General features: G+C 46.8%; 1 protein-coding gene and 1 pseudogene across 1 annotated transcript; both read left to right on the forward strand.

Moving 5' to 3' along the window:
- Positions 1-17,654: 17,654 nt before the first annotated feature.
- On the forward strand, positions 17,655-27,039 carry LOC144134676 (uncharacterized). The gene is made up of 3 exons (XM_077667531.1): positions 17,655-17,717; positions 23,025-23,108; positions 25,775-27,039. Exon 3 carries the CDS (start codon positions 25,864-25,866, stop codon positions 26,404-26,406), a length of 543 nt encoding a protein of 180 aa, XP_077523657.1. The 5' UTR covers positions 17,655-17,717; positions 23,025-23,108; positions 25,775-25,863; the 3' UTR covers positions 26,407-27,039.
- A 2,522-nt stretch (positions 27,040-29,561) lies between these two features.
- Positions 29,562-34,333, forward strand: LOC144133850 (neprilysin-1-like; annotated as a pseudogene).
- Positions 34,334-72,089: the final 37,756 nt, after the last annotated feature.

The raw sequence follows: 72,089 nt of genomic DNA on the forward strand, positions 1-72,089 counted from the left end.
GCAATGTTCTGGCTACCGCGACTATTCAGCAGCTGCTCCATCGCTACCTTCGGCACGCTTATCAAGTGATGTCCCGCCTTCTCGCTCTACCCTGCGCGACAACGGAACAAAATCATGACAACGCGGTACTTCTTTAAATGTGAACTTCCACTTGGGTTTAATGAAGACAGCAGTTCTTTTTGAAGGCTCTGTAAAGCTACCAGTGGCAGTTGGGAAGGGAAATCCCGTCAGCGACAAATTTTTGCGGCAAAAACTAAAAAGACTATTTTTTGACCAAATGCAAAAACTACAGATAATGTTTACTATATTCGAAACAATGCGGAAACTGAAACTGAAAAAATTTATTAGAAATCACAAAACGTATTCATGAGACAGCAGGGTTGTGTCCTTAGTCCAGGACTCCACTGTCTCTGCAGCCTTCTCGACCGCTTGGATCAGCTTAAGCTGTTTTTAGAGGTCATAACTGGTCAGCAGATACTCCCACTGCTCTCGAGAAGTAGATATGCGTTTTCTTATATCCGGCTTGCCCTCGCTCTCCTACGTAAAGTGGTCCAGCGATTACAAACGCGCACACTTTTGCTACGTAGTAGACGACATTGAGCGGGCAATGCCGCGGGGATGGAGCGTTGGTAGCATTTTTTTTCATCATCTTGTAAAAGAATGATATCTAAGGTTAAGGATGATAACAATGCAAATCTGGCCTATTTGTCTAACCCTGTCAACCGGAAGTCTCTCTATAGATTGCGTTAACGTGAGAAGTTGGGCCAGTTCGTGCGTATTCATGGTTAACGAGCGCAAAAAAAGACGAAGACGCAGAGAAGACAACACGACACAAGCGCTCAGTCGTGTCGTGTTGCCGCCTTCTTCTCTGCGTCTTCGCCTTTTTTTGGGCTCATTAGATATATAGATAAAGAGGAGGAGGGAAAGGCAGGGACGTTAACCAGAAAGGGGTTCCGGTTGGCTACCCTTCACTGGGGAAGAGGAATTAGGGAACTAAAAGGAGGAAGAGAGAAGGGGAAAAAGGCATAACACACACACACACGCACAACGCTGTCACAATTTGTTTTGGGCTCATTTTGGGCTCATTAACCATGTATACTCTCTATAGATGCATGAAACGTACTAACGTGCTGCCCTCTTCACAAATCTCTCAGTCCACAGTGTTGCCCCCTCGGGAAGAAAGAGACCAACTGGAGTCCATGGCTAGAGGCCTTTCTACGCGTTTTCATGCTCGCACTGCCTCTTCTTCCACCCTACTTCATTTGGGTGCAAACTTCACTAAGGTCTCTATATCTGATTTATCGTCTGTAGTTAATTGTCTGCAGGCTGCTTCCCCTGGGGTTGACGGAGTGACAGTTGACATGCTGAAAATACTAATGCAAGACTGCCCCGGAACTCACGCAGGTTGTGAATTGATCTTTGGAAAAAACCTGGATTCCACTAAATTGTAAAAAAAAAAAAACATTGGAAGTTATTTTATCGCTAAAAGACCAAAGGCAGGGTTTCCATCTCGACAATATTCGGCCGATTGCTCTCACTTCAAATTTGATTGAGCTTGTAGAAGGGTGGTCTTCAAACGCCTCACAAATCATGTTCTGTTTCTTCAAGGCTTCAGCGAGGCTCAGATTAGTTTCCGCCGTAGGTGTTCGATTTGGACCGCGCCCATAGTCTTGGAGAGCCGTATTAGGGTTGCCATGATGCAAAAAGAGTTATCAGGTCTGGTTACTTGGGATATTTCAAATGCGTACGACAGCGTTCAGAACAGCATTCTGCTTTTAAAAAAAGCTGCTGTACAACATCTTTTCCACCTCTTCGCGTGGATAACGGAGTTCTTAATGAAGAGGTCATTCTTTTGCGCTAAGGGTGGGTTAAGTTATAACACATACGCCCAGTTTAGAGGTGTCCCACAAGGCTCCGTTCTTTCACCGTTGTTGTTTAATATACTAATGCGGTGTTTCCCTATATCCCTATTCAACCGGTCGTCAAAGTTTATGTGTATGCGGATGATATTGTTTTTTTCGCTTCAGCCAAAAATATTCATACACTGTATCAATTGTTGCAAGAGTATTTAAATGTCCTGGAAGTTTAGCTGGACGCCCTGAACTTAGCTTCATGTGTCAACAAGTGTGCCGTCCTTGTTTTTCCATAAGCATCCCCTCTTTACATTTCTTTGACGTATCACTCTATTCTAATCTAGCAAGTTGATCCTATTAAATACTTGGGTATAATATATGACCTGCAGTTAGACTTGCGGCCCCTTAATTATAAGCGTTGTGCTTAAAAGAGCGTGTCTTTGGCCGCTTGGGGAGAATCAGCAACAAAAAAATTCAGTGTGCGTCGGGACGTTCTGCTCTTTCTTTATAACACCTATTTACGCCAATACTTGAATTCGGCTCCATTCTCTTTTCTTGGTGTCCAAAGTACAAGCCTGAGCCCCTGTTAGTTATGGAGCGACGTGCACTGCGCCTTTGCTCAGGTCTGCCTGAATGAGCGGCTAATGTTGCGCTGTTTTTGGAGGCGCGGATACCTGATCTAAATTCACTGTTTCCGTTTCTCACTCTTCGGACGTATTTAAGGTCTTTAGAACCTGTTCCTGGATTGGCTAAACCCATATCTACATCGAACCCAACTCTATTATTCGGTTCATTTTGGCCTAGATATAAGATTCCTGAGTTTGTGTTCACTAATTTCCTGCTGTCAAAAATTTCTGCATCAAAAAATTCTTTAGTACTAGTTAACCACCAGAAGGCTGATACTGTTCTGTCCTTTCACGAAAGTCTACCAGGGAATGCTAAGAATCTTCCTGTCATTGTTTTAAATGGGTATACTGAGGAGTGTCTAGATAATTTTCCCAACCATATTGCTGTTTTTACAGACGCCTCCCATCGAAATGGAAAGGCAGCCATTAACATTTACTCAAGAGGTCTTGATTGATATTAATCATCTCGGGCACCTGAATATACCCCTATTTTGGTCGTCGAGTTTCTGGCCATTCAGTTGGCCTTAATAATGATTCCCTGCAGTATCTCTGAGGTTGTGATACTTTCAGGCAGCGTTTACGTCTTGACAGAGGTCGAAAAATCGAGGAATTCTCCTATAAGCCGTTGCCTTCAATTTTTGTTCCATCCCATATTACAGAAGTACGCTTTAACTGGGTCCCTGGGCGCTGTGGCATTGCTTCTAATCAGAGGGTTGATTTTTTAGCAAATTCCGCCCTTGGTGGACTTATTGTCCAGTTCGTCCCAAATGCTGTCTACTTGTCTATAGTAGACTTTCAACGATTACAGGCCCAAGCAGCACTGGTAATCGCCCCAATATTAGAAATATATTGGGAAAGGCGTGTCCACTAATGGCCAGAGTAAAAATATCCAATTTCAATGTTGGGCCGACAACCTGTGCTACTTGGGGAGTCTCCACTATATGAGCCAAGAGCCTCTCCTTGCTGCACCCGATTTTCAACACCTGGCATTTCGTTGCAGTGTGCGAATGTGCAGTTCAAAGCAGTGTGAGGTGTCCATGTTCCTTATGCGCTGCAGATTACCGCGACAAAATCTCTATTTACATCGATCGGTTTTATCTTTGACCAACCTCTGTGAGTCTTGTGGCGAAATTGAGACATAGATGCCTTTTTCCTCTTTTGCGCGCGGTTTGCTTCTCTGCCCCCCACCCCACTCTCTCGACTAAAGCTCCCTCTATCTATTTCGATTCTCCTCTCCTTCGGTGCAATCGCCAAGGTATATGCCCTGAAACCAGTGTGCGATTTTATTCGCGAATAAATATTGCAGTAGGTTTATTCCTCTGCTAGAATGAGAATTCATTGCCTTTTCATTTTTGTTTTCTTCTATTTTCTTACGCAAATTTTAGTCTAGATGTGAAAATTAACCAACTCCACTCCTTGCCCATGAGTGCGTTGTGTATCCGCTGTGCAGCTTGGCCAATCCCCCGCCGTAGGTATGTGCCGTTAAGCCTGAGGTCATCATCATCATCATCACCGCTAGGCGAGCAGACAAAGGACTGCTTTGCTCGAGGCTGGTACCCATCGGATGAGTGCTTACGCACCAATAAAAGCATGGTGCAAACAGAACGCTCCTCGCCCCTTGAGCTGGCCCTTCAGGCGTCACTTTTTAAGCCACCTCTGCTACCTTCGGCCATTTGCGCATTAATTACTGGTGCATGGACTGCTCGTTCTGAAAAAATGTCAAGATACATTCTGTGTTCATTTTAACCGCACAAGAACAGCACATTATACCGGCGAAAAGGACCAGTATTTGACCAATTGAAAATAATACTCACGAGAAAATACAAAAGCAATTTTGTGATCTTACTACCGAAGAAACTGCCTGAATTTTCTGGAAATAACTGAAAACTTCAATCTCTGGCTATAAGAAACTTGATGGGGTAGGGGAAGGGGGAGCTGCGAGCAAGGGCACGAGTAGGTGTTAACCACTTTTCTGGTCATCAGATGTCGCTGCGGTAGACCCCGCTGTAGAAATTGACGGAAGATTTTTGACAAAAATTAGATGGGCAACCCGTCTGTTTCCTTTAGGCACTTGGAATTTAGACTCTCAGGCTACGACGGTGGTGAGGTCTTCAAAGAATTCACTAAAAATGCGTAACAATAAATTTTAAATCGTATATGGTTTAACGTCCCGAAGTGACAAATAGCCTAGGCAGTGATGGGCGTCGTAGCGGAATGCTCCAGATTAATTTAGACCACGTGGTGTCCTTCAGCATGTGCTGACATACATTCTCCTCTTCCTGACGCGTCGCCAAAGCGCAATGCTTCTCCGACTGTACGTTCGTTGAGTGCGGCCCGGTAAAAGCAGGGCGCTCCACGGACTTGCAAGTTACGAGTGCCGCGATTCAGGTAACATTGAGAGATTTGAAGACCAGTTCCTTCGCTGAGTCACTTTCCAACAACCGCATGGCGAGATGGTAGCGGATTACTGGACGCTCGTATTCATACCAGGCAACATGACGGCGCACCTTTGGCTTCGTGAAAGATCACGCATTCACAGCAGAACAATAGTGAGCCCCTAGGCATGCATCGAGCAGACGCCCTTGGCGTCCCATCGGCTCCTGCACAATTAGCCGCGCAGTGACCACGCTCCTCGACGCCTGTCTTCTCCCCTGTCCTCTTTATTTCGGCCGGCCTCAGCTCAGGCGCTTATAATATTGGATAGCGTTCGCCTCGGTCGGCAACCGTATTTTCCTTCTTTATTTATGTATTTAGTTTGGAACAAAAGCACTGTTACTACCTGTGCTACAGGAGTTCGCCCAACTTAATACACTCAGTGAGATCATCGACCAACGGGTGGCAAATAGAGATCGAAAACAGTCTCTGAAACTTCATCGTTTAAAGACACTTCCACCGTGGTCCTATTGCCAGCTCACTGACAATCGCCCCACTGTTTCCCCGTCGGTATCAGCAGCGTATCTGCCTGAAGGGTGCATATTATACACGGATGCATCTCATTCTGCAGAGAGGGGAGTTACTGCTGTGTATAGTCCATCTCATCCGCATCTCAACTCTCGCGCGACGTATACTGCGGATACGTGCACTCCCCTGGCACTGGAACTTCAAGCCATTTACAATGCCATTGCTTCCCTTCCGCTCGTTCCAACATTCAATACAGTTCACATTTACACCGACTCCCGCGCCGCCCTTAAACAGCTGAAGGCTGTTCGACGAACGTTCCAGATTTCACAATCTATTCATGTGCTCTGCGCAAAGTATCCATGTCCTGTGCGCATACACTGGATTCGCGGCCATGCCCAGGATCCACATAACATTCAAGCGGATGCTATGACTCATCTTCATACATTAGACGATCCGCCACCTTCCCCTCTTCCCCCAGATCCGTTCCTGTCCCACGTTTCCGATTCCGAAGTTCTGCGCCAGCGAACACGCGCTCTAATTCCTCCGTGTTCGCACCCTCTCCCCCGTAGTCTTACTCGGCAGGAGGAGGTATCCGTGCGCCGGATTCGGGCAGGGGCGGCTCTGACACCATCTGTCCGTCATCGGTGGCGTGCCAAAGATCTGCCACTACCTGACAGGTGCCCTCACTGTGGCGCTGCACCGGACATATGTGATGTGCGGCACTTGTTGTGGACGTGCCCAGCGACGGCTGCTATCAGAAAACGGCTCCTCAGGGAGGTTGGCCTGCGGTGGAACCGCGAAAGTGACTTCGTGAAGTGGACAATGGACAACCGTTTCATTAGCAACCTCTGCGACTACCTCAGCGCAACGGTTCTTCACTCCTTCTTTTAACTTTCAATCCCGTGCATTCCTTCCCCCCTTTCCTTTTTCAACTTATGCCTCATGGCACACTTCTCAAAAAAAAAAAAATACTACTGCCTCCACCTCGCACTTTGATCTACCGTAATCGCCGATATCCAACGCACAGCTCGAAAGGCTGCCATTCAATGGTGTGGTGGAATCTTACTAAAAAAATAAAAATAAATGGTCCTGGTCTATGCCATTTGAGTGCAAAAGGCTTAAACCTGGAGAAAATGAGAAATCTAGAGAATATTTTCGTACCAGAAAAAGAAAAGAAAAATTGGAAAGGAAATTGATCACTATTACTGAAGGATATTTGTGCCGGGCAGGCTATTGGCAATACGTTGATTACATATTGACGATGGTGAAAAGTCAGGAGCCATGCTGAGCGGTTTTCCTGATGGGTTTTCTGGAGGGTGTCTTGAAGATGTTCAGAGGGTGCGCCAGAACACACAGGGCGAGAAGCGGCGGCGATAGCCGAGTAGTCTAAGGATAACAAGTTTCTTGGACTGCTCTGGCGCTGGTTCAAATCTGTCTCGAGGCTGAAGTTTTTTCGGCTGGATGCCGTTTGGACAGAAAGCTTCAGAACATTTCGGATACGCTCGGGTTCATATTGACCTTAAAGGGACACTGAAGATAAACTGAAGTTGGCTTGTATCGTTACAATACCAGCTCCTAATTACAAAAACGCCACTCCTACTGAAAATAAAGGTCTTGTAAGGTAGAGAATAGCAAGTACACAAATACAGGTATCGCCGCCAGAGGCCAGACTCGCAAGTACAAGCGTGGTGACGTCATAGGACAAGAGTCTGCACCTTGGAGGAGTTTTCCTTACTCCATGGACGCCGTGAATCTCTGAGGCTGACAAAGGAAGGTTGCGCGGATCAATATTGAAGTAAGTTTTGTTTTGAAACAGATAGTGCACTTTTATCACACAAGGAAGACAGACAAAAGACAACCTGATTGTTGGAAGCAAATAAAACCGATGCTTGGTGGCGCCAGGCGGCCAGGAGAATTTCGGTTTGTTACTGCGCTTTTTTGTCTATGAGCTTTGCGTTCCCCGTGGTTTTGTTTTTGACGCGCCTCGATTTACAACCGCCGAACAGCAGAGGAACTCAATGTGCCGCTCCAAGTGCTAGTTAACCTTTGAACGAGCATGTTAAAGCTTGTCAGATGATCGCCACGGTCGATGAAAAACTATGATGGCACGATGGTCGGTGATCGTTCAAGGCAGTAAGCAGTATAAAGAGCACTTGTGTCTTCGTACGCTTTCCCGGCGAAACGTTCCCGGCTGTGCCAGTCAACTTCGAGCTACTTAACGGAAATCGTTTATTAGGGACGGGAGACAAGATACAAGGCAGTTAAGAAAAAAAACTGCTGATGGCATAGATCTGTTAGACCAGGACGTGCGAAAGCGCGGAGACTTCTTCATCGGAAGAGTGCATTCACTAGATCGGCAATTGTTTCCGATCGATGTTTGAGCCGTCGTTGCGGAGCAACGAAGAAAAAAAGCTGTCGTGGCGGAGTGGTAGCGTCTCCGCCTCAAACGCGAAAGGGCCTTGGTTCGAATCCGCTCTACGCACAGTGTTTTTTTTATTAATTGAGTCTGCAGGCGGTTTTAGTGGTTCCCATAGACGCCGCCACCGAATACACTGGTTAGCGGTTAAGCGCAGGCTCTGTTAAGGTACTCAGACGTAACGCGCGCGCTGCACGGCGACGTCACGTCGGCCAAAGCGAGACTCTCTATACTCCAACTGCGCTTGACCGCCGACGCGTTCGGCATCTACCTTGCGTTCGGCGGCTTCAGCGCACTCTGACCGCACTGGTGGAGACTTGGAGCGCGTCCCTATAGTGCTCCAGCCGCCGCCGGCCCGGCCAGGCCGGTTCGGATTCGCTGCGAGGCGCGCGTTGTGACCCCATGCGCCTCCTCGGAGCACCACCACGGTGAAATCGCAAGTTTAGAGACAGTAAAGCTTTCGCTTTAAAAGAGATTTGGAGCCTGCAGAGAGCATGACTCCGCTCTCCTCCAACTTGTTTGTTTGCTACTCCATTCAATAGCTTCGGCAGATGGGCAGAGCTCTTCTATTCGAGCTCTCGGCTAATTTAATCTATTCACAGTACACATCTGAAGGTATACATGCAAGTGGGCGAGACAACCGGATCCAGTGGGCCCCGTACCTCCGGAAATGCGCGGAACCCGTTGAAGCGTCGTGCATCGGTTTTACTTTCAAGCCGCCAAATTTAAATTCGAGTGGCGTTGAGCCCCCATTCGTTTTTTCTGACAAGAAAAGAAAAAAAATAACCTGGCCCTTGCAACAGTGAGAAACCTCCTCGATGCCGCCTGCTGCGCCGTGCAACAGCGCATTTCAGGAAATCACAATCCATTGGCCCCAAAGCCTTGGCCAGCCTCCGATGGTCGCACATGCCGACCGTGTCATCGCCCCTCGCGACTCCCCACACTGAGGTTAAGATATCTAATTAGCAACGGCTGCTCACTGGGGAATGGGGAAACGACGCGCCGGCGCCTAACCTAACCGTGCTCTCTCAAAAGCGTCGCACGCTCTGTGGGGCTGAGGTCGCTGAAATGCAGGCCGGAGTTTTTGCGAGAACTTCGTTGGCGGGTTCGGGAACGGTATCCATCGTAAGACGCCGGGGCAATTGACGTAAACGAATCGGCGGTACCGACCCCGATGGATGCCTTCAACGTGCGGCGGCGGTAGCTTTCATTTCGGCTGCTGGTAGACCGCACCGCTAGCCCTCAGAAATCACGGAATCTGCGTTTACGTCACGTTTCACGTCACTTCGGCCTGTGCCGTCCTAATATTCACCGTGACATTATAAGAGTGCGCCGAGTTTGAATGCGAGGGCGGGAAAAACTTTTTCAACTCAGAATTTTCATGATGGACAAAATATGGTCGATACATTTAATGGCTATTTTGTACACCGAGACTTTTGGGCTGCAACACGTGGAACTCGTTCTATACTAGGACCAGAAAATCCGAACAATTTATTTTTAGAGCCAACAGATGCAACTGAAGTCAGTTCTACATTTTTAAACCTGAAAAATTCCCATAGCTGCGACTATGATGGTATGCAGATTAGACCTGTTAAATACGTAACAGATATTATCGGTCCAGTGCTGTCATACCTTTTTAACTTGTGTATTTCTTCCGGCATATTTCCTTACAAAATGCAAGTCGCACGTGCCATGCCTATCTTCAAGAAAGGCGATAGTCTTGACGTTTCAAACTATCGACCTACTTCTATTTTTCCTGTATTTTCAAAGGGTTTGGAAAAGGTTCTATTAAAGCGAATAACTTGTTTCTGCAACAAATACAATGTTATAACTAAAGCCCGATGCTTTCGAGAAAATATGTCTCCTGAACTTGCTCTCATGGATCAAAAGGAATACATATAGGATAAACAGCTGATTGCTGGTATCTTTGTGGACTTCACCCAGGCATTCGACTACATCAGACACTCAATTTTGCTTGATAAATTAAACCATTATGGAATCCGCGGTCTCCCCTAGAAGTTAATTAATAGCTATCTTTCAAACAGGATACAGTTTGTCTCAGTAAACGACTTCTTATCTAGTGAACAACAAATTATTGCGGCCGTCCCGCAAGGAAGCATTCTCAGACCATTACTTTTTAATTTGTATATAAATGACATAACCCACATTTGTCCCGGCATTAAGCTAGTCATATATGCGGATGACACAAGTATCTTGATCGCATCACCTTGTGAAACTGATTTAATAATGAGAGCAAATAGTGTGTTAGGAAAGCTTGATACTTGTACGAGCAATAACCATCTAAATATAAACACTAAAAAAACAAAGGCAGTGATTTTTCGTTCAAAGGGCAGACACATTAGCTTTCAGCATGATAGCACCTTTAGAAATAGTAAAATAGATACTGTTCTTGTGTTAAGTTGTTGGGTGTTTATTTTTCAGAGAATCTACAATGGGATGATCATTATATATTACTTCCTGCAGAAGCTAAGCTCGGTCACTGGGATACTAAATCACCACCGTTACTGCCTTCCACAATCAGTAAAACTAATGATATACAATGCTCTCTTTGTGTAATGTAAAGCAGTAATGTAGAGACATTACTGCATTTTAGTATGAGGCACCACTACCACGACAAATTTACACAGGCTGTTAAAACTACAAATAAGAATCTTATCCATAATAGCAAACCTAAAATGTACAGAATCGTCTACCCCTCTCTTTAAACAGTTCAACGTGCAGTCAGCACGTGATTTATACCGTTATATACTGTCTCGCGTGTTCTCTTTTAGCGCAAAACACTCGGTATCTCTCCTTTTAGGCGTCGCAGGATTGACGCAAAATGATCTGCCATATCCCACAAGAAATACAGAATACTGGAAAATCCCAAAATTCCGCACCAATTATGGTACACAAATGCTCCAAAATACTTTACCCAGGCTTCTAAATGACTACAATAGACAAGGCACTGATCTTGTGAAATTAACCCTGTCTGAGTTTAAACAGCTATTTACAAACTGATTGTCGTCATGGGTGTTTCTGTTCTTGATTTTGTACATACATGTATGTACTTCATAGATTCTCTCTGTATAATCTGTATAATCTCTGTGTATATAATATCTCTGTATAATCTCTGTATAATCTTTCTATGTTTGCGCATGCTCACATACATACATACATACATACATACATACATACATACATACATACATACATACATACATACATACATACATACATACATACATACATACATACATACATACATACATACATACATACATACATACATACATACATACATACATACATACATACATACATACATACATACATACATACATACATACATACATACATACATACATACATACATACATACATACATACATACATACATACATACATACATACAAGTTTTATTCTCCACAAAGAAGTGGAAGGAGGCGGAGGGAAAAGCCGTACATTTGCGGCTTGAAAAATCCTCCGCCCCCTTACAGTGCATACAGCAGCAGAGCGGGACAATAGACAGTCACATTTTTTTTTTGTTGCAAAGAGGCAAAAAAAATAAAAAAAATAAACAGCTTTATATCGCATCACAAAATAAAATAAGCCTAAATAAGAGTTTCAATAGAACACTGGGTTTGGACTCCTGGAAAAACATTTTTTGTTTTTGAAAAGTAAACAATGCAATGTAATTGACCATAAAGATAGACCTGTGCGTTCATTCACAAAAAAGAGTATGAGTAGCAAAATATTTGTACATATTGGGAAGAGACATATTGGATACATCAGCGCCTTCTTTTTCTGCAGCATTCAGTAATCGCGGAAGGTTATACCGGAGTGTTTGTTGTCCATAGGCAGTACGACATTTTGGAACTTTCCATCGTTCTGGAGTTCTGGTGCTGTAGATGGGATAATTGGGTTTTAGTTCTGCCATTTCAGTAAAAAGTGTACTCTCTCGTTGGACACTTAAACGGTACTGCCTGCATAATTTGTATTCGTAAATATTTCTTACTTTCAATAAATTAAGCGAAGCAAAGATATCTGAAGAAGGCGCTGTGTATTCTACGTTTTCAATTATTCGTACTATTTTTTTCTGTAGCCTTTCAAGCTTCAACAGATTAGTTTTTGTTGATGTTTCCCAGACTAAATGAGAGTAGTTTAGGTGGGAAACAAAGAGAGCGTTATAGACCATTAGTTTAACTTTTTTTGGAAGAGTATAGCGGTTGCGATTTAAAATTCCAGTTATGCAGCTCAGTTTGCTGATTAGACTGTTTACATGATCATTCCATTGTAAAGTTGAAGTAAAATATACCCCTAACACCTTGACAGTATCTACCACATCAATGGCTGCGGATCTAAACATTACGGTTCCTTGTAACGAAATTTGTTTACTTTTTGGTCGGAAAATTACCACCTTTGTTTTGTCTGCGTTAAGTTTTAATTGATTGCTGAAAATCCACGAGTCCAATTTGCGCAGAAAAATATTTGCTTTAGTAATTCCTTCAGCTTCAGAACGTGATGGCACCAAAGCACTCGTGTCGTCGGCATATATAACGAACTTGGTATCTGAGCAGATGTGTACAATATCGTTAATGTACAAATTAAATAGGACAGGGCCTAAAATGCTACCCTGTGGGACTCCTGAAATTATTTTTTTTCTGTGAGAAATGAAACCATTTATGTCGACATATTGAAATCTATTTGATAGATAACTTTGGAGCAGGGCCAAAACATGTCCCCGGATACCATAATGATGCAGTTTTTCAAAAAGGATAGTATGACTAATATAATCGAAAGCTTGGCTAAAATCAACAAAAATACCGATAACAATACATTTCTCTTCAAAATGTTTTAGAATATATTCCTTATGGTCCAACAGCGCCAGCTCTGTAGACCTGTTCCTTCTAATGCCATATTGCGAAGTAGTTATTATATTATGCTTGTTGCAGAAGCGCGATATTCGATCTAGGATGATTTTCTCGAGACCTTTCGAAAAGGCAGGAAGAATTGACACCGGTCTGTAGCTAGATACATCATTTTTATCACCTTTCTTATATAAGGCTATCACACGGGCGACTTGCATTTTTGTTGGAAAAACAGCTGTAGAAATGCAGAGATTAAAAATATGCGCTAGAATGGGGCTGATTATACGTATCACATACTTGACAGGTCTTATTTGTATACCATCTGCATCAACACTATGAGAATTATCTAAACTCAAAAAAAGAGAACACACTTCATTTGCATCTGTTGGTTCAAAAAATATTGTGCTAGAGTTTTTCTGCCCTAAAGTTTTGTATGATGTTGTCTGGTTTTGGTAAAATCTCTGTTAACAAAGTAGTCATTAAAAATATTTACCATTTCTTCTCCTTTTACTAATTGTCCTTCGTAAAAAACTTCTTCAACTATCTGTTTTTTCTCGCTCCGACCCATCAGTGCATTTAAGTTATTCCACATTAAGTCAGTGCGCTTTACGTTGGAACCGAACATATTCTGATAGTAGAGTTCTCTTGCTTTTCTTAGCTGCTTAGTCAAGTCATTACGAAATTTTTTGAACGTAGCGAGATCAGATGCTGTACGAGTTCGCATAAATGTTTTAAACAGACGTTCTTTCTTTTCAATCTTCTTCAATAGGTACTTTGTCACCCAAGGTTTTCGACATCTCTTATTACCCGTGTGGCGTTGGAATACGAAGTGACGTTGGTATACTGAAAGAAACAAACTCAAAAAGACATCATAAGCTACGTTCGCATTTGTTGCCTGAAGGACGTTGTCCCAACAAACTGTTTCCAACTCATGATAAAAAGCTTCTAAGAGGGTAGGTGTAACAGGCTGAAAAAGATTAAACACTTTATGGTGGAAGTTTCCCCGAGTACTAAATTTTATGCTACAAAACACAGGCAAGTGATCACTAATAGGGTAAGTAAGAACACCGGAACTGACAAGGTTAGCATCATAATTTGTTATTACTAAATCTAGAATTGTTTGCGTGGACGACGTTAGTCGTGTGGGAGAAACAATATGGTTTATACAGCCATTAGATAGCAATACATTTTCAAAATCTGTTTTCTTCATACTATTGCTACTCATATCAACATTAAAATCACCGGCAAGTATCACATTGTATCTGTTTTGGTTAACAAATGACAATAAATTATCTAAAAACAGAACAAATTCAAGGAGAGAACCATCCGGAGGGCGATAACAAGTTGCAATTACAGCGTCTTTGATTTGCAGACAAATAATCTCAAAATTATCTGTGACACAAGAGAATTCTGAAAGCAAGGCAGGCTGTAACAGAGAGCTTACTAGCACAGACACACCACCACCGCGACGAGTAGTTCTACTAACAGAAAAAGTTGTCATATTAGGAAGGTCAAAAGTGTCACAACTGCTTGTTTGCCATGTCTCTGTTATCATCAGAACATCAAAACAATTCTCAAGCTTTTTTAACAAGGATTCTAGTTCAGCAACCTTGTTGAATACAGACTGTGCATTTAAGTGAAAACAACGAAGATAACCTTGTGTCTGACCACCAAGCTCTCTTAAGAGTTCTTCTAAGGTAACGTGCCCTAGGTGCGCCATTTCAAGATAAGGGTCACGGGTTTGCGACTACACGAAAAGGCATTTAGCTAACAAGTGTGGAGAGGTCACTTACGCTCTTGATAACCTTAGCGCCATCGCCACTCCTTCTACGCACCAAAATTTTCCCGTTGACGTGCCACACATATGCAAAGCCAGCCTGTTTAGCCCACTCTTTTGTGGCTTGCAACAACACTCTCGAATAGTTGGTCATGTTTTCTGTGATGTACACTGAGTCGCCTTTTTCCTTAAGAACCACCCTTTTCTGCAGCCAAGCGTCCCGAAGTTCCTGCCTCACAAAACGGGCGATCACACCTTTTGTCTTTCCTGGTTTCGCCGACATGCTATGAAGTGCGAGGGTGTCCGCCTCAGTGAGACGGTTCATGCCAATTTTGTCTGCCACTTCGTTGACTTTTGACAAGAGGTCCTCTTCTGCCGCCTCAGGAATGCCATGAATCTCAATGTTCAAGCGCCTGCTGCGCCATTCTAAGTCATCGACACTGAGTTGTAACTGAGTTATATCTTTAGAGCCAGCATCTCTCTCCAGCTTGCCAATTCTGCCTTTAATTCCTTTGATTTCCTTATCCTGCTTATCAAGACGCTCTTTTATAGTGGCAAACTCTTCATGCAGCATCTGGATTGAGCTCTCTACTGCCTCTAGCTTTTCGGTAAGAGGGAGAAGGGAAGTCAATTTCCTGTTCATTTCCACAATAAGAACTTTCAGGTCGGGATCCGTATTAGAGTCACCGTTTGAGGCATCACCCTTTCCTCGTTTACACGCTTCACACTTCCAAGCCTTCTTAGTCGACCCTCGTTTTGAAGCAAATGTCGTTTCACTCATGCCTGAGCATATCGCGCCATGAAAACGAAATTCACACTCACTGCATGTGATAGCGTTATCGTCATTCTTTAGCTTTTCGCGACATTTGCAACACCGATTCATGGTGACCAATATCGACTAGCAAGTTGGCAGCAGCGGCAGATAGCTAAGCAACATGAACGAACTTAATATGAAGAGGTTTGACCAACCTGTAAAACACAGCGAAGAACGGATTATTCCACGTCCAACCCGCTCCGCCGCTGCTGCCAAAGTGCCTGGCGAAGTACGCCCCCCGTTGCAAAAGTTTCCACAGCTTTCGTCACAGCCGTCGGCTCCCGTTGATTGGCTCCGTCTCGCTGATATGGAAACGATGCTTGAGAACGGTGTTTCAATTCAGTCTTCCCAAGGAAAACCGGCCACGGTGAGATTCTTGTCCGAAGCACCGCGAAAACACTGCAGCATCTGCGACTGTAAAACACAGCGAAGAGCGGATTATTCCACGTCCAACCCGCTCCGCCGCTGCTGCCAAAGTAGCATAAGGCTGTAATCTTTTTTTTCTTGATGTGCTTATGCTTTCCGCTGCCACTGTTTTTGGGGGCCAGGGACCCCTCAAGTCGTCGTAGAACGGCTTTTACCTTGGCCTCCTGTACACTCCGGTGTATGAATAAAAAATACGAATATGAATATATATATGTATGTGTATATATACATATATATACATATATATATATACATATATATATATATATATATATATATATATATATATATATATATATATATATATATATATATATATATATATATATATATATATATATATATATATATATATATATATATGAATCCGAATTTTTTTGAAATAAATGCATCTTTCGCTCCCGGACAAGCGGCAACAAAGCCATGAAATCCCGAAACTATCAGATTTTGCTCATAAAAAAATCATAGAGTTCTCCTCACTGTCCTTTTAATGCTCAGAGTCAGGTTCACACTCAAGTGCAGCGCCAGATCAAGCGCGATTTCGCGAAGATGTACGCATTAATTATGAGGAAGTTAGAAGCGTTTCTTGTTTTTAACAGTTGTCATCGCACTCCTGTGAGAACCGAAGCACATTGGCTCAGGTAAAGGCGCTACCACGTTTTGTTGTATTAGGCTTGCTTGACTGAAAACTATATAATTAGACAGAATTGCCAGTCTGGTTGTGTTGTATAACTAATCGTAAACAACGAACCCTATCCAACTGAATAAGGACGCGAGTTGGCTCCAAACCGTCAGGATTTTAAACAAAAATGTCTTGGTTGGAGAAGTGTCGAACTTCACTATATAGGTTAGGTTGGCAAGCGTATCTCGCACGAAACGCCTATTTCTTTCAGGTGCCGCTAATGGTAACAAATCTTACCACTTGCGTTTCAAAACATGCATATTAACACGATAAAAATGAAAGGGGGACAGAAAAAGAATGAACTGCCAGCAGATGAGAAGAGACATCCCCCTGCTCTGCAAAAAAAATTGAAGCGAAAGTATGTATGAACATGTATGAAAGAAAACAATGAGATTTTCCTTTCAGGCTACTCACACAACGAAATGCATAGAAAAACAGGCCCTCACGAAATAAAAAGTTCAGAACAAAAACAAGACACATGAGGCGCTAATCTTTAAAGACAAAGAACAACTCCCAATGCACTCGTGTTGCAATAGAGGAAGGTTTAGCGGTAATCATATATTCCACAATTCCAAGCGCTTACCTTAATGTTTTCTGACGCCACTGGGCGTTTCCGGCAAAAAAGTATATTCTCGCCATATAATGGCATAATTTACAACACTAATCAAAATATTTTGCGGCGTGAAACATCTGTTTATTCTTCACATGCATGTACGGATTTGTGTAAAAAGTGTTATCGCGGTCTAAAATAACGGCGCGAGACGGACTGCTATAATTACTGTTTTCCTTTTGTTGTATTTTATTGTTGTGGACTCCACGCCAACTATAGATAACCCGAATAATTGACTGACTGCGCTTGCCAGATCCTCCAATTACTAAAAGAACCTTTGCCATTCATGTACAATTGCTCCCAGAACCTCCGCCACGCGCCGCGCCGCCGGCAGCTGCTCCGCACCACGTGACCGACCACGTGACAGCGTGGCGCCGCAGCCACAAGGTGGTTGCGCCGCCACGCTGAAGGCTCGAAATGCTACCGTAATGTAGCTATCGTATACAAAATCTGAGCTCGTTGCGAGTGAATGCGAGAAAGTCTAAAATTTGAGAAATGAGCTTCTCTGTAGAAGTTCAGGTGAGCAACCTGGACTTGGGCGGATACTTAGTTATTCGTCCAAAATAATCATACTCCATTTAGGAATGACTGCCTGGTATTTCTCCATCTTTTAGAAGCTTTTCATCACGAGCGGCTGCAGAAGAAGAAGACACCGATCCTCGAGCAAGAAGCCCTTCCGTGGTGGTCTGTAGAACGAGAGGAAATCACCGTGCCTCGAAAAGCGAAGACTGGGCGGTGACTGTTCGTATCACTAGCTTCTGATTGCTTGATTGTCTTTCGCTTTTGCAGGGCGCTTGCAGGTCGCTAGGGGCGCATGTCGACGTCCTCTCCTGGCCAGGGGAACTCCCCCTGGTCGGCCAGCCTCCCCCCTAACCAACTCCCCCTGGACGCCTTCTTTCGGGGTGGCGTCGGCACTATTCCCGTGGCCTTGGTTCCATCGGATGGTGGCGCCATTTGACTCAATAACCCGGATGAGGTTCAGACTGCGCTACAGGCGATTACGCCTCATTTCTTAAAAATCTGTGATGTCCGGCAGTACGGCAGAGGAGGCGTGGTGTGCAGGTCGGCCGACCAGGCCTGCATCATGGATTTGTTAACGTGCACAGCTTTTGGAAGCCAGTCGGTAAGCGCATTTATACCGCCGCACTTGGCGTGCTCTAAAGGTCTGGTGCGAGGGGTTGACCCACGCCTTAGCCCTAAGGAAACGCTAGAGAAACTCTCCTCCGCAGGGGTGATTTCTGTACATCGGTGCACTCAGGTCGTCGAGGAAACGAAACTTCCAACTGAAACGGTAATTGCCACTTTTGCGGGTCTCTCCTGTCCATCTGAGTGAAGGTGTGGCCCCTGGTTTTCAGGGTCGATCCGTATTCTTCAAGGCCACTTCAATGCCGCAACTGCTCGAGGTTTGGCCACAGCGCGAACGCCTGCAAGTCGAGCTCAAGGTGCAGTGTGTGTGGTGGTAATCATGACCGTGAAGGAAGGTGTTCAAAAGATGAGATGTGTTGCTTGTGCAGCGGTAGTCACTCCGCCACATATTCTAATTGTCCTGCAAGGGCTGAGGAGGTTAAGGTGCTGGAAGTGTTAGAAAAGCGCCGGTGCTCAAGGCGCGAGGCTATGGCTATTGTTAAGGAAAGGACGTACGGGTACTAAAGTGTGGCAGCACGGCAGACGACTGCGGTCGTGCATTCAAGCCTGTCAGATGCGATTGCTACAGCGGTTGAAAAGGCGATGGCCAAGGTCATGGATCGGCTAGTGAATTCAGTAACAGAGTGCATATCGCAAGTCATGGTGGCGCAAATGACCTCTTCAATAATGGCCTCCAATGCTGCGTTGAAGTCATCCGTGGATCCAGCAGTACCTACTGAACTCAGTGCGGAGACGCCTTTCCTTGTTTCAATGCAGCCGCAAAAAGAGCGCACGCCTCCAACTCATGTACCCGAAGTCACGACCGGAGCAATTGATGGGTGTGCTGAGCTGATGGAGCTCGATGCTCGAGCTCAGAAACGTAGCCGGTCTCCTTTGGCCGTTGCTGGTCCGTCTAGCTCCCCTCAATCCAAAACAAAAAAGAGTAATTCAGGAAAAACTGGTCACCACAGCATTTTGGAAAAAGCAGTTGCTGCTGCAGATCTCTCGGCAGAATAGGGTCTCTGAGAGTGCTGCAGTGGAACTGCCGTTCCATTCAATCAGCCTTCACTGATTTAGTAACTCTTTCAAATCGATTTTCTCCTCATGTCATTGCGCTTCAAGAAACCTGGTTGTCGAAAGAGTTTTCATTTCAAATGGAACATTATCGAATTTTTAGAATGGACCGCCCATCAAGGGGGGAGCGGTTTGCTTCTGCTGGTTTCATCCAGATTCTGTCACAAGGCACGATTGGTGTTTCAGCGTGTGGACGCTCATTGCGAAATTCAGGCAGTGGATCTTTCAGTTCCTGGTTTCCATCCCATTACTGTCGCAAATGTATATTTTTCATCTGGGGTTCATGACACACGGCCATTAGATTGCTTACTCTCTGTCAGCAGATCACATGTGTTGCTAGTTGGGGATTTCAATTCGCATCACTTGACTTGGGGTTATCGAACAGACCAGTGCGGTTTGCGTTTATGGGATTGGGCTTGTGTGAATAACCTAAACTGTCATAACTCGGGTTTTCCGACCTTTCTCCGTGGGCACTACCGATCAGCATTGGATTTAACGTTTTCAACCCCAGGGGTGGCAGTTTCCTCCTGGACTCCGGTTGACTCTGCAACAAACAGTGACCATTTCCCACTCACTTTTGACATTGTGTGTCCGATGACTTCTATCGGCGGATTCAGTTGCACCCTAGTCGATTACAACAAGTTCAAAAGTTCACTCAGTTCAGAACTACACTCTTTGCCGAATTTGTCTCAGGAGAGCAGAGTGTTAGGCTTATGCTCTAATTTAGGTCGGGTACGGAGGCAATCAGAGTGTGCGATAGCATAGGCACTTCTCTGAGCCCTTGGTGGAATGCAGAATGTTCAAAGGATTATAGGCGGCGCAAGGCAGCCTGGAAGAAACTTATCCATAATCAATGTCCACGGAATCGGATCGATTATAAGTTTCTTGCAGCTACCTTCAAGCGCAAAGTCGCGAGGGCAAAAGAAAAATATGATGAAGAGAATTATGACCATCTATCGAAATCTAATAGCAGACAAGCCTTCTTTCGCTTTCTGAGGTCAAGGAACAGGCTGCCACCGCCTCACAACATTCCCTCTAATGTGCTAACTCCAGTAGATCTTGCCAGGTCATTAGAAGAAATTGGCAAAGGCTTGGAACACCGTTTTTCGGCTGCGCTCTCTCGCCCACAACTGCTTGGGAATCACTGATGATTTTCTTAATGTCTCGGTTTCTGAGCTCTCCCAGGTGATAAATCGGTTACCTTCTGCAGCTCCTGGTCCTGACCGTGTCTCCTCTGCGATGATTAAAATACTGTTCGATGAATCGTCAATGCTATATTGGAGCTGGTAAATTACTCTATTAGAACCCCATGGATCCCGGATGTATGGCGTGTTTCCAAAATTATCCCAGTGCTTAAAAAGCCAGGCGAAGGATTGGTCTTAGACAACATTCGACCAATTTCATTGACATCGAATCTGGTGAAATTGGTTGAACGCGTGCTGTATGGACGAATCATGCCCATTATTACTGAAAAGGGACAACTTAACCTTGTCAGATTGGTTTCAAGCCTGGGTGCTCTATATGGTGTGCGCATACTGACCTCGAAAGCCGTGTCCGACTAGCGCGCCGGCGTCGACAGTATGCTCCGCTGGTAACTCTAGACATCTCGAAAGCATATGACAGTGTCGAACATGGGCCTCTGATGTACAGACTACGGGAACTGAGCTTGCCAAGTTATTTTGTGGAATGGGTGTCAGCTTTCCTGGCTGACAGAGAATTTTATTGTTGTCAACGCGGAGTTTCTACAAGGAAATTTCATCCATTTAGAGGTGTGCCTCAAGCTGCAGTTCTCTCCCCTGTTCTATTCAACCTCTTACTCAGTTCGATTCCGACTTCCCCTGACGTGACTACGTACGTGTATGCAGACGATATAGCTTTCTTTGCTGCTGCGAGTGATTTACATTCTGCGTATATGGTTTTAGTCATATTTAAATTCCTTTGAGCGATGGTTATCTGAATTACACTTAAGTCTTAATGTAAACAAGTGCGCTTTGTTACAATTTCCGGTACTCAACAGGTACACATTTCATTGTCTTATCGTCATCAAGTCATTCCTCAGGTATGTTCCCTAAAGTATCTCGGGGTAACTTATGACTCCTCTCTCTCTCTTGGCGGTCACATATAGATCAGGTTGCTGCGAAAGGGATTCGGGCGGTAGGCCTTCTGCGAAGGATGAGTAGCCCTCGCTGCGGTATGCGCAGACATGCTCTCCTGCTGATTTACAAAATGTATATCCGGCCAATCTTGGAATTCGGTTGCGTTTTGTTTTCTGGAGCAGCTGCATACAAATGGCGCCCACTTCTGCTCTTAGAGCGCGAAGCTCTGCGCCTGTGTTTGGGTCTCCCTAAATACGTGGCAAACAATGTTTTGTATCTGGAAGCGCGGGTGCCGTCTCTTACTGCAAGGTTTCGCCTTTTGACAGTACAAACGTTTTTAAAGTTTTGCGACTCGGAGCAGCATGCATCCGAGTTGATCTTCCTAGGGCAGCGAGCGGAGTTCTTGGGTGTCGGATGGTCTCGCCTTCAAACTCCCCAAATCTGTTTCGTTGAATCTTTGCTGGGCCCACTCAACGTGCGAATACCTGAAATTGTTCCGGTGCGGTCCATGCCCGCAGCTGTGTCTATCATCTACGATGACATTTATCCATGTAATGCAAAATTACTGCCTTTCTCATGGTTAAATGGTATGTTGCAGGGTTATTTGTCGACCTTCAGCTCACATGTTGCAATTGCGACTGATGGCTCGGTGTGTGCAGAAATGGCAGGTGTAGGTATTTACTCCCAGTCCCTTGACTGGTCTTTTTCTCTCCGTCTCCAAGATTTCACTCCTATCTATCTGGCTGAGTTTCTAGCAGTGGTTCTCGCTCTGCGCAAGGTACCAATTTCTTTATCAGCAGTAATAATAATTACGGACTCGTTATCTTTATGCACTTCCCTCTTGGCGTCCACTGAATCGCAGCTCTTTCGGATACTAAAATTCCTGATCCCTCCACACATCACATCAATTCGATTTCTTTGGGTTCCTGGGCACAGGGGTCTTCTATTAAATGAATCAGCTGATGCTTTAGCGAAGGCAGCCCTGAGTGGACCGATTGTTGACCCGCTTCCAACAACTGCTTACATCACGGCGGCACGCTTTAGACGGTACACTGTAATGAACGAATTGGGCGCATCAGCGCTTACTTCCTTGGACGACTTCCAGCACCTACTGTTCCCTTGGAGAAGCTCAGTCTGGCGATCGCGCAATCTTGAAGTTTCCTTCACGAGGCTTCGTTGCCGGGTGCCGCAACTTAATTTTTACCTCTACAGGCCTGGTCTGGCGATCTCCCCATCGTGTCCGTATTGTGCGGAGCCGGAAACAATAGAGCACTTTCTTCTTTTTTGCCGTCGCTACTCATCGATTAGGAGGCGACTATTAGAAGTTCCAATACAGAATCTCAGTTTGCGCCTGTCTTCTGCGGTTGTTCTGTCTCTTGGCGCTTCTATGCTTGGCCATACCAATGAGAATGTTTGCTCTGCCGTTCAAAATTATCTCCTAGAATCAAAACGTCTACCATCATGAGCTTTCGTCCTGCCCATCCCATTATCAGCTTCTGTATTTCGGTTTTTACAACCACTTATAGTAATCCCTACCCCTTCTTTGCCTAAATTTTAGTTTGTATGGCCCTCCTAACCTCCTGCAACCACCTCGGCTATGGAAACTGTGCGATCCAAATTTTGGTAGGTCATCCCGTGCTTGCCACATGCAATTGGTCATTTAAATAGTCACCGCCTGGTTATGGCCAATCCCCCTTGTGGGTATGTGCCATTGTGTGAGGTCAACAACAACAACAACAAAATTCTCTTGCAGGGCTCCGAGCACGTCTTCTGGCCGTCAACGCATCGGGAACAGCCCTGCCTTGATCAAGAAGCCTTGTGGGAATCCACTGAGCAGGTACGAATTCTCATCGTACGCTACTGACCGCTGCATTCGCTTCCCCTCATCAAACTGCACCGTCATCGCGACTGACGCCATTGCCAACGGGATTTCCGATTATTCATGAAACCATTGAAGGAATCGGTCGATGTCGAAACAGAGCAGCGCACAGATTACGCTGTATATAGGCAGCATGTAGTTCAAACTCCTTTATAATAAGTCCCGCACAGCTGTTGAAATCTTAATACAGAGTTTAAGATTTCATGAGGTCACTTAGTTTTCCAACCGTACACAGCGCTGGTGAGCACGGAAGGTGCACCCAAGGCTCCCGGATCCAGTCCAGACACACGGCAGTCGCGTTTCGATGAGCGCAAATTGCAAACACGTCCGTGTGGTGTGCATAGTCAGTGCGCGTTCAAAAAATCATATCGCCGAAAATATTATGACTCTCTACACTTGCGTTCCTCGTAATCAGCGTGCATTTTAGGATTTCAAGCCCATCATACCGTGCGATACAATTACCTAACACTTTCGCACCACCTGCACATGGCGCGTTGCAGCAAGTGAATATACTTCTGCTTTGCATATCTCTTTTATGCGAATACAACTAGACGTTTCACCCTACGACCACTACGAAACCCGTGAGTTTAATATGTACTTCAAAAATTTTTAATATCTGTGGGGAGTAATGGTTGCCATTCATCTTCAGAGCGTGAAATCGTTAATAGATATTCCTACTCTGACGACCTGCTCGACTGTGTGGCTCCAATTAAAATGTACAGCACGTTCCACGCCACACAACAAACCGCCTTCGCTCCCAGCCTTTAGCAGGTGATCGTCACGTGGACTAGTGACCGATAACCTACCGTTGAACGCTAACCGTCCTTGTCAAGTACATTATCCCGCCTTTTAATGATGTAAACTACATTTCTCAGTCTATGCAGTCCATGCTTACTTGTTTAAACATCTTTTCTGCGTCTGCAGGCACTTTAGAAATCAATTCCTGGGCGCTTCCCTCTCTGGAACTCGACGGTTACTTTCTCGCCAGAGCCCACTGCAGCTAACACGTTTTCTCTATTATGCCACTAATCATCGTCGTATCAATAATGAAGCGTTTAGTGCCACATTAACGTTTTTTTTATATGGTTCGTTTAAAAAGCTGTGAGGCGACCATCATCTTACCTGTGCCTGTGCAGCTACCGGCGAATCTGTTTAAAATATATAAATTTCACAGGTTTTCTTCGCTCGTTTTTGGTATATTTTATGACGATCTTTTACACATGTTTTTACTCCTTTCTCCAATCTATTCTGGCGTAAAAAATGTAATAAAAGATTATTCACGATAAATATTATCGTGGGCGCTCAAGCAGAGAGGTCAGATATCGAAAAGTTTTTTTGTTACTCACGAAGGCGATTCTTTTGCACGAAGCCAAGATAAGCTCATCACGACTCTGTGTACCAACGCTATAGTCGTTTATTACGTCGTGCTTTTGCACTGCCAATACGCGTTATATTCTTTACTATCAACTCAAATTCGTTTTTCCGAACAACAGTGCGTCGTATGTTGTACCGAAAAAGATCATAAACCGTTTCTCGAGAACGATGAAAACAGTTCCTTTCATTCATTGAGTTTGAACGCAGCTCCAATGTAGCGGAACGGTACAGCATAACGGTTCCCTGTATTCGTTCCTGTTTGGGCGCAGTTTCAAAACGACGGAAAAGATATGCATTCTTTCGGTTACACCTCCAGGAAAACCCGGCTTAGCCCCAGCATTCTTTGCATGCCCACTAGCGTTCGCTACCTTGTGCCCAGCTTAAGCTATAAAATGAATCTGGGGAAAAAAACGTAGCGCAAAAAAGGAGAAGAGCTGCGACAAACGGACAGACACACCGCTGTTTGTGTGTGTGTTTGTCTTTCTCAGTCCTTTTTTTCGCTATATTTTTTCCTGAATCATGAACCAACAAGCGGGAGCATCTACGCTTTTATAAAAAAGCTCTCAAATAGCTCTAACAGCAATCCAGCTCCAGTCAGCGGCTTTGAAATTCTATGACTTAACAATGATAAGTTTGACCTTTACGGAAAAAGAAAACTATAACTTCCCAGAAGCTTTCTTCACATTATGAGGGATCTATTTGGAGAGAGGTATCGGGAACTACCTGATCGGAAACTGCAGGAAAGAAACACTGAGGAGCATCCTTGAAATGCAATCTGCAATAAAGTTTAGGTGCGACACTCCCACAAATAAACTATTTATTAACCTCATTGAATTACAAGGCACACCTAAAAATTACGGCACCGTATGAGGAAAACGGTATCTTGGACATCGTAGTGTGTAGCAAGCTCCACCAGTAACCTAGTGGCCAGAGAGACTGATGCCTTGATGAGACCCTGTGTGCCAGGCGGTGAGATCTCCGCGGTTCCTAGGATTCAGGCAGGTCAGCCCCGTAACAGTTAGCAGCTCAAGCCAGTTGGCGCCCTACACTTGTTGTTCTCGTAAACTCGCTAACGCTCTCGTAGGAGTTGTGGCGCCGCTATACCCACTGCCTCTCTGCGTCTGGGGTTACGGAAAGGAGAGAAAAGCGTTCTTTTCTTTCAAATTAATTTTACCTTGCGATGTGTGTAAAATATTCAATGTTATATATCTCCAACTGGTAGCAACGCGGCCCCTGCCTTTCCTACGCAGAACCAGCAAAACTGTCCGCGGATGTCATCACAGAGGAAGAGCAAAGCGCCGAACCTGAACCCAAACAGTACCCCACCAGCTTAGTCGTCATGGCGGCGGTTGTAGCCCTGACTACTGCGCTCGGCGTCTTCTGGTTCCTGTTGCCCAGAGAGCGCAAGAGTAGCTCCACCACAACCCAGCGCCAGGCACCCCTTTGCAAGAACAGCCATTGCACCACAGCGGTCAAAATGCTAAAGGCCATCATGAAGCCTGAGGCGGACCCGTGCCATGACTTCTACACCTTCGTGTGCGGCAACTATCACAACCCATCCGGCCAGGTGCCTGTCCAGATGGATGAGGAGATGTACAGCAGTCTAGCCCGAACACTGCACGCCACACGCTCGTATCCGTTGCGGGACCAGAGTGCTGCTCAGAAGGCGGGCGCCCTGTACAACAACTGCGTCGAGGGCCCCTTGGACGAAACTGAGTCGCTGCGTGCTTTCGTAGAGTCCGTGGGTCTTGGCTTGAGCAGCTACGCGTATGCAGAGGCACTGGACAAGATCACCATGCTTTTCTTCAAGTACAACATCACGTTCTGGACATGTCCCTGGACGACTCCAAGCTCTCTTGTCGCAAACGACAGCTGGTGCTGACGCTGAGCCTTCCTCATCTGCTCTGGTTGAGAGAGCGCAGCAAGAACGAGCGAGCGACCAACCTTTACCTCGCTGACATGCAAGCGTTTGGGCTGATCCCCGGCACGTTGAGGGCATTCCTCTGGCTGACCCATATAATCAACGTCGAAAATGTAGCCGTTAGCGTTGTCTCCGACCCCGCGACACTAAAGATGGGCGAGGACGTTGTCTTCTCAACCGCGGATCTCCTGCAGAACTATACGCCCAGCAGCCATGGGGTCGGTGGGCCTCCCTGGTCTCCGTGCACTCCGGATGTGTGTACGGCGCAGAAGACGAAGTTCAGGTGAGGCACCCAAATATGGCCGATCCCACGTGCTCCTCATTGCGGCGAAACCCTTGGGCTGAATTCAGATCTCTGGTCATGTGAAATGTGGGCTAATAATCTATGGGCTCCCTTCCTACCACTAGTGATTCGGTGACTGATTATATCTTCATTCCATTTCATTTACTTCTCCAGTATGAACTGAACTATACCATGGCATTTTGATATTTCCGTGTTAATGCGTTTATGCGCACTATCTCGATGCCCGCTGTATCCGTGCCCGGTGTTGCTGCGTTTGCTCTCCTCTAATCCGCCACCCTGCTTATGTCCACTCTCTTGGCATCCGCTCGTTAAAATCCATGATATGCACTGCATAGTCAAATTTTAACCTCCCCATGTACGATCTCTCTTCTACTTTTTCTTCTTCTTCTTCTTCTTCTTCTTCTTCTTCTTCTTCTTCTTCTTCTTCTTCTTCTTCTTCTGTGATTGAAGGAAGGATGAAAAGTGGGAGGACACGGCCTTGTCTACTGGAGGGCTAGCCTCCACGCCCACTGCCGGCGTGTCGTAGAAGGAGCAGGAGGAGGGGAAAAAAGACTGGAAGGAGAGGGTAGGCGCGCAGCCGCAATGATCATGTCAGGTGACATGTGCTGCCCCCTCAGGCCTAGAGGCGGCCAGTGCGGCCGGTGGCCTCCAGGAAAGAGAGGAGGTGCCGGAAGGCCTTGGCACGGGAGTGGCCGCCGGGGAACAGAAGGTGGTCCGCTGAGCTGCAGGGGAGGCCCAAGGAGCGATAGCCCGCCTCCATGATTGTACGCTGTGCGATATCTCATGTTATGTACTGCTGTTATTTATGTGCTATTACTTGGAACCCTCGTTTCCAACATCTACATGCACGGACCACAGCTTCGAATACAGCTCAGTAAAGCGAAGCGCAATGAGGGGATGTCTACTTCGTAAAGTAATGTACCACTACATTTTACACACTTGGTTAATCCTGCGGTAACACGGATAGTCTTTCAAGGTTTTTCTTTCCGTCGGTGTTCTGATTGGTTCAAGTTACGACGAGCCCAATTGCATTTCTTCGTGAATGCTATTGCAGTGCAAACTAATGAATAAGTGCCAGTCTATATGCGACGATGACGTAAAACGTACGTTGCACCAGGTGAAGCCTGTTCCAGCTTTGCTTACTCTTAGCAGAAAATGCACTGGTTTACGTCTCCTTGGTTCTTATCTTACTAAAAGAATCACGCCTTGTAAGCAATTTATCAGATTTTAAAAGCAGCTTTCCTGCCGCTCCTCAAAGCTCTTTACCGCTTATGTGCCATTAAACACAATCACACTTACAATAATGGCGAAAGTGGGGCATCCCTTCAACAAACCACCAACATAAAAAATTAGTGGAAGGGAAATTAAGTCCCTAGCTTATCGGCTGACTTGTGACGGAGAGCTGCATTAGCCAGAAAAGATCTCAGGTCGCCTACATTTACAATGATCTCAAAGGAAGCTGGAGATGACTAATTTTGTAATTGTGCCGCCGCGGTAGCTCGGTGGTTATGGCGCTCGGCTACTGTCCTGAAAGTCACGGGTTAGATTCTGGTCGTGCCGGTCGAATTTCTATTGAGGCGAAATTCTAGAGGCCGTGTACAGTGCGATATCAGTGCGCGTTAAAGAACCCCAGGGAGTTGAAATTTCTGGAGCCGTTCACTACCACATCGCCCGTAGCCTGAGTGGCTGTGGTATGTGAACCCCCATAAAACCAAATCAATTTTGTAATTTCGCATATCTTAACAGTTCGCGAAACTACAGGACTGAAGGCATTCCATTCCATGGCTTTCTTTGTTGAACTTTTTTAACGCTTACAGTAGAGCAAGAAATATTGGCTGCCTGCTCACTCGCTGCATGCAAACGAAAGTGCGCAGAAGTAATTTTCAAGTTCCTCGAAGCAAGAGAATCGCAAGGTAAGAAATGCCTCTGATGATAGCAGCAGCTGTGTGAAGTGGCTTGAAAGTCACTTTCAGTTTCAATAATAAGCCATTCAGTGTTATCTTTAGCACGTCGTTGTGAAGTGCGAGGAAGTAAAATTGCCATAAATTTGAAATTTAACCTATCAAAAAATTTCAGCTGGGAAATACAACCACTTCGTGCATTCAGTCTCAACGAGAAAAAAAACGATTTGTTGCTTTTCTGCTGACCGAAGCCAACGTTGGCAACATCAACAATAAAATTATCAGCTTGCAGTGCATCACGCTCCCTATAAGCGACCAAAAACCAATAGTTAATTGAGCGTATTTGGACATGCGCCCGCCACCTTGACTTGCAGCCCCGATTCCTCCACGGGCTGCCCTTGGCCGACCACTAAGGTAAGAGCGCGGGATAGTTGATGCTTCATTGCAGAAGTACTACTGCGCAACAGTCAAAAACTGACACAGATACAAGACGCAGAAGCGCTGACCGGGTGCGTAAGATAGAGAGACTAATAGCTGAACGGCCCGAAGTGCAAGACATGATACTTGACTAGGTATTATACTTCGCCAGCACTTCTATATCTTGTCTGTGTCGTTTTATTTCAGCGTTCTGCAGTAGTGCTTTAGCTTGGCAAGGACCCCCTCAATCCTACATTTCTACCTATTTCCAAACGGCAGCCTCCAGCCTCTATTCTGAGCAGGCTGCGATGGTCCACTGGCTGTGCCACACTACACTGATTTCGGTTAACGACAGAGCGCCAGGCTGCCATTTGTTCACGATCGTACAGTGACGAACAATCCCCGAAACGGTTGACGCGGAATGAGTCAACATTTCTTTCCTCTTTTTATTACTTTGTTTTGATATTCCTTGTAATCACGCAGAAGGAAATAGAATGAAGGAGGACCTGTGCATGACAATGAGCATCCAGAAGCAAATCTGCCATCACATTGTCTTCTCGCGCAGGTAAACCTGGCCGCCATGTCTTACATCGACCAGCTCTACGCCAACCTGGGGAGACAGCTCAGTTTTCTGATTGCATGGGAGATGATTCGCACTCTAATGCCGCTCTCGTCTCGCCAGGTGGCCACTTCCTTCTACCAAGCACAATACATAACTTCACTGTGCATCATAGCAGTGACGAGAGCCATGCAGGTTCCCCTTCTCTCTTGGTCCCTCTTCGAAGCGGTGCCGCAGAGCACGGTGGCCTCGGCACAAATAATGATGGACCATATTCGAGTCTATAATGGAGGAAATCAAAAGCTCTAACTGGTTGGACAGCGCCACGAAAGCGAGGGCTACGGAGGAGGTTCGTGCCATAAAACTCCACGTTGGTTTCCCAACGTATTTCAGATCGGAGAAGGAACTCAACCTCGTGTACCGCTCGTACCCGGACATCAGCAACAATTTTCTTACGACGTGGCTCGACGGCATGAGCAAAACAATCACCTGGCGGATCACCAACCGTACTAGCTTCAAGTGAGTAAAGCTAGTTTTCTCACCTGATTGGAGCTAATTTACAGACTGGCAATTGCCATTGACAAAGACCCACCGCCTTGTTCGCTTTGCACTCCAGAAAAACTTTTTTTCCCGTTCGTCACGCTTTCTGACCCTCAGCAAGTTCTTGTATGAGTGCTTAGACTAGTCGTCAGATATTGGTACTTTTCGATAGGCGCACTAACCCTGAAGAAGTGCACACCATCTTGATTAGAGTATGCGAAGTTTTTGATAGCCTTGAAGGTGTAAATCACAGGTCTAGCATACAAGTTCTATGCATATGAAGAATGTGACCGCGAAAGACGGTTTATCAGCAGAACCACGTTCCCAGGTTTCTGCTTTCAGTCGAAGTCGTAAGTCATAGCCTACCCTTTAATATGTCACTCATTCCAGCTACCTCCTATCGTTCATAATGAATAAGCATCAAATGCGTCCTCGTTACACTGACTGATATTCGTGCGATAATTAGTGAACTTCTGGTTAAAAAACTTTTAAGCGAGCATTGGTGCATCGTTTGAATGCGTTAGCATTTCCCGTTGCTGCTGATTCTGCTGTATCAATACCTTAAGGGTGTGACGCGACAATTTTAATGGATTAATGCTCACATATGAGGCACTCTGTCTGTGTGTGTGGTTCTAGCGTCCAGTGTTCTTCGTTCTCATCAGTAGCGCACTAATGAAGTTTTCACATATGAGGAATCGGTCAATCTCTACCCTATGTTCATAGATCGCTTGGTGTCCCGTATCACCCCTGGCCCAGCGGTGCAGCGGCTAAGCGATATGCCACTGCAGCGCTGCGCCACTGCCTCGGCAGCTGGCTGCTTGAAACACAGCCACCAGTGGAGCTTGTGAGACCCATGTTGCCTTCCCGAGCGACCTCTAAGCCGCGGCAGCCGAATGTCGATGGCGGCAAATTTCTAGAGGCCCGCGTACTGTGCGATATCAGGGCACGTTAAAGAACCCCAGGTGGTCGAATTTTCCGAAGCCTTAACTACGGCGTGCCTCATAGCCGCAGTTGATTTGGGACGTTAAACCACCATAAACGAAGCCAAACCGAGCGATCTCTCGTGACCAATCATTAGTTTCAACACCTCCTGCATGCCACGGTAGGCAGTTTGCTCACAATCGGCGGGCAGGTTGCCACTTACGACAGTATACACGCTGCGATGACATCACAAGATTTGCGTCTTGTCGTGCGTCACGCGTGAGGGCATTTGCCATTTCTGCGTTTACAGACCCTTCTAGTGGTTACGTTTTAATAACAAGCAAATTCAGCGTGTCTGCTTCTACTGGCATGCCGCAGCTTCCAGGTGACGTGGACGAACGCGGCGTACGTCCCGTACCGCAACAAGATGGTTCTCCCGGCGCCGACACTGCGACCGCCCGTATTCTCGCCCGCATTCCCCAAGGCGATCAACTACGCCACCCTGTGAGGAATTATCGGTCACGAGATCACGCACGCCTTCGACCTGCAAGGCAGACTCATTGACGCACAAGGACACTGGGTCAACTGGTGGTCGAACCGCTCCCGCGAACAGTACTCAGAGCGGGTGTTATGCCTTCGTCGGTCGCACGGAGCGAATGACGTAAGGGCAGGTATCGATGAGGATTCAACGGTGAAGTGCTAAGGAAATGTAATGCGCATTGTGGAACATTATCACACTGCATGCTACAGAGGTATCGAACTGATTGCAGCCACTTGGGAGTTCACCGACCTGCAAGAGAATCTCAATGTATGGGCTAGCTCACTTAGTGGTTACTCATAAAGTAAGCCCCACTTATAACTAGGCGGGTTATACAGTCCTGATTGCAATTAAGCAGCTGCTGTCTAGAATAGTCATTGAGAAGAGCTGAGACATAGAGCGCACTGTTCTCGCCACATTTGCCCAACCATAGGGTTGCACTGAAATTACCATGGCTATAAAGAAAATATGCCTCATATCATCTGAAACATCGCTCCTGTTCACCTAACATGGATTACTTCGGTTGCTAGCATTTCCAAGATTACGAAAACACCTACGTGGTGAGACATTTTTCTCAGGAACTGAGGTGATAGAGACGAGAGGACCGTAGTTCTCTCAAGATGCACAAACTTTTTAGCAAGAAGTAGTCTCAGTGTAGAAGGATATGTCTGGCAAACGAGGTAACTGCATAAAGAACGCGCAGAAAATGACTAGAAACCGATGCCGGTTCAGCCTCTCAAATGAGTTTTTGTGCTTCGTATGAACAAACCCTCATGTGGCGTCTGCATTATTTGACCTCACGTCAGTTTTACTAGCGCCAAGTAACGTTTACCTTGGGATGCAAATCATGTTATTCTGCTTTGAGAATCCATGGAATGAAAACTTTTTCATGCAAGGTCTTCCATTCGATTCGTTTATTGGCGATCGAGCTCTGGTTTATAGACGTTATCTTTACCTCCTGAACCTCTTGCGCAGAAGCCTAGCGCCACGAATTGTCCTTTGTATTAGCATCTAATTTGTCAATTGTCTTCAGTCGTGATCATATTTTTGGGACATCGTAATGAATGATCACGTGCATAAAAACTTTTATTATTGCATAAACTACTTCCTGGGGTTAGAAAAGTGGAGGTCTTGCTGCGGATGGACGGAGGACGGTGATTTTCTTAGCCAACCGGTAACCCTTGGACCGTGGCGGCTGCCTCCGCCCCGGACTATGACCCTGGCTTGAATGGCGGGTTGGAGCTCAACAGTATGGCCTCTCACTGCTCTTGTGAAATATTTGTGCTTCACTCTGATGATTCTTTAGGACACGCCTATAACATGTGGAAAATATTAGCTGGTGGATAACACTTTTTACAACGTTTCGGGTATGTTATGAATGATACTCAGACTAGCTGTCTGAACTATATAAGCCCGAAAACGCCGAGAGGCAAGTCAGTGATGTGTTTCCATTCCAAACAACAGTTGCTGTCACTACCGGCAAAGATCAAGAACTCTGCATTCTGAACAAAAAAATAACTTTGGGACTAAAGTAAGTAACTGGGAATGCCTTTCGGGCAGAGCATATCTCCTTATAAACGGTCTTCATCGTCAAAAATTGTGGTGGTACATAAGCTCTGCTGGAAGGGTATTACGCAGAAGTGTTTACTGATCCCTGCGGCGGCCTGGGGTCATCTTTGCATATGACTTTCCACTGTGTCGTTTGACCCGAATCGGCACACAGGAGGCAGAAGTAACGGCTGCTTAACTTGTCCGGACTCGTTAGTCATCCAGACAGACTTTGGATGGATGGCATCAGTGACGGCGCGGTGCGGGGTTGCACGAGCGTGGCAGCAGTTCAAGCCGGTGTATAGAAACAACTTTACTGCCTGTATTTTGGCTTAAGTTGGTTCTTTTTATCGGAAACGTGGTGAAGCGATTTTCACAAGACGCTACATTTTACTACGTCGTGTTAGCCACATGATAGGTGCTGAAACAAAGGTTCATTCGTTTTAATATATCTATGATTGAGGCTGCTTCAAAAAGTAAAATGGCGGCTTGATAACGCAATGTACCCTCTACAAGAAGTAGATAAGAGGCAGAACATGCAGTTAGAACGGTAGAATTTGGCACACCTGCATACGCAGCACAAGAAAATTTGGACTAAAACAAGTGAAGGAACGGCCGGTCATACCCATGCCGCGCAGGGGATCGGCCCAATATTGCAAAACAATGGTTCCATCTGTCCTTTGTAGGCCAGGCCTTTGCCAATATGGTTCCAATGTTGGGCCAATTGCCTTTGCCGCTTGGGTAGCTTCACTGAGATTCAAGTACCTGCAAAGTCATGGTGCCGATTCTGTCAGCTTCAATTTCAGGCTGTGCTCACCCCGACAGGAATATGTAGGATGATCGGTGTTACCCCACTGCAGGGCACAGCCGACTCCGAGAACATGGCGGACTTTGCCGGCATAGCGTCTGCCCACCAGGCCTTCGTGAGCCATGGCGACCGCCGGACGCTGGGCGGGCTCAATTACGACGCCAAGCAGCTTTTCTTCATCTCCTCTTGCGTCAAGTGGTGTTTCGAGGAGACAATCCTTCAGGCTAAACAGTACGCGCCTTTTGTGGACCGCTGTAACGTCCCCCTCAAGAACACGGAGGCCTTTGCAGAGGCTTTCAAGTGCCCCACCGGTGCTGCCATGCGTCCCTCATCGCGCTGCTCTTTTTGGTAAAACCGGCATGTTTACGAATAGACCACATATACAAGTGCCAAGCACAGTCCTCAGAGACATTAACGGAAACACGCAAGACCGCTGCCGTGTAAGTGGCTTGGAACAAGCGGTTCCTTAAAGTTACCTAGTGGTTAAATACATTGTTTCCAATAAAAAGACGTTTCCATACATTGTTTCAAATAAGAATTGATCACCTGATTTTTCTCACCATGTTGACGTCTGTCCATCAATAGAAAACACCTTTATCAAGAACATTTTAAAACATTACCTTTTTTATCAACCCAGCTGAATCTAGTAAGGTGAGCGAAAGCTCTGTAAAGGTAAGCGCACTATGGTGATGGCACACCACACGCTTTTATATAGCGAACGGCGCGTCACGCGATTTCCAGCAGCGGCGAGAGTGCCTCAGGCTTCGCATGCACATCTGTGGAGAGGCGAAGCGAGTAACGTGATCCGATAGGATAGATAAGCGGGCGAGTTGGTGATACATAATGCAAAAAAACAGCGCGAACAAACGGGGACTAGACGAAGAATACACAGGAACAAGCGCTGACTCTCAACTAAAGTTTAATCACAGGAAGCACACTTATAAAAGGAAACAGAAAACGAAAAAAACACAAAATCAGAACGCATGTGTTACTATGTGATGTCCAGATATGCAACCTCGTATAACATGCGTATAACAGGCGTATAACATGACAAAGAAACCAAGATTATGTGTCAGCCAACCATCCCTGCTCCTGCTTGACTGTGAGGTTGCATATCTGGACATCACATAGTAACACATGCGTTCTGATTTTCTGTTTTTTTCGTTTTCTGTTTCCTTTTATAAGTGTGCTTCCTGTGATTAAACTTTAGTTGAGAGTCAGCGCTTGTTCCTGTGTATTCTTCGTCTAGTCCCCGTTTGTTCGCGCTGTTTTTTTGCATTATGTGATCCGATAGTTGCGAGGCGAGCCAGGGCCGTCAGCTCAACTCGCGCAGCTGTGGCGAGGCGTGGCGAGTCACGTGGCATGACGTCAGAGCCTGGCCTTCGCTCCTCCTGGTTTGAAGGTCAAATTTCCTAGCCACATGACGTTCAGCTTTGTAAGGGAGGTGTAGAGCTTTCGCTGTTTAAATTCCCTCCAGTCGATTCATACTCGTGACGCCCTTACCGTAGATAACGATGGGTTGCCAATGTTTTGAAGTGAATGGAATCCACACCAAAGATTCGGTGTCCACGCAGGCATTTTACTTGCAAAATCGGCGGGTGACAGAGGAAACCATTTCTGTTCTTAGTGTTTTCTGCTTTTTAATAGCTCCTTTTTCGGGGACAGTAGCGTTCTGGACATCGGTGTTCTTGTGATAAGAATGCGGGGTCATATTGATTCAGGTGAACTTCTGCTTTTTCGTCGTGTCCCTTTAAGCACCCTCTCGGAAAGGCCTCCTGCTTATCACCGGCGAGCTCACATGCATGCTGAGAGCAGTGATGAGATGCTTTCGCACCATCGCCTTTTCTTATTCCAGAGTGCTTCTGACCGGGAAATAAAAAAAAATAGTGATGTACAACGCAAAGATGTAGGAAGAAGCAGAGTCCTGCTCTACGAAGCAACACGCAGGGGAAGAATGCACTGTGTGCCGTTCCTGTGTATCGTAGCCATAAGCTTGGTTCCCCCAAAAGACAGCCTTCGCTGTAGCCGCACACACATTAAACCAAACCTTAAGCACATCGACAAATTGTATCGCAGATCGCAAATCTCCTACCAAGCATTGTCTTTCCGTGCAGTAGTCACTCGTCGGCATATATTTGACAGCATTGACGGAAAAGCGAGACGAAATGCGCCCATGGCAAAGTTTAGCGCGTGGATATTGCTCCCGAACAAAACCAAGGCAAACTGTGAATTAGTGCGGGGATCTTTGAACTGTGTTAGAAAAAATCGCGTTATTATGTGAATATCTCTTGGTACCAATGTGACTAAAGCATGGTTTCCGGGCCATGGGGTGAGACCCAGAAGAACGACACGAGGTGAGAGTCAAATCAGGCTCTTCGTATTCCTATCATTTCTCTTAGGTCCCCTCCTGTTTCAGTCGGGCCGAATATTTACCTGAAGAAGCCCGAATCTATGTTGAACTATATGCGAAATTAGTTACATCAACTTCTCAAGGATACGGCCTCTCTTCACGCCACCCTTCTCCTTCCTCGAGATTGTCTCAATGGCCATCTCTGTTCGTTCATCTCCGAAGTCTCCATCCCCGGGATCCTCTTCGACCGCGAGGCCTACGGTACTTGTGTCTTCTCTCGCCACCTCTACGTACACTCTTGCAAAGAAGGCGGCGGAGCCCGGTTGATTTCTGGAATCGAAATGTCGTTGCGCGAACATCCATCGCTTCACGATCGCACTGACTCCACTGAATCGTGAGCAACGCGATCGCACCAGGGGCCTTATTCTGAGTTTGCGTCATAATCTGCCACAGCGGCCACACCTGACTGGTCGAAACAGCGGAAGCGGATGTCAGTTCGGTTGCGAATGTGAGCGGCGGCAGGATGTCACTGCGTTGCAGTTGCCGCAGCAAAACGTCAAGCGGCGCTATTGCTCTTTGCCGACAAATGGAGCAAGACCAATACGAAAGAAGACATATTCAGCTGCAGGTTTAATTGCGCATTAGATTCCATTGTAAAGGAGAAATATCAAAGCTTTATTTACCCATCGGACTTCAACAAATATAAACAATAGTTCAGACACACTTCTCTGCACTGTAAAGGCCGGAGGTGTACTTAAAGAAGAAATAATTTTACGCACTACTCTTTGCTGCGACAGAAGGCGGCCCCTACAGCCGTCGATCGCCGATGGTAAATAAAAGGCAGCCAGCTTGTTCGCACAACACGGCGTTTTACAATAATTAATCTTGAGGAACAAAACGAAGAGGAAAATTTGTAGGATGCACTCACTCGCTGTACAATGCGCGCTCTGTGCCGTGCTGAACCAAGACGCCGTGAAGACTTACCGTCTGCAACATCGCTGAACGTGATCGGACGGTTGTGCAGAGGGTAATTTACGTTTTTCATCCCTTTTATTCAGGCACTGCAAGAGCCGCGAGATGCCGCTGTTAGGTCTGTAATTCTTTTGAAGCAGATAAGTAAAAGGGATGAACAAAAAATCTTCTTGCTGTGTTTCCCTTCATATTGTTACAAGTGGACGAATCATGAACGAAGAAGTGGCGGTGCGCGGAACGACGACGACGTTGACACTTGGTAGCTGGGCGCTCGGTTCTGAGCTGAGTGCTGGCCTCCTCAGAGCAGCCGCCATATAGACTTACCGCCGTAACATCTTTTGGTGGAGGTCGCGGGTTCGAGCCGACATGCCGACGACCCGACGAGCCGACGAGACGACGGGCCGAACCGGCGAGATGACTACCGACCCGGCCCCTCCGTCTGCGCCTGCCACGCCAACTGTCGTCGTAGCCCACCCTCGCGACCCGGGCACATTCTGCGGTACAGATGGCGTGGACATCGAGGACTGGCTCTCGCTTTATGAGCGTGTTAGCCAGCACAACAGGTGGGACGCCACGCTGATGCTGGCTAATGTAATATTTTATCTCGCCGGCACCGCACGCGTCTGGTTCGAAACCCACGAAGAAGAGATTGCCACGTGGGATGCCTGCAAGCAAAAGCTCCGCGACCTGTTTGGAAAACCAGTTGGCCGTCAGCTTGCTGCCAAAAAAGAACTTGCAGCTCGCGCCCAAACGGCCACTGAGTCATATATTACATACATTCAGGACGTCTTGGCACTGTGCCGAAAGGTCGATCCCAACATGACCGAAGACGATAAAGTAGGCCACATTCCTAAAGGCATTGCCGACGATGCCTTCCACCTTCTTCTATGCCGGGACTGCTCTACGGTTGACTCCGTTCTGCAGGTGGGTCGACGCTTCGAGCAGGCCAAGCACCGGCGGATTGCACACCGCTTCGACCGCCTGCCTAACACAGCTGCCAGTTCCACGTGCGAGGATCTGCCGACACTAAGGCAGCCTTCCAACCCCGACAACGTGACTCGCATCGTGCGCCGTGAACTGGAGGCGCTGGCTCCTGTTACGCCCAACGCGCCCTTGTCGGACAACACCCTGGCCACAATATCCCTTATTCAAGCTGTCGTCCGCCAGGAGGTCGCCAACTTGGGCATGCCCTCCAGCCATCGTCCCGTCGAACCTCGGAGTGCGAGCCCCATCTCTCCCGTGGTCGCTACTGCTACGGCCCGCAACACCTTCGTCCCACGTTACACAAGGTATCGCAATCCGGATGAGTGGCGTACCCCTGACGACCGGCCGATCTGCTTTACGTGCTCGCGCGTGGGCCACATCTCCCGCCACTGCCGCAGCCGTTGGTCCGCACCTCCCCGACCTTTGCTCTACGTCGACCGCCGTTATGACTATGGACCCCGTCGCTTCACGCCTCGGAATGACCCACCCAGCGCCGAGTCCACACCGCCTCCTCGTAGAACCAGCCGCTCTCCCTCCCCAACAGCCCACCGTTCCCACTCACCTCTTCCGCACCGCAGTTACTCACCGTCCTCTGCAGGCCGCTTCGCGGGAAACTAGCCAGTGCAGCTCCCGGAGGTGATGCTGCATTGGTTCCCCGACCTGAAAATCCTCTACTGACCCAGCCTTCGCCCTGTAATCTGCTCGACGTTTTTGTGGACGGTGTTCCTGTTTCTGCCCTCATTGACACTGGTGCCCAAGTCTCGGTTCTTAGCTCATCCTTTTGCCGTCGCCTCAAAAAAGTTCAGACCCCTGCCGCTTCGCCCACCGTTCGCGTTGCCGATGGCAGCACTGCTGCCGTCACTGGCCTGTGCACTGCCCGCGTCACTCTTGCCGATCGTCACATCCCAGTTTTGTTCACCGTCCTCGAACACTGCCCTCACAATGTGATCCTTGGTCTAGACTTTCTAACCGCTCACTCTGCCCTTATCGACTGCTCCAGCGGCCTTCTACGATTGGACCTGCCTCTCAGCTCAGCCGACACACCCTCAAGCTCCACGCCCCGCCTTCGCTCCACCGAGTACGCTCGCCTGCCCCCCGACTCTGCCGTTTATCTGCCTATGTCCCCATTTCCTGCGGTTCCTGATGGGGATTATCTTGCCTGTCCACTCGCCGATGTCGTTCTCTCTCGCAATGTTGTTCTTCCGCACCTCATCGTGACCGTCACCAAGAATAGCACCTCCCTTCCTGTCCTCAACTTCAGCTTGTCACCACAAGTTCTTCCTGCAGGCATATCGCTTGCTACTTTGTCTTCTCTCACCGACTGTACCGTCACTGCTCTCTCACCTGGACCGCCTTCTACTGTCTCTCAAGCGGCCGACATCCCGTCCAACGTTCCGCAATCCATTTCTGCGATGATTGCTTCTGACCTGAGCCCCGAGCATGCACAGGATCTTCACAACCTTTTGGTGTCCTACTCCGACATTTTTGACTTCGCTTCTGCTCCTCTGGGTCAAACGTCGGTAGTGACTCACCGCATTGACACCGGCGATGCCAGACCTATACACCGGAGGCCTTATCGTGTGTCGCTACCAGAGCGCCAGATCATCCAGCGGGAGGTGGACAAGATGTTGGCCAACGATATCATCGAGCCTTCAAACAGCCCTTGGGCATCTCCTGTCGTGCTCGTGAAAAAGAAAGACCAAACTTGGCGGTTTTGCGTCGACTATCGTCATCTCAACAAGGTCACGAAGAAAGACGTCTATCCCCTTCCGCGCATAGATGATGCCCTGGACAGTTTACATGGCGCCCGCTACTTTTCTTCCATCGACCTTCGTAGCGGGTATTGGCAAATCTCTGTTGACGCAAGAGACCGCGAGAAAACAGCTTTCGTCACCCCTGATGGCCTTTACCATTTTAAGGTCATACCCTTCGGCCTTTGTAACACCCCTGCCACATTTGAACGGATGATGGACTCGTTACTCCGGGGCTTCAAGTTGACGACCTGCCTTTGTTACTTAGATGATGTAATTGTTTTCTCGCCCTCTTTTGAAACCCACCTGCTTCGCCTTTCGTCCATCTTGGCACTTTGTCGCCGCGCCGGTCTTCAACTCAACTCAGAAAATGTACTTTCGGCCGCCGCGAACTCAAAGTCCTCGGCCATTTGATGAATGCGAGTGGCATACAACCTGACCCTGATAAAGTTCGTGCCGTCAGTGCTTTTCCCTGTCCCCGCTCGCCCAGTGATGTCTGCAGCTTCATCGGTCTCTGTTCCTACTTTCGCCGGTTCGTCTCTAACTTCGCAGCCGTCGCTCGCCCTCTCACCAATCTGTTGCAGAAAGGCGTTCCTTTTTCCTGGGGCCCAGAGCAGGCTACTGCATTCTCCAGCCTTATCGCCGTCCTCACCAACCCTCCTGTATTGGCCCATTTCAACCCGTCTGCCCCGACTGAACTTCGCACCGATGCCAGTGGTCACGGAATTGGCGCCATCCTTGCTCAGCGACAACGCGGCCAGCACTGCGTGATTGCGTACGCCAGCCGTCTTCTTTCTTCCGCCGAGAAGAATTACTCCATCACAGAACGCGAGTGCCTGGCTCTTGTTTGGGCCATTGGAAAATTCCGCACATACTTGTTCGGCCGCCCATTCACTGTTGTAACCGACCACCACGCCCTGTGTTGGCTCTCATCTCTCAAGGACCCTACTGGCCGTCTTGGCCGGTGGGCATTGCGATTGCAAGAATACACCTTTTCCGTGGTTCACAAGTCCGGTCGCCTCCATCAAGATGCAGACTGCCTGTCCCGCTATCCCGTCGATCCTCCTTCTACAGACTGTGAGTCGGATGCCTGTGTCCTCTCCATCTCCGACCTCTCCCACATTGCCGACGAACAGCGCTTGGACCCCACCCTCACCTCTCTCATCGACCGCCTCAGCACGTTGGGAGACTTCGCAGACGAAGTTTTCATTGGTTCGCTATGGTGCGAAGCGCAAGAATGCCCACTGACGACTGAAAACTAACTTTGAAGCTAACTTGCGAGCTCAATGCAGAGCCACACCACCGCGGTTATCGAAAACCGTTAGAAACACTGAGAAACCACGTGTGGCGTGTCAAACGCGGCGGTTCAGCAGCGCGTCGCTGGTGACTGACCATCCGTGCACATGAGCGGTTTTACGCTGCCAAGGCATTACACACTACCATAATGCAGGACACTTCAACACATAGGGAGTTCTAGAATAGGAAACACATGCCTGCGCGCAGTAAATGCAAATATTTTTGGGGGCATTACGGTTTATGTTACATCAGTCAACATAGGCAGACAAGTAATAACTCAGGTGGGATTGGCGCCATCCGGTTTGAATGAAGGGAATAATTTCTGCAACAAACCGGTGCTCGTTAGGCCAAATTTATCGTCCATCTAATTTGGTACAGGCAAGATAAGACAAAGCGAAAGTCTCGTACCCAGTTTATAGCCAGTTCACCTACCCAAAAACGCGGTAACGCCAACGACATCAATTCGAAGAGAGAGGCTCCGCTTCAGAGGATGCAGCCATGTTGACTCTCCTTGAGCATCTCCTGTGTGTTTGACGTCACCGTCCGGATTATTCTACCCTTTTCGCTGCATCCGAATCACCACATCCGCTTGCGGTGTGTCGACCAATCAGGCGTGTCCGCTGAGGTAGATTATGACGCTTTTTATTATGACACAAACTCGGAATACAGACCTAGGTGTCGATTCTTTTCGGGGCGGCCTATTCTTCAGCAGCTGTAGTTTGGCCTAGGCTCTCCGCCGTTTTCCCAGCTCCGGTTTTGGTCACTGATCTCCCCTAGGGGGCTGGATGGCGCATCGGGCACCCGAAAGTGAAGTCACCGGAAGTTGGGCGGCATGACCCGGAAGTCAGCCTTTGGCAGTGCACGAAATCGGACCTCAGCACAATTTTTCAGCTTCAGTTTTCGTTTTCCACGTTGAATTTTTTGTTTTCTACATTCTCTTCTTTTTTCAACACAATGCCTACCTGTTGCGCCGTCAACTGCATGAGGAGGGCAGCAAAGACCTCGGGAAACGCGTTACAAAAATAAGGGTCCATTGCATCGCTATGGGAAGACACTAGCAGACGACAGAACGTCGCTACACACGTACGGAGCCTCGTCTGCTCAGCTCTGTGTCGTCCCGTTGCGCTAGCATCGCCAACTCTGCTCTTTATTGTGATGCACGTTGTCGCGCTCTAAGCCCACATTATACCATAAATGAGGGATAAATTTAAGAAAGAATAGGTGGAAACCATCATTAGGCAGCCGACTTAAATTTGCAGCGACCATTTTACCGGATTATGTTTAGACCGAACCGGAGCGAGGGCGAGGCCACAATCTGGTGAGGTGCCGTCGGTGTTTTGCTGGTTCACATTAACGCGTCCAAAAAGTATATGGTACCGCTGTTTCGACGGAGCGTATCAGGTACTGTTTCGCACTGTAGCAAGTTATGCCTGAATCGGTTTCTATTCGTGATGCTTGGTGCATTGACTTTTAACAGCGTTTCTCACATGCACTGCTACCATTCGTCTTTCTCGTCAGTCGTTTCTGTCGTGCTGTGTAGATCAAACTTGGCTGTGCTATAAAGTTAGATTAAAAGCATGTCTGGAAGGTAAATGACACACTAAAGCAATGAGCATACACTCTCATCGATGAGAAGAGACATCGTTCGCCACCAACTCGAAACCAAAACAACGGCAGCTGTATATATAACGAGTGGCTCTTCGAGTGTCAGGATTTCCGCGCCAGTGCCTTTCTTGTGCTACACAAAAATTTGTTTTTAAGATGACCTAGACCCATCGGCATTCCACTACTTCTCCTAATTACTCTCAGAAGAAAAGAAACAGATCAGAAAATAGTGCTTAATGCACGTAACCCTTTGCCGTGGCATGGCTAGACATGCATGTCTGTTTTTTTTCGGTTTCTCTCAATTTACAGGGTTCCCCCATACAATGCACACATTTCTCGCGTTGAGCTTGCTTATTCATTTGATATTACAGTACACATTACACGAAAACAATGCGAAAAATTTAGAACAGAATGGCGAAAGACGCGACTTTTTGTATTGAAATACACAGCAGACACCGAACTTCCGGGACATACACCGAACTTCCGGTGGCTTCACTTGCGCCCACTTCGGAAAGCAGGAATGCGGCATCTACCCACCTAGTGGAGACCAGTGGTTTTGCTCTCTGACATCCCTGTGCGCCGTTCTGCTGTGTGTTTGTTTCGTCGTCGCCTGTGCCACATGCACGCGTACACATATACACTCCGATCGTTCTCCCGGTACACAAGGGCGAAGCGCGGGTGTGCACGACACTATGGAAACAGCGCGTTCTGGAGGGCCGAGTACGGAGTGCACTTCCTGCTTTCAAGATCTTTTGTAGGTGTATTGATAAATCCCAGAATTGAGAGTATCAAAGGGTTTGGTTTAGATTATGGCGTTGAACCTCCCAAAGCGACTCAGGCTATCAGGGAGGCCATAGCAAAGGGCTCCGGAAATTTCGACCACCTGGTGTTCTTGAATGTACGCTGACGTCACACCGTGCTCGGGCATATAGCATTTCGCCTCCTACAAAATGCGCCTGTCACGGCCGGGATCGAACCGGCGTTTTTCGGGTGAATATAGCTAAGCTCCATAACCGCTGAGCCAACACGGCGGCTAGCATAAAAAGGAAATCTTCTGGAGTTTTTGTACACCAACGCTAAGTAATCAGGCTTGGTGAATACAGCCTCATCGCAACACAAGGTGTTCGTAGATAATGTAACAAAGGGATTCTCCTGGCTAAGAGTACAGACAGTTTGGCTGGCGAGGAAAGCGTCCCTGATGTGATGGAAGAGTGCAAGCACCTGCAATTCCAGGCAGTCAACCTGTGGAAAAATAATGTTTCTATGCGCCTTCGTAATGGCCGGCTTCATCACGGCTCTGGGAACAAGAACCAATATAATGAACTCTGCAGCTAAAGCAGTACGACCACCCTCCTTAGCACATGTGACGGGACAGCAGACACGGATTGTGAACAATATTGATGAAATTCCAGCAGAAGTTCCCAGAGGTCGCTTATTGTAGGTCTGAGAGCACTATAGCGAAGCCGAGATATATGCTGCATGCGACTGGTAACGTTATGCGCTCTAACTTCAGAATTTGCTTTCATACTCTGTGCTCGATGAAAAGATGCGCTGGTGTATGTGGTAATGATACTACGAGGGCTCTGTGAGCCGGTGACCGCCTAGAGCTGTAAAATTTACGGAAATTTTCAACGCCCGCAAAAAAAGTCTAAGGAAAGAAGTTTTTTGTGGTTATGTTGGAAACATTGAAAAAATACTGAGAAGAATGTCCACTCGATTCTTTTTGGGGTGCGTCCGTAGGTTGGTGACGAGAAGATGATTTCACAAATCCGTGCTCACCTACATTCAATAGTGCCTAGTGCCTTGGGTGGCCCAAACGCTACCGTTTTTCTGAAGTGTAGTATCGCTGGGGATTACATTTTTCTGTACTCCTGGCCACGAAATGCGCATGCGCAGCAACACGACAAGTTGTGGAAAGTGCTACCGGAAAAATTAGGTCATCTGCTCAGCCTGTACGAGAAGCCGTTTCAAGATTTAATTTTGTAGCAGTCTCTCCAGGTGCTAGACTAATGAATTTGTGAGATCCCGGAGCCACTGTCGAAAATAGACAGCAACAAAAAGATGGCAAGACGATCAGTATATTTCTATACAAGCGTATGTTGAGCGAATCGCAACAGGGTGTCAGAACAAGTTTGATAATGCGCTGCAATAAATGCGCTGCAACTCTTGAAGAATGATAAGACGGCGTTGATATGAAGTACGATATACTTTATGAAGGAGACAAAGACGGAAAGGTTCCCTTCGAAGTTGCAAACAGGACAGAGAGGCGTGCTTGCCCTCATGTTAATAATGCTCGCTATATAGTGTAGTTCGAAAGAATGAAACGAACGCCGGTACTTTGAACAACTTCTAGAGTTTTATTTAAAGTACATTGTGAGAATCCCAGATTGCTGCTGAGCACTTTACTTTAGAGCGCATAAAACATTCGAAAAGCAGTAATTTAAGTCAAACAGGAGCCCTGCATGAGACTTGTCTCAAATACGCCAATGCGCAGTTAGAATTAGTATAACGTCAATTAGTTTGCATGCTAGGCTACTTATGTCGTAACTATTTAATGTCCCTTCGAATTTGATACTATTGCTTTATAAAACACTAATACGATCTAACCTTGAGTATGCAACACCTGTATGGGACCCTGACCATGACAACTTAATGCTCTTGAGATGGTTCAAAATAACCCTGTACGTTTCCTCCTTGCTAACTACAACCGCACAGTGAGTATAACTGCTATCCCCACACTGACATCGCGTAGAAAAGTGTTTCGTCTCGCCCTGTTCCACAAGCTGTTTCATCATCCTGCTTTACGTGATCACCTCATCCCCCAGCCAATTTATGTATCCCGTCGTATTGATCATAATCTCAAAGTTGGAATTGTGTCATGCAAAACGAAATGCTTCTCGCGGTCATTCCTGCCGCGAACCTCACGTTACTGGAACCACCTTCCCGCAGAAGTTGCTGGCATTTTAAATTATGAGAAGTTCCGCGTAGCAATAGCTAACATTGTATATTCAGATGCTTTTTAAATATTCTTGTAACCAACTGTATTTTCTCACTGTTTTTGTACATTTACCACTCCCCCTCTGTAATGCCACTCGCCCTGAGGGGTAATGCAAATAAGTAAATAAATTACAGGCTTCTAGGTTAAATTATATTAGCACGCCTAAATATCGATAGCACAAAACGTACGCAACCCTAATGTTGCTTAATATGCAGTTAGGCGGGCATCTTGTACGTGGAAAAATACTCATCAGTTCGCCTTTTTTTAGGGTTCACTTTCGTTGACCGTTTTCTGCACCGCAGAAGGATGTTAATTAAGTCTGTCTAGCCTTGCACTGTCACCGTTCATCTCATAGTAGCCGGTGCACTCATCGGCATTTAATCGTAAACATGAGGCACACTTAGGCAAATCATTATTGTAAAATAAAAAAATTATACGCCCAATACTGAGCCCTGGGCTACCGTTGGCGTTGTCATGAGCAATGGTGAATGCTGGCCGCTATGGGCGACGTATTGCAAACGCTTAGTCAAAAAACATTGGACCCAGGCTAATCTTTCGGGAGCCAGATTTAATGTAGAGAGTATAATAATTGGGAGTCTGTGGTTCAATTATTCATAAGCCTTAGCGAAGTCAATGAAAATAGGCTGCCAGAGTAATCCTCTCTGAAGACACTATCAATGCTGGGTTAAGCTCGATTTCACTTGGCCTCGCATTATCACCTTGGAATGTTGCGAGTGAAAAGGCAAAAGTAACTTCCTGAACTTCTTCATGTACCCTTGGCATACATTATCGTCCGGTTAAAAACTGAATGTAAAATTAAAAACTGAACAACCAGTTTGCTGCGTCGAGCTCCTGCATTGCAGGTGGTCAAGATGGGCATAAAATATCTGAGATAGACTGGGGCAATGATTTAGCTGACGCGGATATCGTTCAACTGCACGTACATTTTTCGTTCAAAACACAACTCTGTGGAGTACAGATAAGTTCCCCGTTGCACAGGGAAACGTTCTATGGTGAAACCGTAGCGGTTCTGAAATGCGACACTTCCGTGCAAGCCGATCACGTCACATCCAACACAGGAAAGGTCTTCGTGTGGTAGTGAATGGAAGAATGGTTCCATATTGACGGATACCGCACAATTCACACCCTGCTATCCTACCTGAACAGATTTCACGAAGGTTCCTGAACTGTCGAATTTCGAAGGGTCTTCTGGGCGTAGCCTTGAAAGCTGTCGCGGGAGGTACTCCCTCACAAGTGGGTGTCACGTACCACGCTCTGGGACAACAGCTCTCAACGGGCATATACCTCTGTGGGTTCTGGCCGCAAAAAATCTCCTTCAGTGTCTGGGCTATCGACTTCAAGACTTCCTGCTGTATAGTCTTTCAATCACGCTTTCCAGAAACGCCGAATCTGCCTTCTCAGTCTTGGATGGTTTCCCAGCCGTGAATTTGAAGTAGTTTTTTGCAGCGTCATTCGAGTTCTCGGTGAAGAGGTCCTTTCAAAAATTTGCAGAAGTTTTAGATCTAGCTCCAGGAACCTCTTCTCGAACTTACCTAAGCGAGCCTTGAATTCGCAAGATCATGGAGAGCTCCCAGAAGCCAGATCTAAAGCTTGTCCAAGCTGACAAGCAGGGTGGCTTCGCCATCCTTTGTAGAGACTTCTCGTCGGGAAGGCGTAGTAAATGTTTTCTGCCCTGTCCATGAATTTTAATGGTTTTTAATTCCCCGCATGAGTTTCAGCTAAAAGCAACAGGCTTTAATAACAATATTGGGGACGCTTAGGTGGAATGCGACGGCATCAGAACAACTTAGAAGTGCTTGGGAGCGAATCTGTACACACCCCTTGGCTATAGAGACATTTAGAGCAGGTTGTGGGTCCATGCAAGTCGCAGGTGCCACTTCCACGTCCAACCTCGACGACGAGCACCTGCATACTAACGCGGGGCCTACGGCGATTGATGGATTGAAAGTAGGAGCGTCCCCATTTGAAACAGGGTGATGGTAGCGGCCACCATGGTCAGTTTTTTTCCTTTATCTTTGTTTCACTGTGCTGTAAGTTGTTAATAAACTTCGCCATTTTCTTAAAAATACGTCTTCCTACACTGTTAAACTTAAGTCCAATTTCTGCTTTCGAGCCACCAATCTTCAATCGGTTTTTGCTAATTTCTACCTCCCATTTATTTACATGTCTATTGTTATCTATAAACCATAGGGCCTCAGGAAGAGTGAATGTGACTGCATCGACATCAGGATGGATACCATTACATTTTAGTATGTGTTCTATTGTTTCTACAGATTAGCCACGCACAGCACATGAGTCATCTTCTTCGTTAAATTTGTTTTTGTACCTGCGCGTTCTAAGACAACCTGACCTAGCTTCAAAGAGGAGGGCACTGCCTCTTGAGTTATCATACAACGCCTCCTTCCTGATCTGCCTTTTCCAGTATCGATATATCTCTGCACTATGCTTCTTTTCCACTGAATCTATCCAACTTTACGTTCCGCATTTTTAACCTGTCTTTTTATGCTCTTTCTTTCTCCTTCCTCTTGTCTGAGAAATTTAATGGTTATCTTTCTAGTTATTTTCCGTCACTGTGAGTCAACGCTCTTTCTGTATAGGTATTTAAATACCTTAGCTGCCCACCTGTTATCGTCCAATGTCCTCAGGCGTTCTTCGTGTAGCATTTTACTCTGAGCTTCCCGTGCTTTGAACGATGCCCAGTTCATATCCCCTTGCACTGCCTCATTCGTGGTTTTCCCATGGGCACCTGGTGCTAATCTTCTAAGCTCTCTGATTTACTTCTGATTTCGACTGAACATCCGCCCTTAAGCTTAGAACCGCATTCCCGAAAGTAAGCCCCGGCACCATTATTCCTTTCCAAATACCACTCAGTACATCATGCCTGTTGTACCCCCACAATGCCCTGCTTCATTATTACGGAATCCCTCCGCCCTTTTGCTATAAAAGACTGTTCGTGCTGTTCAGTGTGCATCTGCCCTTCGTTTACCACACTCCGAGATATTTGTATTCGGCCACTGGGGGTATTTCATGGTCCTATATTGTAAGCTCCTGATCAGTTGTATCGTTAAAAACAATCACACCTGACTTAGTTGTTCTAAAACTAAAACCTTGCAAAGGTTTGCAATCTGGCTATCTGCTAACAGTACAATAACGTCCTCATATATTAAACCAGGTAGTCGGTGCTCAACAACCTTTCCGCCTAATATGTGCGACAGATAATAACCTAGACAACTTTCTTGTGGCCTTCTTTCTATACTTATCATATACAGCATGAACAGAAGCGGTGATAGAGGACAACCTTCCCTTAATCCTTTGTGTACCTCGACATTAGTTGTACTTTTAATTCCTTCCCATGTTATTTCAACTTCATATTCTCGATATCTTTCCCGTATAAAATCAATTACCTCAAGACTGATACCTTCATATTTTAATATGTTCCAAAAGAGTTCCCTGTTCACAATGTTTATGCACCGCTTATGTCTACGAAGGCTAAATACAGTGGTCTGTTTCCCGCTTTAGCTATTTCTATGCACTGGGTAAGCACGAACGCACTATCATCTAAGCGCCTACCACTTTTGAACCAATTCTGAAGCTCTCCTAGTATTCTACGAGTTACTTGTTACCTATAACTGCATATCTATTTTCACCGCCTTAACCGCTAGCCTGTAACTGATAATATCGTAATCGGTCGTAAGGACATTATTTTCGTCTTATCCCGTTTCCCTTTAAAAATCAAATCCATTTTACTCTGTTTCCAACTTTGCGGAATTTGCTTATTTGTTATGACTGCCTCCAATGCTTTTATCAGCGTTTCCTTGCATCTTGGGTCAAGTTCAATAATTCGCTTGATTGGAATTTCGTCTATCCCTGCGGACGTGCATTTTGAAATGTGTTCTTCCGCCTTTTTCCACTTAAGATTGGTCCGCTCTAAGCTGTTTTCTATTGTGCTGCCCTGTGTTGCTCCTTCCATTTGGGGTGATTACTCTATCATCTTTCCTAAATGACTCAGCTATAACTGATAAAATGTAGTTCGGAACGTCATCTCCCTCTAAACATTTTCCCTCAACATCTTGAATCGGTTCCTCCTTTCTGTGATTCGCTTTACCCAGCCAGCTTATATGGTTCCAGAATTTTCTTGGCCTCCCTTTAGTTGCATCGCGAACTTCAGCCAGCCAGCGATCAGAGGACTGCTTCATTTTAGCCTGGACAAGAACCTGCACTCGCTGTTCCTTTTGTCGATAAGATACCTATTTTAGGCCTTTTTCCTCTTCATGTAACTCCGCCCTCTTTGCTTCTCTGTGTTCCTGTGATGCCAACAGTCGTTATTCGATGGCCTCCCTAATTTCCTTATTCCACAAACTTCGTGGCTTCCACTTTCCTCTCCAGCAGTTTACTCCTTCTACTTCTTTTATTCTTGTACTAATGAGAAGTTCTAACTGATTATAATCCCACTTTTCCATGGTATGTTTTTCCATTGCTTCCTCTATGCCGGCCGCTATAGCGTTATTTGTTCGTCATTTAATTTTGCGTACTCTTCTTGACTTCCCTGCATTTGTCTTGAGCAGGGCTGCCCGACTAATACGCTTATGATCACTTCCGAGGCTCTACTTCCCCTCTTCGTCTTTTCCATTATTGCGAGCTTGCTATGCACACCCTGCGACATTAAGCAGTAGTCAATGGTCGTTTCCCTGTTACAGGACTCCCACGTGATTTCTCCCTCACATTTAGTTTCTGTACTTACAATAACTCAGTTGTGTCGCTCATAGATGTCTGTCATCAACTCCCCTTTAGAGTGTGTGTATCCATCCAGATCATCGATGTGGCCACTCATGACTCCCAGCAGAATAATATTGGCACCTTCTCCAAACTGCTTTTTATCGTCATTGGGACACTTAACTAGATCCTTGTTTTCTTCTCTGCATTTGTCCCCTTTCCTTAAATAAGCTACTCTTAGCCATATCCTTTTAGCGGCAATTGTACCTGATACCCAGACATGTTCTTTGCAAGTTGACTATTCTTTGCCAATTTGTTCCTTGATGTATCAGCATACAAACTCCTCTCTTCCTCTTCGTTGTTGCTCTGTTGCTCTCTTCCCAGATGTAGCCATCAATAAACGGTGGATCTTCTAGATCCCTCAGATGCGTCTTGCATAGGGCGTATACAGCTACTTCTTCGTCCTTTAACTGCTGTTCTATTTCTAACCACTTCGCTCTCTTTTTACCTCCTTGCATGTTTATTTATCTGATGCTGGTGGTAAATTTCTTTTTCGTGGTTTTCTTCCTGGACCTCCTAGTGGCCATTTTATTGGTGTCAGCCGCCATTGTTACACTTTCTACTTTGCTTCTACCTACCCCTACGCCCTGAGCCGCAGTGGACCCCCTAAAAAAGCTGCTGTCCTGCCTGCCAGGCGCCAGCCAATCTCGGCTCCTAGCCTTCCTAGCGTCCTTCTGACGGCAATGCTCTCTCCAGCAAACAGTGACTTTTGTGACTAATGTAAGACGCGAATTCGCATGATGCGAAATATAATGCTTATTTAATGTTATGCGTATTAAATGCGCATTAAATGTTATGAGAAACTGCGTTTTACTGTAGAAGTTTAAAGTAGCAAAACTCTTCAGTTTTTAGATTTTCGGTTAGTTTCGAACCAGAACGCTCGAGTATACACGGGGAGTACATGACGAGGTACAGGAAATCACTTCTGCCTTTTCACTGGCAGCATTCGAAGGCGATAAAGCCAGACCATGAGGCATCTTGCTTTACATCAGTGTAAAGCAAGTCCTGCGCACATACGATCATGTTTGTTTTACAACAGAGGTCGAGAAGCTAGGTTAATCTGGCTATCCAACAGCTCTATTGCAGGCTGTAGCGGAGTCGCTCTTAAGGGAGACCCAGAGCCCTAGTTGGGGTAACGTGTATGCTTCTACGCAGCACTAGCTTTATTTATGCAAGCCTGATCATCGATCTGGAAATAAGGAAAGATATGAGGTTATCCTCTACGAGCACGAAATTTCTGACAGCTTAGCTAAAAGTGACTGTGAATCATGTCGCTGTGCTGGCTGCCAGAAGGAGCTCTGATCACGGTAAATGACGCAGACACTGTCCCTACCAGCTGATCTCCTTTCTTATGGCAATCTCTCTGCCACAGCACTGCCCGTGCCTGTGTCCGCTGTCTCAGAACCACCTCTAGTCAGCTGTGACACCTGCTCCCCAAGCGACGCCGCTACCACTGAGCTCGACATTTAAACTGCGTGATTGGTGAAACACCCCGACACACCGTTTCCATGTCGATGCGTAAAGAACGTTCACACTGGACGCCTGCGCCTGGCGAGCCGCCCTTCTTCTCTTGCTCATGAGGTTCAGCGCAAATATCCGTCGTTCCTTCGCGTGCATTGCCCACCTGATTGGTTTTACCGACGGTTTGATAGTTGGCATTCCCGTCCACGGGACGTATCTCTAAGCCAGCAGGTAGGGGCTGCTGTTCTCTTTCAACCTGCATTGCTGACTCAGCAACATCCGGCAACTCAGCGCCAGCGATCTCTACATTATTTTTCGGGACTTGGGCTTCGCTCGAAGCGCTCTCAATCCCTACCGGCTTCAAGCTACAGCAACTAACCAGCACCTCTGTCACACTGCTCGGAGATTCGTTGCCATCTCCTCCAGCCGGAGGGCGTGATTGGCTTTGAGCTCGCTCTAGCGGTACCACCGCCTGCTGCGCACTTCGCTCTTCCTGGAGAGATTCTTTCATCTGCCTGTAGTTTTGTTCGGTAATCGCGAGTTCGCGCTCGAGAGATTCCAGGCTGACATCGTTCAGCTCATTTTCGAGGTAACTGCATCACCTGGACCGTAAGGTGCGCCTGGAATAATGCCCACTCGAACACCTTAATGCGGCCATCACACTCGTTGCTCCCTAACACTGCGGCTCGAGCGCTACAGAGGCAAGCAGATAGGAAGGGGGACTTACTCTGCCGTCGCGTCGCTGCCCATGGCTCCTGCTACCTCCTCCGGGTCCTCTCAGTCAGATGCCGCCTCGTCCTTTCGAACACGGCTGCAGCACTCTCTTGCTCAGAGGCCTCTCGTTGCCTCCTCGTTGTTCCGCAGGTTTGCAGCAGCCTTCGTCTAAGACTCTCTTCAACTGTCGTCCCCTCTTCGACTCCAACAGCTCCAGGGGCTTCCAACCACGATGTCGCCTAGCTCCGCTCCCAAAGACCTCCGAAGCCCGTGACCAGGAGCTCGCTTACTTCCTCCTCAATGGCGCTCACTTGTCACGATGACGAGCCGCAGCGGCTGGGCCTCTCACCAAGGTGTCGCCCTCCGCTGGTGTCCCATAGTGCCGGTGTCCGTGTCCGCTCCTCAGAAAGCCGCCGGAATCATCCTGTGGAATGCGCCAGTTAATTTTGGAAATGGGGGATGGATGACTGATCGATCGATGTTGGTGACCGGCAGATCGATGGTGTTGGTCTTGAAGTCTCCTGGTGGTTCGGTGATCCGGCGATACGTTGCGGAACAGACTGGACAAGTTCTTCGGGACACTATCGCTTTATTGCACGGGCGCTCACAGGCGACCTGTCTTGTCCTCCAATCTCCCCGTTCGTGCCAAAAACCCGCCCTTAAATCCCTTCGCCCAGCATTCTCGAGGCTCTTTTTGTAACGAAAAGGAGATGCGCTTCTCACAACCAATCAGGAGAGTTTCATTCAAACTGAAGGAGCCAATAGCAGGCCCGTGCTCACGTTGTTGTTGTCTCGCGGGCAACGCGCGAATTCGACGAAGATGTTGCGCATTTTGGCTTGGTTACAGAACACAGACACAAAATCACTAAAACCACCAGCGGAAGCTCACGGAAACGGAACACCCAGTCCGAACCACGCACACTGCCCTGGTCGCACTCCCCCCTTCTGCTGCCTTCTCCAAGGCGTCCTGCCAGTCCCATGGTCCGCCGTTGAAAGCACTAAATTTACACGCGACCCCCTCTTGAAATCCTAGGGGTCTGCGCGTCGGCCGCGTCTTGCGGCCCGAGTGCGGCCTTACAAGGACGAGCCTCCTCACTGCCGGTTAACCGTCGTTGCCGGCATCTGCCGTGTTTGTCTCAAAACAAACCCATTTCGGCGGCGCCGGGATGGCGGCCTCTCAAGGAGCCCCGACAAAAAAAAACTTGCTCATACAAAACCAAGGGGGCCAAGCTACCGACTTCAGAGTGCGCGCGCGATCGGTCCCTGAGCAACAGCTCGGCAACTTAACTATCCCTCTGTCATGAGGGGCGTCATATGTTAGAAATAAGGTCGGTGTGTCAACATACATCTAATGGAACATGTCGGCAACTCAGGCAGAACATGGTAGCAAGACACTTGTCAGGCTGTGAGTGCATTCCACAATTTCTACAATGTAAAATTCGGAGCAAATATAATCGATAGCTCATGCGCGATATACCAGACGTACATGATAGATAAGAATTGTTCAGCCTGCGTAAGCACATCATCAGTAATGTTAATGAAAAAAGAAATTAACTATCTGGATAAATATTCACAGCAGATGTGACAAAATGACGATTCCACGAATCTGCTCCTATGCATTTTGGATTATGCTTCCTTTATTTATTTTGAACAAAGCAATAAATTACTCACTTGTTAGTCAGCGTTTTATCTGTCTTGCCTGTATCCTACTACCCAGCGTGCTGTTTTGCCAAGACATAAATACTGTCACAGATTCTTAAGAGATGAAGTCTAGATCTGGAAAATGATGACAAGGGGTTCCAAGCAGGTGTTCTCTTTCTGAACCCACTCCTGAATACATACAAATAAATGTGTACATTTGGAGATCACAAATGCTAGCTGCAGCAACACAATATTCACAACAAACAAGCCAGGCAAATTATTTACTCCACGACTTCTGGTTTCCTTTCTTTAAGACATACATGCACCGTGTAGTCAACAAAAGTAGAAACTAGATAAATAGAATCTAGATAAATAGAATAGATGGATAGAATTTGCAAACATCACTATTGTAACACGATGTTAACAAATGGCCACATTCATCCTTAGGACAGACCTGCATTTCATCGGTCGTTACATATGAAACATGAAAATACCAAGCAGCCAGATGAATGAAAAAAATTTTCTCGAAAATTTAGCAAAGGTACATACAGTCATATCACCCCCCTGGTCCAGTTTAGTATACTGCGCAAAAGCAGCAGTATCCATATGGGTGAATGCCTGCACCAGATATCAGTTACAAAGCAATACAAGTTTGCACAAATTAGGCAAGGTAAACGGCATGATATGGAAGCATTACAAATGTGCAAACAGAAAAAATTGCATTCTACCTACGCTTCAATATTAATCAAGGCACAAAAATATCATAAAGGCTCCTTCAAACCAGCACACAGTTTGCATTTAAATGCCATTGAGTCATTCCACGCGAACTGATCCAGACTTAGTACTCAACCACCTTCGATTTCCTTTAAAAAAAATAACGCGTTATTTCCTTAATATGGCAAACATTACCGAGCTTCTTTTTGGCAAAATAATTTTTTTTTTTCTGAGCGGCCGCCATCTCACGTTTCTAAGTGGTATCCAAACCTAGCCTTCAAACAAATTTGTAAAGAAAATCATTCTTACGCATGACTATGAAACTCTTTTTATATAAATAAAAAGAATTGTGCCTTCATATGCAGTAAATTGAACTTATTTTGTTTATAACAAAAGATGTAAGAAGGTACAAAATATGAACATTTGAAATCATATATCAAATTTTACGTTCTCACAGCAGTTATTCCAGCTATTTTTCCAAGCTTTCCAGAAGGCAAACAAGGCGATAAAAATGCTTCTGCAAGCAAAAAGCATAAAGCACCTCAGCAAAAGAGTTCTAAATTTGAGAAAACTTTGCTTTTTGAGACATTCAGCAGTCTATTCCATAATGAGGTGATCTTTATTAAATTATAAAAGATAAGAGGTTGCACAATGCCATTTATTGGCATTTACTTCTAGTAGTTTAATCGAAGCATTTTTTGCTTTAATTGAGAAAAAAATTTGCAAGTTGAGCTCCTGCATTCAACATCCGAAATTTCTCCGTGCCTTCTCCTAAACGCAGCACATTTTGCCGCCGGCTGCAAACACACACAAAACCAGCCCTCCACTACTCGAATACAAAAGTGTGCTAGGCTTCAATGCCGCCAGGTTCAGCTATACAGAAACCTCTTGAAGGGTACATTTACAGAAAGTAAAAATGAAGTGGCAGAATGGCAGAACTGCTATTGTTCCTCAACACAAACAGTACTGAGCCAGGAAGAACATCTTGCGGCCTGACCAATCAGTTAAAAACCTCTGCTACCATGAAAACGATTTCAATTTTTCAGTGGAATAGACTTTGTCACCATCTCACATGCGAAGAGTGCTTGTGACTGCACTGGAGGAACTGTGAGGAAAATATGCAGCGCAAAAACGCATGGACGACAGAAAAAAGACAAACACAGCGCGGAAACCACCAACTGAAAACGGTTTTATTTGCGCGTGCAATACATACCATCGAAGGAAGAAGCGACAAAACACCAAGTGATTTTGCAGGATGCAAAACAAAAAGGAAACCAGAAAAGGTCGGACACTAATCCCAGAAAGCAAACTCATGATTTCAGGTATGAAAATTCCTTCTGGAGATGGGGCGATCAGTGGTGTGCTGACGCAAGTCTCCCCCTTTTGTCAATGACGAAAGCTCGAAGATTTCTCTTGATTCTTTTTTTTCTTTGTACCTGCGTAGAACGCGCGTTTCGTGCAGCTTTGGTTTGCAGCTTTTGAATTTCTTGCAGTGCAATGGCAAATTGCTACCGGTTCCAGTTCTTATGCAATTTGCGTGTTCACGTAGCCGGTCATTCAGGCAACGGCCTCTCTGACCGACGTACGTGTGGCCACAGGTTAGCGGAATCTCAGAAACGACTCTGAACTTGCAGCCAACAAATAATAATAATAATAATAATAATAATAATAATAATAATAATAATAATAATTGGTTTTCGGGGAAAGGTAATGGCGCAGTATCTGTCTCATATATCGGCGGACAGTACACAAAGCCAGTTTCATGTTGACAACTAGTGAACGAGAAAGATACGAAAACGATGTCATGCGTCAAAAAAGCAGTCAACAATGCGAGTCTCATGTTTTTTGACGCACGACATCGTTTTCTTTTCTTTCTCGTTCACTTTTTGGCAAAGGCCGCCCAGATTGTTTGGTGCTAAAAACAGCACTCGGATGCCAGCACGGTTCCCTGCTTGCTTTAGCCGATGCGAAACTGAGTGCACGTCAGAATTGTGATAGTCTTCTTTATGTCATCCACTGAATGGTCGCGCTTCAGTTTTCCTTCCCGGAATTCTGCCAGGATCACCTCTGCCATGTCCGTCAGGAAGGTCATGAGAAAACCTGCCGATTCCAGCCTCTTGATCTGGGATGCAAAGCTGGCACCGACTTGATGAGGGCATGATATTTTGAGTGCATCTCTCATTGCTGCTCCGCGTTTAACTACCTTTGAGTGCGCAGACTCTAAAGGTAGAGGACATTTCTTAGAACGGGGTGCGTACTTCCAGCATAGATGGTGTGGATCAAAAGTCAAAACTAGATCCAGGAATCTCAATTGGTTGTCTGTGGGAACTTCCCTTGTCAAGCTCAAGCCAGAGATGGTTGCTTCAAAGAAGTCAGAGATGAGGTTCACATGGTCACTGGTATGATCCCCTGGCTGACGGCCGAACAGGATGAGGCAATCATTAACGTACCGGAAGATCGTCAACGTACTGGAACCTCGAAAGACGGCTTAACGCTTTAAGGACCATCCGGATCTTCCGGTACGTTGACGACTACCTCATCCTGTTCGACTATCAGCCAGGGGATCATACCAGTGACCATGTGAACCTCAACTCTTGCTTGACCTTGACAAGGGAAGTTCCCACAGACAACGAACTGAGATTCCTGGATCTAGTTTTGACTTTTGACTCACACCATCTATGCTGGAAGTACGCACTCCGCTCTAAAAAATGTCCTCTACCTTTCGAGTCTGTGCACTCCAAGGTAGTTAAAAACAGTATGCCCACAGCAGCAATGAAAGATGAACTCAAAAGATCATGCCCTCATCAAGTTTGTGCCAGCTTTGCATCCCAAATCAAGAGCCTGTAATCCGCACATTTTCCCATGACCTTCCTCATGGATCTGGCAGAGGTGCTCCTGGCTGAATTCTGGAAAGGAAAATTGAAGCGCGTCCATTCAGAGGATGACAAAAAGGAGACCATCACAATTCTGACGTGCATTCTAATTCGCATCCGCTAAAGAAGGCTGGAAACCGCGCTGGCGTCCGAGTCATGTTTTCAGCACCAAACAAGCTGGGCGGCCTATGCCGAAAAGTGAATGAGATAGAAAATAAAAAGACGTCATGCGTCAAAAAACATGAAACTCGCTTTGTCGACTGCAAGATCGGAGTCGTTTATGAGATTTCGCTAACCTGTGGCTGCACGTACGTCGGTCAGAAAGGCCGTTGCCTCAATGGCCGGCCACGTGAACACGCAAATTCTATAAGAACTGGAACAGGAAGCAATTTGCCATTGCACTGCAAGAAATCCAAAAGCTCTAAACCAAAGCTCCACGAAACACGCGTTCTACGCAGGTACAAAGAAAAGAAAAAGAAGCAAGAGAAATCTTCGGGGATTTCGTCGTTTATAAAAGGGGGAGACCTGCGTCAGAAAACCATAGATGGCCCTCCTCCAGCAAGAATTGTCATACCTGAAATCTTGAGTTTTTTTCCTAGATTAGTGCCCGACCTTTTTTGGTTTCCTTTTTCTTTTGCATCCTGCAAAATCACTTGGTCTTTTGTATTTTCTTCCTTCGACGTTATTTATTGCACGCGCAATTAAAACCGTTTCCAGTTGGTTGTGTCCGCGCTGTGTTTGTCTTTTTTCTGTCGTCTATGCGTTTTTTTTAGCATATTTTCTTTTTTGTGTTGAACCAACAGGCCCAAATCACCGCCCTTCAACTGTGAGGCCCTTGGCAGCCACAGAAAGTATTCACAGGCCGTACAATGGTAAAATACTGACCCTCTATGAGCTGTTTACATGGGTGAACAAAACTATCAAGTGTGTTGTAGCCCTTTTGGTGCTCCAAGGTGGACTGAAGAAAACGAACGTGAACTCACTAGGCGGTTTACAAGAGCACTACCATTAAGAGGAATACCCAAGTTTCACCATATCAAGCCTTTATCTCTCTCTCAGTGGTGCATGCTGAACTTACATCATGCTCGAGTTGACAGTGACAAAATGTGAATAAACATACCAGCGCACCTTTCAAAACCAAAATATGAGGAGCATCCACCTGGAGCACCGTGCAGCGAGCAAAGCTGTTATTGAACGCAGGGACACAAATTGGAAATTTCTTTTCTCGCTTAAAGAAATTGTTCCAATTACACTTTTAGAAATAAATCTCACTGCCATTAGAAAACAAATAAAGACCACATCACCTTGCAACAGATGGCTGAATATGCCTCAAAAATAGAAATTTATGCTGACCATGCCTTACATTTTCTTTCATCTCTGAAACATTTTTATCAGCTTATTTGCCTTTTGTTGTTGTTTTGCTTGGTTTTATGGCACATAGGCAACTGAGGCCATCATGTACCAAGAACAAGGTACTGGAAAAGTTTTTTGTTGATTATTGCAGAAATGTAAAAAATCATCCCGACATTTAGCATTAATTCGCTTAATGCGGAGTTTTAGAAAACTATGTTCAACATCACAAAAATTGGGTTGCAATAATCCTGTGCTGACTACGAACTAGCAAATATGTAGAAATAAATGACGGTATGGTTAGGCTGTGTACCCTGTTTCATGAAGCTGCTTGATGAAGAAAAGAAGGGATAGTGGCACAGAAGAGAACCGAACATACAACATAAAAAGAAGCTTGCTGCAAAACTTAAATGCACCTTTCTTTCCATACTGCTCATTATTAATTCCCAGTGGCAACAAGGTGAAAGCTGTGGGCTCCCAAGTGGATGTTTCCCCTGCAGACTTCCATTTAATAAAATCACGTTTACAGACAGACAAAATTTATAATTAGGTAACTCTGGCCAGAAGATGAACTTTTAAGAAGTTTAAAAAGCAAGCTAAATATGTCTACCTTGAGCAGCACAGGATTCCTTAATCCGGGTTTCATTCTAAAAACAACTAAAAACCAAAATAGATGGCAGCGTCAACAAATTGCAAAGGGGCCTGGTGCACAAAAAGACCGGCTGTCAGCGCTTGTGCAGCAGACAAAATTGAAAAGTTATCTCAGACGTCACGCTTACGCAATGCATTTTACGCAGAGATACGGTACACTCCCTACACACAGCTGCAAAAAATACCACGCACAAATAAACCGCAGGGCAAAAATTTTGGCGGAATAGCAATAAACGGCGTTAAATTTGACAGAACACACATACTAGAGCTCTTAAGCAGCATGCGGCAGTACTCAGTAACACTCAGTTCGTCAAAACAAAAACAGCTGTGAGCACAATAATTATCGGCGAACTCTGTTCAGCGCTGCTTCTCTTCCTAGGATACAAGGAAAGAGCGGCCTGCCGCACCGCAGGTCTCGGCACTTAGGTACATAGAAAAGGCAAGCCCTGAGACCGCTCTTCCATAACATATCCTTTGTAAAAATGGGAACCAGCATGCATGCTTACCATTCGACGCAGGTGCGTGGTAGTGCTGAGCTGCTCTAGGTCTCCACATCACGGCAACGCTCGTCTTTTTCACTAATGCCGACTTCAGGACAACGATTGCTACATTTCAAATATATTCTGGCCCATGAACACGCGCACATAACTTCGCCCTTGCTTTCTGACTTCGAATATTTAAAATGTCGGCGAGCGCAGCCCTTTCTGCCAATCTAGAACAAAGAAACGCATTCGGCAGAGCGGCTGCTTCTGTCCTGATGCGTCATGTACGGCACGTGGACAGCAGTGAACGAACCTACGTACTTTTGCAGTCATATATGCACACTAAAAACACTTCAGTTCACTACGGTACCTCAAAAAACGCTGTCGAAAACGTGTTCTCGTTAACCGCTGAAGCACGCACACCACGATGCTATGACCAACCGCCTGGAAAAAAAAAGTCAATAAAAGCCCGGGCCCCGAAGGTACCAGTGGCCGCCGAGCGGCAGAAATTCAGTTTCGCTTTCAGTTTTCACTTACAATGTGTACGGGGGGTGGAATGCATTTTTAGCATCGGACCCGCATACACAGCGATTGCTAACAGTTGCCAGTTATGAAAAACAAGAAGTGATGTAACATGATATATTTCTTCGGATTGAAAGGTTACCATGAATTGGCTCCTTTACCAATTTTTTTCTTACTTTCACTCAGGCGGCTGCATTTCGATGGTAGCAAAATATATACAAAAGTGTAGCCTATGTCGTCGTCGAAAGAGGACGGGAGCAAGAAATGTATGGCAGGCAAAGCATAGCAAATTCTAGGACGGCTTCCTCCCGAATAGATATCCTGGAATGCTCCCTAAGAAGTTGGGACGTTGCCTTTTGATGGGATTCCTTCACTAGTTCGACGTATTCGAAGGCTGCATTGTTGACACGGGACAGGTGTAGTGCGGTCGTACGGCAGTGTTCGTGCGAACACGCTTAACAAGGATCTGTGGCATGGACTCAATGGCGGTTTTAGGTACTCTTTCACGGATGCGTCATGTCTGTTTGCTGTTTACCGCAACCCGGGTCGCAAGCGGCTGCTCAGCCTCCCGTCTGCACGCGCGTCGTCCTGGCGCCGCGGCTTTCGAGCGGAGGGACCGCTCGGCTTACGCGCTGCGCTTGTAACCCGAGCAATCTTCGAAGGCCCGCGCAGGGACGGTGGCAAGGCATTCGTGGTGAGGTGGCTCAGAGAGGCGGGAAAGGGGCTGTAAGGTGCCGTGTTATATGTTGGATAAGCATAATGACTCTAGGCCTGTAGCATTGCTCTTCATAAAAATAAATGAATCAAACAAAACGCAGCGCTGATTAAGAGAGACACATACCGAAGAGAGAGCAGAATGCGGACTGCAGCGTCGTATCGGAACTATCGATACGCTCGACAGATGTTTCTGCGGTCCTGAAGACCTTCGGCTCCCCTTGGCGCCCTCACGGCCCACACAGCGTGCTTCCACTCGCAGCTCGCCGGTTGCGAATTAAGCGGGCGGATGGAAATGTTCGCTCCGGGCTCTAGCAGTTCTAGCTCATGTTCTCTGCCCGGTGCACTGTGGAGCATAGACGATCTTCGCGAGTTTGTCCAGAACGGGAGCTGAAAGCACTAAATGCCTAAAACGCCCGTGTGTTGTGCAATGCAAGTGCACGTCAAAGGACGCCGGATTGCCGAAAATAATATGGAGCTTTCCACTACAGCGTACCCGATAGCCCAGGTTGAGCTTTCGGACATGAAACGCCCCATAACAGGGCATCTACTTTTTGTGGATTGCAATGGCGCCTCTTGCCACTCGTTCAGTCTTAGGGAGCTAGGTACGTCGAGGCAAAATAAAAAAAAAATTCCCCACTTTGCAGTCAAGAGTTTCTCAAGCTCTTCTGGGGAACTAATTAACTTCAGGTCTCCATGGTTGCCTTTCTTTCAGTTGACAAAGTGGTTACTTCAAGAAATAGCTAATTTTGGTCTTGTTTCTTGTGCGTGATTTGGTGTGTAAAGCAGAGGGTTTGGCGCAGACAGTACTCCGAATGAAACATATTGTCGCAAGACGTTAACGTAATGATTTCTCTATTCACTACGATGCAGTCGTAACTGCTTTGCCTTGATATGAATTCAGTACAGGGGCACGTTATTATCAAAACAAACCAATGAGCCCCCCATTCATGGCATAAGTATTATTCTAACAATATCATTGGCATTCGTAATAATATCAATCACACACATTTTTTTAGGCTGCAAGTGAAGGAAACTTTTCTTGCCGCTGCATGTGTGTTCTCGGCTGCGAAAGATTAAATCATGCCTCAAAGTGAAATCCTAACGAGCGCATACAATCGGCACCATCAGCGCGTTTGTACTGCTCTCATAATTAAGTTTGATCTCCATGTGGAATGTTGCCTTAACAATCGCGTCGATGCATTAGTAATACGGGGATAAATGTTACTGCTTCACATGTGCATGTGATGTTCGCACAGGAACTACGCTAACGTATTTTTTTCCGTAAAGCACATGAGCTAGGGCTATATTTTCCTTTTTTTCATTTCTTCTTCTTCAATTAGTCAAACATGCAGCCCTGATGAAGCCAGCTTGACATTTTTGAAAGGAACACCTTTGCACTCGTCGGCAGTAAAAGGAGTATTAGGGCTTATGCACCCGTCAATGCAAATTTCTAAAATTCTTGCGTGCAGGATGAGAGCATGTGTAACAGATACTCCTAATTTGTCAGGTGTAAGGGTGTGCATGGAATTATATTTCATTAAAGGTGTGAAATTTTTTACACTGCAGTTTCGTTAGTTTTGTGTGCCAGTGTTTGTGTCACGTAGGGTGTATTAAATGTGCGTCTATGGGGGTACATCAGTCTCCTAGTCCATTCTTTTGACCCCAGTGTTCTCAGGGGATGCGCCAAAAAATTAGTGACACATTCAATGCCTCCCCTACTAAACACATGCTCAATGCCGTGGCCGATTCACTGCGCTCCCTGTTTTGCCCCAAAGCTATCAGCTCGAATCATTGCGATATGCGTCCAAATCATCTCTTTTGTCATCAAAAGGAGCCATCGGCTTTTGTACAAACTCTGGCCGGCCTAGGAAACTCTGTACCCGCTAAAGAACGCTGACCACCGTCCTTGATCTCCTCATATCCGCCGCGCTGGCTGAGTGGTTATGACGCTCCGCTGCTGGCCCTAAAGACGCGGATTCGATCCAGGTCGCGACTGTTGAATTTCGATGGAGGCGAAATTCTACTGGCCCGTGTACTGTGCGATGTCAGTGCGCGTTAAAGAACCCCAGGTGGTCGAAATTTCCGGAGCCCTTCACTACGGCGTCTCTCATAGCCGAAGTCGCTTTGGAAAGTTAAATCCATATAAACCAAACCAAACCTCCTATCCTCCGGCGACATGCGCCTGTTTCCACAAAAGAAACTCCTCCCGTTCTATCCTTATTTTCTCCCGTTCTTCTGCCACTCGAGCTCTTTGATCCTCCCGCTCTTCTGCCTCGCGAGAGTCTGCGCGTGCTTGCGGCCTTTCTTCCCTGTGCCTCTTTGCCTCCTCTTCATAGAGACGCATCGCCTCGTCCTTGCTTAACCCTAGCTTGAGAACCAGTTCTAACTTTTTTGCCAAATCCATATTTTCTACCGTCGAGAGATCGGAAAGATCCGAGGCAAAACAAAAAGAAACAAGGAAATTGAATCTGGCACAGGCTCGCCAGTTAACTTTGTCATGGATCTCCCGGAAGAAAAATTGGACTGAAAGAATGGACTAGGCGGCAGGTGTACCCACACAGACACACATTTAATACACCCTACGTGACAAAAAACTAGCACTCAAAATTAACTAACAAACTAACACAAAAAAACACAGACTACCAATACACACGACCCGCGAACACTACTACCAGCGTCTACTACTAGCGCTCTATTAGTAGCGTTCGGAGATCGTGCTCACGGCTCGGTGCTGATGCAGCGTTGCATGGGTCCAGTAACCGGCGTCGATGTGACTTTCGAAGCGCTCAGGCTGCCGTCGCAGGCAGCGTCTTTGGCGGCGTCGTACGAGGTCCCGGTCCAAGTGCCCGCGGAGGCGATGCTAGTGATGCTGGCGTTGTGGGCACCACCCGGATATGTGGCAACCGCGCTGAAGGCACCCCTGGCCGTAGCAGGTGGTTGCGTAAGCCGTTGACTCCCCTGGACGTGCTCAACAACGGCAGAAAGTCCACGGTGCGACGCCGTAGAACTTGAGATCACCGGAGCAGTAGCCGGAGTTGCTCTCTTCCTTCCGAGGCCTTCCTGGCCCGCCAGAACGTACGCTTCTCTGTTCTTCCCCCCGTGCCTCGTTCTCCCTCGCGCTTATAGCCTTGGCGTTGGTACACGTCATCTTTGTCATCGTCCTCTTCTGCTTCTCTTCTCCACCAATCATTTCTTCCAACCTCACCGGATACTTCTTCCTCATCTTCTTCATTCTTCGGTTAATACACGTCATCCTTATCGCCATCCTCGTCGTCGTCTTCAAATATCTTTGGTTCGTGCTTCTATTTCTAACTCCATATTATATGTGACAGTAACCAACACAAAATATCACCGATCCGTCCTTTTTTTTCCTAACACTACTGGGGAGGAACATGGGCTTGTTGACGGACGAATAACATTGCGGTGGAGCATACCATGGACATTTTCCTCAATGACTTTCCGTTCGGAGAGCGAAACCCGACCAAGCCGTCGCCGCACGATCGCGTTCCCTTCGGTAAAGATGCGGTAGTGTGCAACCGTAGTCCGTTTCACTGGTGGGTAAGTGACATCGAAAATGGCTTGGTGATTGCTAAGCAATGGGAGCAATTCTCGGCGTTGATTCGGCGTGAGGTTCGGAATAATCGTCTTTGATATAACAGTAAGAGATATGTCTGATGAAACAGGTTGCTGAGGCAGAGGTGCATTGAGTACCATCCAGGACATTAGTTCAGAATCCACTACGCATGGGAGTGAAGCTCCGTAGGCAGCACGAGGGGTTCGTGTCAAGTGTTCATGGCCGCTATGATCGCTAAGCCACTGCAGAACCGGACAAGGCTTGACGGGAAGGCGATTCCACGTGCAAAATGACGACAAGATGGTACAATGAGTACGCTCCCATCAGTGATGCGGTCAGAAAGAACGGTAAGTAGTTTTTCGCACTGAGGAGGCAAAACAGTATCAGCTGCGGCAGTTAGCGGACGATATCGGTCGGAAAAAATCAAACGAAAAATCACTGTCTGTCATATGGATGACACGTTCTCCAAAAGAAATTAACGCTCACGCTGTTGACAAGAAATCGCGTCCAAAAGTCATCAGATCCGCACAGGGTGAGAACACAGCAAACTGTGCATAGGACACCGTAGATGACAACGCGCACAGTGCACTTGGCTGAAAGGCGCAACGTGGCATCATTTGCTCCGCGAAGTTCGGACCCACCATATGGTGTCGTCACTTTCCGCAAACGATAGCGCAAGTCAGCGTGAATAATCGAAATTGCTTCCCCGTTGTTAATCAGAACTTCAACCGGTAATCCTTCAGCTAAAACAAATCATATTGGACGGGCGATCTGGAGGACTTTTAGTGAGTTCGCGAAGTGCAGTTACACCCAGGAAACTGCATCGCCTATATTTTTCCAAATGGCGGACAGGTAGAGCTGTTGTGCGTCGGAGTGGGACACTGAGCTGCGATATGGAGATGCCCTGGACCGGTGTCGGGAAACATGGGCCCCACTAGGTGCAGACGAGGGTACCGGCGGCGGAGAGGATCGGCGAGGAGGGCTGAAAGAAGGCGGCATTGATAATAGGAAGTAGACGGTAGCTCTCTCTCTCGAAGGCTTCGTAACCACGGCGCTCGTCATGAAGGCATTGACTACAGAAGCGGGAGATCTGTCCTCTGGTTCCAAAGTAGTAGCACACTGGTTAGGAGAGGCGTCAAGGTGCGTAATACACACTAAACACAAATCAACCCAGATGGGTGTTTTTGGCTTGTCCCCTAGCGGCCTCCCTAGTCGAGCTTCGAAATACACCATTAGATTTCGTGTAGATTTCCACCCCAAAAAATATGGAGCACTTGCGGTCGGCGAAGGGAGCAGATTTGGTGTAGATTTGTACACCAAAAAATGCGAAGCACGTGCGGTTGACAATGGGAGCAGATTTGGTGTAGATTTTAGCACCAAAAAATACGAAGCACTTGCGGTTAGCAATGGGAGGTTTCAACCGCGGCGCTACGCTGAGGGGTGGCTGCGGCGTCGTGTGTGCAGGCGCCAAGATTTCGCAACGCCGGCATCCAGGAGCATGGAGGTGATGAGAGCGGTTCGTTTTTCTATATTGCATTTTTGCACTTTTTTACAGCGCTACTAGAAGAGCTAACGGTATAGGCGGAACTGTGCTAGTTCCTTAATCACACTAATCAGGTGCGAATGCGCTTTGTAATCAAGAAAAACCAATCGAACCACAATGGTGACATATACCAAACCAGCGCCGTTCCGCCCATACAGTTACGAAGTAGAACTGTAAGGAACAGGGCAAGAACGCTGGATACAAAGTGCATGGGACCGCTGTCTTCACCTCCTCCTGGATGCCTGCGTTGCACGATCGTGGCGCCATGCATACACACGACGTCGCAGTCACGTCGCAGCGTACAGCCGTGCATCGCGAAAACAAAACGAGACCAGAGGCGGCGGCATGGAAACGTCTTTAATCCGACTTCGCTGTGTATACGGCTCTTCCGTAAAAAATACACAAACCATTGCTCCGGCGCTAGCTGAAAAAATCTTGGCGTAGTCCGCAATGGGAAAGAAAAGCAGAGGTGGGGATGCGGCAGGCAATGAAACTGAAAACAAGACCGTCGTAACGGATCTAGATACCTGATTCTTCTTCTTTTTCACCTCATTCCTGCAACACATTCTTTTCCCTTTTTTTCGTAAAACTCTACCGTCTCTTCACTGTGGTCCAAAAACCGAAACCCTGAACTTAAAGATCCTAAACGGTGAGCAAGGAAACCAATTGAGGGCAGCTCCACATTGGACAAATATTGTTTGCTATCTCTCTGCCGTTACAAGTTTTAAAAAGAATACTTTTGTATATTGTATGCTTAAAATCTGTTCAATACTGTCACTTAATTTTACAGCCCTTAATGGTATTTTTACTCGCATTGAAAATATTTTTAGAGTAGTAGTTTTATCCAGCCTATGAGTCCTGAAAGTCGCGATATAAAAGCAGAAGGATTCGCAGTAAGGATCACCCAAAAACATGGCATATAGCTTGTGCTCCGTCGTTCTGTTTTCGAACAAAAATATAGTCCTTGAATTTCACCTTCATAGTGCAAAGAAGCTGTGTAAGTTAGCCATTTCTTCTCCGGGACTGCAGTTTTAAGCACTTTACAAAACATTGCTACTAGCACGTCCTGAAAACACTGTCCACAATTTCACTTGTGCATGCGACATACATTCATTCCATTGGATGTTCGAAAACACTGAATTAGACAGACCACTGTTATAAATAGCAATGAATTATCACTAATGTCAGTTACTAAAATACACACATACCAGAAATATTAACACCTGCAGCATTAAAAGGCTGCTTAACTCAAGCATGTCAAGCTTAATCAATTGAAGATAAATTGAAGAGCCCGCGTAAAGTAAACAAAAGGTCACGAAGACCTGTAGATTGCCATTCTAACTTTTTTAATGGAGGACAATAAAACCCATTTGCAACCATAATTTTTGGACAGGTATTAGAGATAAGGACGAACTTGAAATCCGCCCCTAAAATAATCAAAACGATATAATAGCAAATCATGAAAAACATGCAGAGATGACTTCAGAACTTCTCCACTACACTTCAGGCTAACTGGTGCACTCAGATAAGATCAGCTAAAACAATTTAGGCATCAGAAAATTCCCAGTGGCTAATTCCAAGTGGCTAACTTCATCGTGCAGATCTACAAACTACAGTAAAAGAATTTCTAAACAGACATCCTAAAGCAGCCCACTAAATCTACAGTAAATTATCACAGGCATCCAGCCTCTAGCTTTTGTGTTTGTTCTTGACAAACACATAGGAGGAAACATAAACTTGGAAAATGTATAAAATACTGTAATAAGAACGCAGCACACTACTAATACAGCCCACACAGCACACCACTGCACACCACAGTAATAAGCACAGTGTCACGAACAACCAGCCGAACCGTCCAGGCGCAGAACAGAGACCGCGTTCAGTCCAGAGCACGCACGAGCGACAGAGCGTTCGGCGCTCGAGCTTCGGAGTGTTCGGCACTCGAGCTTCGCAGTGTTCGGCGCTTCTCGTCGTCTTCTTCGTTGAGCGCCAGTCTCTGAAGATTCTAATGCCCGTGTCCAGTCTTACAATTTTCCCCGGGCGAAAGGGCGCCATCCTGGCGGCCGAGGGTGATGTGACGACGGTGGGGTCGTAGTAAGGTTTGAGGCGGGTCGTGTGGACAATTTCGCGGCCTCGGCGGCGGTGATCAGGGGATGGCGTAAGGGGTTCGATGAGGTAATTGACGGGGTATGTCTGCTGAAGAATACGGTAGGGTCCCTGGTACTTGCTAACAAGTTTGGAGGAAAGGCCGGGACCTGAGGAGGGTACCCAGAGCCAGACCAAAGAGTGAGGAAGGTAAGCGGGAGGAAGTGCAGGGGGATCACGGGTGCTTTTCTGCTGCTGCTGGGCGTGAGAAGTGAAGGACCGGGCAAGCTGTCGGCATTCTTCGGCGTAAGTTGCGGCTTGAGAAAGAGTTGTAAATTCGGAAGCATCAGGGCGGTAAGGTAGAATGGTGTCCATTGTGCAAGAAGGCTCACGGCCGTACAGGAGAAAGTACGGAGAGAATCCGGTGGTGGCTTGAGCAGCGGAGTTATAAGCGTATGTGACAAAAGGGAGAACGCGGTCCCAGTTACAATGGCCGGAAGCAACATACATGGCCAGCATGTCGCCGAGGGTGCGATTAAAATGCTCAACCATGCCATTTGTCTGGGGATGGTAGGCGGAGCTGGTGCGGTGAACAACGTTGCATTCCTGAAGGAGAGCTTCTACAACTTCTGAGAGGAAGGCCGGACCTCTCTCAGTGAGCAGCTCTTTGGGCGCACCATGGCGAAGAATGATGCGATGGAGAATGAAGGATGCAATGTCGTGGGCTGTAGCGGATGGTAAAGGCAATGTTTCAGCGTAACGTGTAAGGCGGTCGATGGCAACGATGATCCAGCGGTTCCCAGTTGACGTGCTGGGAAGAGGGCCGTGGAGGTCGATGCCAACACGCTCGAAGGGCCGTACTGGACAAGGCAGCGGCTGCATAGGAGCGGCGGTCGGCGAGGTGGATGTTTTCATCGCTGGCATGTGGTGCAGGACTGAACGAACTGGCGGACGTAACGGGCCATCCCACGCCAGTAGTGCCGCTGTCGTAGACGGGTGAAAGTCTTCAAGAATCCGGCATGGGCACACTGGGGATCATTGTGGTAGGAAGAGCAAATGAAGGAGCGCAGATGTGTCGGAATGACGAGAAGCCACTTGCGACCATCCGGGAGATAGTTGCGGCGGTAAAGGAGCTCGTCTCGGATGGCGAAATGGTGGGACTAACGACGGAGAGCACGGAAAGGAGGTCGAGACGATTGTCCGGATAGGAGATCAAAAAGGCAAGTGATCCACGGGTCTTTGCGTTGCTCAGAAGCCATCTCAGCGAACTCAAACTTGAAAGAAGACAGGGCGGATATACAAGGCGCTGCCTCAGATGGTACAGGGGAACGTGAGAGGGATTCAGCATCGGCATTTTTGCGGCCGGAACGATAGATAACGCGAATGTCGTACTCTTGGAGTCGCAGAGCCCATCGCGCCAGTCAGCCAGAGGGATCTTTCAAAGAGGACAGCCAGCAGAGGGCGTGGTGATCGGTGACAACGTCAAAAGGGCGCCCATACAGGTAGGGGCGAAATTTTACGATCGCCCTAAGGATGGGTAAACACTCCTACTCGGTGACAGAATAGTTGGCTTCAGCTTTTGTGAGTGTCCGGCTAGCGTAAGCGACAACGTATTCGTCAAAGCCTTGCTTGCGTTCAGCGAGTACGGCACCGAGGCCGACGCCACTGGCATCGGTGTGGAGTTCTGTCGGAGAACGAGGGTCGAAGTGACGCAGAATTGGTGGAATGGTGAGGAGGCGACGGAGTGTCGTAAAGGCTTCATCACAGGCTGGCGACCCGGCCGAAAGGTCGTGGGTGGAAAGGAGCTTGTTCAGGGGGTCGACGATAGTGGCAAAATTGCGGACAAAGCGGCGGAAGTAGGAGCAGAGACCGACGAAGCTGCGGAGGTCTTTTACAGAAGTGGGCCTTGGAAATTCGGCCACAGCTCGCCGCTTGGCCGGGTCCGGGAGAACGCCATCCTTCGATACGACATGACCGAGAATGGTGAGCTGCCGAGCTCCGCAGCGGCACTTTTTCAAATTAAGTTGGAGGCCAGCGTCGGCCAGACAGCGAAGAACAGTCTCGAGGCGCTGGGGGTGAGACGGAAAGTCCGGGGAAAAGATTACAACGTCGTCTAGATAAGAAAGGCATTTGTCCCATTTGAGCCCTCGGAGTATGTTGTCCATCACGCGCTCGAATGTGGCGGGTGCATTGCAGAGGCCGAAAGGCATGACATTAAATGTAATAGAGCCCGTCGGGTGAATTAGTCCATCACGCGCTCGAATGTGGCGGGTGCATTGCAGAGGCCGAAAGGCATGAAATTAAATTAATAGAGCCCGTCGGGTGTGACGAATGCCGTTTTTGGGTGATCGGCTTCAGCCATCGGCACCTGCCAGTAACCGGAGCGCAAGTCGAATGAAGAAAACAACTCAGAGCCCTGTAGGCAGTCAAGGGCATCGTCGGTACGGGGGAGAGGGTAAACGTCCTTGCGTGTAATCTTATTCAGACGACGGTAGTCCACGCAGAAACGGATGGAACCGTCTTTTTTCTTGACCAGAACCACTGGCGATGCCCATGGGCTGTGCGACGGTTGTATCACGTGACGCTGGAGCATGTCGGTCACCTGGGCGTCAATAATGCTGCGCTCAGCGGCTGACACGCGGTACGGACGTTGGCGCAAAGGGGCATGGGTTCCAGTGTCAATACAGTGGGTAACGGTGGTGGTGCGGCCCAAGGAAGGTTGCTGGTAGTCAAACGAAGCTTGAAAACGCTGCAGAACGGCTACAAGCTGGTCTCGTTGGGTAGACGTCAGGGCGGCGTCGACGGAACGGTGAAAAATATTGCTACGGTTGTGCTTGTGCTTGGAACGCTCGTGCTTGGTGCGCTCGCGCTTGGAACGCGAAGAGGACGAAGTGCGTTTCTGCGGCTGGGCTTCGCGTGCCCGGTTGTTCGGCTGCGTGGCTGTAAGCTGTTTCCCTGTAAATATATTTTTCCCTTTTGGTGTGCACGTCTTCACGTTACATTATTGGTGTGAGGTGCTGGGTACAGCCAC

Source organism: Amblyomma americanum, chromosome 5, assembly GCF_052857255.1.
Source record: "Amblyomma americanum isolate KBUSLIRL-KWMA chromosome 5, ASM5285725v1, whole genome shotgun sequence".
NCBI classification, from domain to species: Eukaryota; Metazoa; Arthropoda; class Arachnida; order Ixodida; family Ixodidae; genus Amblyomma; species Amblyomma americanum.

Coding starts and splice junctions, on each gene's coding strand:
- LOC144134676 (XM_077667531.1), top strand. CDS start 25,864: ATGGCGGCGGTTGTAGCCCTGACTACTGCGCTCGGCGTCTTCTGGTTC.